General features: G+C 39.8%; 3 protein-coding genes across 6 annotated transcripts; all 3 read right to left on the reverse strand.

Annotated features, from left to right (window-relative positions):
* Positions 1-3,335: 3,335 nt before the first annotated feature.
* On the reverse strand, positions 3,336-8,543 carry slc5a7a (solute carrier family 5 member 7a). Its single transcript, XM_073464978.1, has 8 exons — positions 8,360-8,543; positions 7,833-7,946; positions 7,271-7,426; positions 7,026-7,174; positions 6,605-6,748; positions 4,994-5,147; positions 4,097-4,314; positions 3,336-4,010 (listed from the first exon to the last, which is right to left on the reverse strand). The coding sequence occupies exons 1-8, from the start codon at positions 8,541-8,543 to the stop codon at positions 3,336-3,338; spliced, it is 1,794 nt and encodes a 597-aa protein (XP_073321079.1).
* Positions 8,544-13,000: 4,457 nt separating this feature from the next.
* arl6 (ARF like GTPase 6) lies at positions 13,001-19,721 on the reverse strand. 2 transcript variants are annotated; one of them, XR_012178746.1, is made up of 9 exons: positions 19,627-19,721; positions 18,727-18,880; positions 18,406-18,467; positions 18,218-18,286; positions 18,034-18,128; positions 17,660-17,789; positions 16,845-16,900; positions 14,897-15,004; positions 13,001-14,668 (listed from the first exon to the last, which is right to left on the reverse strand). XR_012178746.1 is itself a non-coding variant. In XM_073464650.1 (8 exons), exons 2-8 carry the CDS (start codon positions 18,844-18,846, stop codon positions 14,979-14,981), a joined length of 558 nt encoding a protein of 185 aa, XP_073320751.1. In that variant the 5' UTR covers positions 18,847-18,880; positions 19,627-19,721; the 3' UTR covers positions 13,001-14,978. The 2 variants fall into 2 exon arrangements, 1 of the variants encoding a protein (XP_073320751.1); XM_073464650.1 differs by having other exon boundaries at positions 13,001-15,004.
* A 2,245-nt stretch (positions 19,722-21,966) lies between these two features.
* On the reverse strand, positions 21,967-59,927 carry LOC140994507 (ephrin type-A receptor 6-like). 3 transcript variants are annotated; one of them, XM_073464167.1, is made up of 19 exons: positions 59,802-59,927; positions 58,687-58,836; positions 58,137-58,298; positions 57,793-58,021; positions 45,023-45,178; positions 43,819-44,169; positions 33,557-33,681; positions 33,015-33,177; positions 31,096-31,201; positions 29,039-29,100; positions 26,509-26,514; positions 26,010-26,135; positions 24,671-24,856; positions 24,518-24,579; positions 24,214-24,423; positions 23,978-24,127; positions 23,695-23,888; positions 23,140-23,289; positions 21,967-22,081 (listed from the first exon to the last, which is right to left on the reverse strand). In XM_073464167.1, exons 1-19 carry the CDS (start codon positions 59,910-59,912, stop codon positions 21,967-21,969), a joined length of 2,814 nt encoding a protein of 937 aa, XP_073320268.1. In that variant the 5' UTR covers positions 59,913-59,927. The 3 variants fall into 3 exon arrangements, with proteins under 3 accessions (XP_073320268.1, XP_073320270.1, XP_073320269.1); XM_073464169.1 differs by lacking the exon at positions 26,509-26,514 and adding an exon at positions 26,917-26,919 and having other exon boundaries at positions 29,030-29,100; positions 33,557-33,687; positions 43,810-44,169; XM_073464168.1 differs by lacking the exon at positions 26,509-26,514 and having other exon boundaries at positions 29,030-29,100.
* Between the last annotated feature and the right edge of the window lie 12,162 nt (positions 59,928-72,089).

Consider the following 72,089-nt stretch of genomic DNA (forward strand, 5'->3'; position numbering starts at 1 on the left):
GGTTGGTGGATTTGATGGCAATGGGCGCCAGTAAGCTACATCCACTCTAAACCCCACCCATGTCCGTCTTCCCTGCCTGACCACCAGCAACCCCACCCACCCCCGGATGGCTCCTCCCCGTGTCCCAGACGAGAGAGAGCACAGCACTTAAGGTAATGTAAATAACCAGAGCTATTTTAAGATACCGTCTTTCACTGTGGTCATGGAGGGGGACAAAGATGCAAGCCAAGCGATTGTAATTTCAGTCACGTTTTCGGACACGTTCTCTTTCTCTGTCTGCCGTGCAGCTAGCTGAAGGGCCTGGCAGGCTAGAAAGAGCCTGGACCGGCTGCAAATTCAATGTGAGCCTTTTTCTAAAGAGAGACGCCTTTAAAAATATAGATATCTTTCAACAACAGGCAGCTAAAGGTCCTGGAAAGTGAACTGAGATACCTCTGTCAAGACAAAAAGAGAAAAACATGGAAAAGAGCACAAAAAAAAACATTATAGGGGCGCTGTGTAGTTTTGGAGAAGAAATTTAAACTCAGTATTTTAAATTTTACAATTAATGAGGTAATAATACAAACTCAGAAGTATTTATTTTTCCGTAACTGAATAAACAAGCTGTTCTCAGAGGAAAATAAGGTCCCCAAAACACTGTTTGAAGCTAGAAAGGTGGCAGGGTCTGCCACATATAAACAAAGTGAAACGGTATGAAATTGTGTTGTCCTTTAAGATCAGTTTGTTTATTCAGTTTATTCAGTCATGAAAACAAAGAGAGTTTGTTTCTTTAGTTTGTTTAGGCATAACATCAGTCAATGAAGATCTTTTCTCTTCTGATTAAAATTTCTTCCCAAAAATTACGTAGTGCACCTTTAAAATTGGCTCAATGTTTGTAAGATAAATCTGAGTGCTCTGAGTGATAGGACAACATAATCCTGCAACACAAAATTGATTCTTTGCTATTCGTTTTGTAAATTTTTAGTTAATTTTCCCTATTCAGGCTTCAAAGATTATGAATATAAAACATTCAGACATTGAATAATACATTTTTGGTTGAGCCCATGTGATATGAGAAGAAGCCCTGAGTCAACATAGCTCTGCTCTGCTATAAAGGTCAGGAAAATAAATAAATTAAACCCACAAAACCAAACCTCGTCCTTTAACAACTTTACTGTAGCATCATGACCAATAAACTAAAAAGAAAAACAAAATAAAATAAGAAAGTAAATAAATATAATAAAATTAAATCTAATTTGCAATATTCTTAAAGTGGATTTTCAACAATAGTCAATGAATTAAAAAAAGTATGCGCTACCCATTTTATCTTATTACAAAAGTAGAATTTATATATTTTGAAATTCTGAAATAATTTCTTCTTTTTTATTGTTTCATCTTTTATAACATCAAAAATAAATAAACATTTAGACATCACTCTCTCCATCTCATATGAATAAATTTTAACCAGCATTATTTGTTATCTCTATATATCTTTTTTTTCTCCATATTCATACAAACATACACAACACAGAGAAAATAATGTGCACACTGCTGTTAACACCAAATTAAGAACAGATTTGTGAATCAGAATCTGTCGCCACATTTTTCTGCAACAGCTAATATTTGACTTTGCAAAATCACAAACAATAAATAAATAAATTAATGAATAAATCCACAAACAGCAGTCGAAACACACAACGTGATATAATTAGATCTTTTTGTCGAGGTTACATTCATGTTCAAGTCTTTGTTCGCTGCAGTCTGACCAGAGTCCAGTCACAACTGTGGAAATTAAAAGTGTCTCTTCTTCTGAGCTTCGTTAAGGCAGTTAAAATACAAGATAACTTTAAACACTAATTTATACTGATTCTTATGATTAAAACAGACATTAAAGAGAATATTCGCTAATGCTTCAAGTCCACTACCGTCACTACTGCTTGTATATTTTCTACTCAGCATGATACATGGATTGTTTCTGTCTTGATTCTTTGTTTATCTGTAATAATTAATAATACACACGAGAGACACGATTGCCTGGCAAAAACTGTATCAAACAAAATTAGTTTTGCCGAAAGTGTCTGATGTATTTCACTTTATGATGTTACAGTCAAAACCAGTTATTTTGCTGCCACTAATGTGAATTCGATTACACATAACAGAGTTATTGGCGTGATGTGACGTACTGAAGCAATAAAATATCCTGTTTTGCATCATTTGCCCACGTTGATCTATTTTACTTACACTCTCTCACAATCAGGTTTTCCTCACAATCGCTGTACAGGTGTTAAAGTGTGTGTATGCGTTATTGCTTTTATCTAATTGGTAAATACATCAGTACATACTACCCTCCTTCCAAACTGTGGTTGTGCTGTCAGGTCATCTGTTTCATTCCTTGTCACATTTATGATCAGATATTTTACCACTTTATGCAGCATCTCATCTGCAGTTTTATATCGCTCTGCTTTTTTCATGAATGGTACACAATGAAATTAATCATATTAAAGGGACAGCTCGCCCCAAAATCAAAATTCTGTATTTTTTCTCTTACATGAAGTGCTGTTTATCCATCTGTATTGTTTTGGTGTGAGTTTAGAAAAAAATGATCGTCTATTCTGCCTTCTATCGAATAAAATGGAACTTGATGGCACAAAAATGTAAAAATTCAACAGTAGGGATGCACAATATATATCGGTCCAATAAATTATAGCTTCAATATTGGGAGATTTATATTATCGACCATTTATCTATTTTCTTTCCATATCAGTGTACAAAAGGAAGCGTGGCTCCCCTCCTGGCCGAGAGGCTAGCTAACTAAGCTAAGCTAAGCTAGCTAGCGTTACAGTTCGACTGAGGAGGACGACATTCGTGTTTACATCCGGCACTGTCACATACAAGAGCCTCACATCCATGAATAGATGCTCGAAAGAAAATTGTTCCGACATGAAACTGCTCACAACAGCAAAACAATCTAGATGGATAAATAAGACTACAGGTAAGAGGAAAATTATGTATTTTTAACTTTTGGGTGAACTGTCCCTTTAAGAGTCTGTGAACACAGTTTTTCTCCAAACCAGTTTTAAAAAATGCATAAATATACAGTACATCTAACTATCTATAGGTGCTATATGAACTGATGTGTGTGTCTGATGTACTTCAGCGTCATGTCCGGACACTCAGCAAGCTGCTACACTATATATCCTGACATGTGGCTGTTATCCAATCACCGTAGGCGGGATGTGGTACTTTGTAGTCCCGAGGGCGGATGTTTACTTGGAGTTTTTGACAGAGTAACAAGTTCTCTGGCAGTCTAGTCACATACGTTTTATTTTTTATTTTTTTATCACATCCTGAGTTTGTCATTCGTCATCATGGTGAGAGGAGTCAGGGCTGGACTCCTCCTCCTCCTCCTCCACCATTTCCTTCGGCAGTGTGTCACGGCGTGTGAAGGCGGCGGCCAAGGTCACGCTCAGCCGCGGCTTCACGGCCGACATCTCCGACAGCCCGATGTTGTTGCCGCGAGTCACAAGCGTCGTCTTATCCATAATCTCTCCGCTGTGCTTGGACACCACCGCGTCGAGAAAGTCGTATTTGTGTGAAATCTTGCCGCTCTCAAACAGGTACTTTGCCAGGTAGGAAACAGCCACGTTACCCAGAAAGGAGGCGAGCATAGAGACGGTTTTGAAGGGGAACTTCTGGATGACGACTTCCTCCATTTCTCCAGTAACGTGGTGTATCCGCTGCTCAATGGTCCAGCCGGGGTAGTAAATGAAAGGAGGCAGCTTCAGGTAGGGTTCACCTCCACCTATGCGCAGCACCATGCCGAACAGGTAGGCGGCCACCGAGCCGTACGTGTTGGTGCCTTTGACGAAGAGCACGCTGAGCAGCTGAGGGAAGATGATGACGTAAACCAGGTCAGAGCTCAGGTACCACAGGCCGTAAACCGTCCCGGTTACCAGCGCCATTAACGTGGCAAGGCCGCCGAATACGAAGATGGTGATGCGCATCACCCACACGATCTCACGGTCAGACGCCTGAGGAGACAGAGAGGAGTGGGAGAAGGATTGTTATATATGCAGAACAAGCCAGAAAAACATGGGTTTTGTTGCATGACACTCACCGACTGTCTAAAGGCGAGCTGGTAGATGTTCCTCGCAAACATGGAGCTCGCTGAAAGGATGGACGAGTCTGCAGATGACATGACAGCTGCAGACACTGCACCGAGGCCGAAAAAAGAGACGAATGGCGGGCAAAGGTGTTGGAGCACGATGGGTAGAATCATGTCTGCTTGCTCCTTGTCTTTAGGAGCAATGGCACCATAACTTGTCTGGTTCCAGTCTGAAGATGGGAAAGATTTAATGAACATGTAAATGTCTGAATAATGTGGAAAAGTTGTGTTTCTCTGGAGGACATGTGATTATTAGACATAAAGCAATTTGTAATTCTCATGTTATGATTTCAAAATTGCATCAAATATGAACAATCACCAGAAAAAGAAATAAAATATTGTTCCTTTTTCATTTTGTTTCTTTGTTTTAACAATTTCAGGCTCATTAAACCAGTTAAATGCAAATAAATAAGGTGGAACCTTTATATGACTTTTGCTCATTTTAAGTTTGTAGTGATAACTCATGTTTCTTAGTTTTGTTGTTAAAACAAAACAAACTGTAAATTCAGATGTTCACCGAGGAATTTGACGCCTAAAAATCTGGAGATCAAACCTCTAATTTGGTCCCTCGCCTCACTCTAATGTAATATTTACACGAGCAGCGTGGTTATTAAACGGATCGCTGCTTCATTATGGATGAGGGGAACCAGCTGCTATTTACCCGGCTCTCTCAGATCTAAGGGCAACATGGACCCATCCAGAGCCTCCCCACAAACAAACAAACACACACAAACAAACACACACACACACACACACACACACACACACACACACACACACACACACACACACACACACACACACACACACAGTCTATGCATCTGCAGGTTCATGTGTGAGCTCTCTAACCTGTGGAGGCCCCGATGGCCCCGATGAGAACGGAGGGCACAGCCATGATGAGGCAGCCGAAGGCAGCCAGGAAGGACAGGACCTGGGCGTAGGTGGCAGAGGAGGCAGACAGGACTCTTTGGAAATACACCTGCCAGGGTATTCCTCCCAGCATCTGCAGGATTTAGAGACCATTGAGTAACATTGGAGTGGAAACCCAACATAGACTTAGGACCTGTCCACACTTACACAGGTATTTCTTAAAATGTGGCTTTTCCTTTTGCTTTTTGGCCTTTTGTGCACATTTAAATTATGTTTTAGGTCACGTGATATGCATCTGAAAAATACCTGTGTATGTGTGGACAAAAATTAAGAAACTTCGGGAAGAGCAACAGAGGAGAGAAAGACAGACATACTTGTGACACTTTGCAATAACGCTAGATTAATTAACAATGTAGAAATTAGCATTAACTAATAGTTAACTAGTGTGTCCAATAATCATTTATGAATGGTCAGTCTCATCTAGCCCGTTTGAATGTGAATTCAGGGCATTGCTGTAAAAGGGCTTAATGCTCTGTCAGTGGTTGATGATGATTCATTAAAAGGGTTTACATATTTCATTATGAGAAAACTGTTTTTGTAAGTTTATCTGAGGCTAATATTGTCCATCCTCCAACCTCTAACTTATTGTTTATAAAGGCTGAGATCAGGGGATCTTCTCATTGGACGTCATGTAGAAGTTTATCTTCATGTAGGAATTACTTAACTTACAGTCTTTTTATAAATCAATGTGCATGTTATACTGTATTAACATTACTTAATCATAATTAACCATGAATGAATGCATATGAATGTGTCCCTTATTGTAAAGTTGATAACATGTTTAAGTTACACTTCATAAAGGCAAAAGAGGGCACATTACCCTTAAATAAACATTAGTTTAAAAACTGTTTTTTCTCAATTAAGTGGCTTAGCTGTGAACTTCATGACAAATTTGTTAATTAACATCTGTATAAAACCATCTACTAATATGACTTAGTACCTTAATTAACATGTAAACTCTCAATAAATGTTAACCAAAGATTTACAAACAGTTTCCCAGTGCTTATTATTGTATTTGTTAACTGTTAAATAATGCTTTTCACTGTATTAACTAATGTCAAAAGCATTTTTATGAACTATTAATAAATAAATACCTTAGATAACATGAACACCTTTAGTAAATGATTACTGGACGTTTAAGTTAGCTGTTCATTCATGCTTGTTACTGCATTAACTAATGATTATTAATGTACCCTTATTTTAAAGTGTTACCCACATACTTTTCATTAATTCATTTTTGATTGATCTGATAAAGAGCATCTATATTGCAGTTGTCAGTGTGTGCACCATTTTTGTCCCATCAACAGAATACATGGCATTTAATGGCTGAAACAAACAACTAATATCATGACTGAGTAATCCTTATGAGATTAATTTGAAGTATTTGTCTGCAACATTTCAAATGTAAAATAAAGAAGAAATGTCCATCACAGGTTACTAAAGCCAAAGCTAACACGTATGAAAGGCTATAATGAGCAATATTCAGAGTTTGAATCTGAGTGAGAGATGAACAGCTTGTGGTTACTGTACCAGGAGGCAGAAGTTGTCGATCCAGACCCAGGTGTCGCTCTTGTTGACGCTGCCTCTCCAGGGCGACTGGTACACCTGCTTCACTGCAGTCACAGTGATGTCCGACACCGCAGGGTTGGTCAAAGCAAAGGGCACACTGATCCACTGTAGACAGCCACAAACAAGTACAGTAATAAACAAAGATATTATTCATTTTTTCATTTTAGGACAATTTGTCACAGACAAATCTTTGCAGCGTCATTTCATGTCACTTTGTCCCCTTGGAGCAACATTTATGACCACTTCTGTGCAGAATTCTTGGAGTGATTTGGTATATTTTAAGTCAAGGTCAAAGTAAGTTTGGCGTGCCAGATACAGTAAATCTACTCAAGAAGGGTAACTAAGTATAGTATTTTATATTATCTGCTTTACATGAACCTACCAGGCCAACAAAGATACAGAAGAGCTGCACAACGTCAGTGTAGGCCACAGAGTACAGTCCTCCGACCAGGGTGTAGAAGATGGCAATGAGTGCAGAGATGACCACTGACATCTTAATGTTGATATCCACGATGACACTCAGAGTGGCCCCTAAGGTCATGAGGAAACAGACAAAAGGGTATTATGGCCACAGGAACATCTCAAACAGAATCTTTTGTTCTGTGGAAGATTGAAACATGAACTTACCAAGGGCGGACAAGATGGCGGCGGACCAGAAGATCTCACCCATGAGTGCAGGTATGAAGAGGAGGCCGCCCATGCGTTTCCCATACAGCTGCTGGAAGGGGTCCAACATAGTGACGTAACCTCGTGAGCGCATTGGCTTAGCGAAGAAAAGACCACCTGGGACAGAGAGAGGAGACATGACAGGGTAAGAACAGAGGCACCATCCAGAGCTGAGAGAGAGGGGCTTGAAATCTAGACTAAACTGCCCTTTAGTATACATATGTATATATGTATATATGTATATATGTATATATATATATATATATATATATATATATATATATATATATGTTTAATTTGAGTGTTTCTTTAAATAGATTTGTTAAAATTGACAAAACCATAAAAAACACACAACACAAAAAGAGGCTGATACTTGAACAAACAGACTTAACAAGGATTTTGCTGCAAAAAACAATCATTTCTATCAGGTTTGTGGTCAATAAGTCATCATATTAATGTGCGGAAAAACACACATATTTAACACGCACTGTTTTAAACGTGGTAAACACATAACAGCACTCACCCACAACAAGACTGAGGGCATATCCAAAGGGAGCTTGTGCCCAAGCCAAGCCATAATCCGGTAGATACACGTACTCAGCTGTGCCATTGATGTATCCTCCTCCAACCCAGGTCGCTGAAAATCACACACACATATCACATACTGAGTCCAAACAATGAACACTGGAGAAATTCAGATTAAAAGCAGGCGTTTTGTGCTAAAATAAATATAAATTCAAATGATTTAAAGGCTAATGTGACACTTATTGTTAGAAAACCCATGAGAGAAACCACTTTGATGCCAATGCACGTCAATTTTGAATCAAGGACATTGTCTTAAAGCTGGTCAATGACTTTTTCCCTTAAAAAACAGACAAACAAAATTCTGAAATGACAGAAAAAACATGAATTATCCAACTCCAACAGCTGATTCTTCACATGTTAAAAGGATAACAGATTAAACTTGTTAAAACAGACATTTTGAAGCCTTTGTAAACAGTCATCCCTCCTAAAATCAAAGTGTAATTGAGTCACGAATCCAAACTTCACCTGTCATGGTGAATCCACCGACAAACAGTCCAATGTCTCTCCCTCCCACCATGATGGTCTCGCTGCGGTCGGTGCCCTCCGCCTCCCCGGAGTGTTTGTTCTTCCATGCCGCCCAGATGCCCACGAACAGGATGAGGAGATAGAAGACCGCGATAGCCACAAGCCCCTCTACATGGATGGTCATTGTCGCACCGGTCTTCCGCTAGGAACGGGGGCGCATGGAGACCTGCTTGGCGCACGGAAAGGAGACGCTCAGATCGTAAAGTACGGGAATTACAGACTATCATTTGGCTTTTATTAGGTTTTTTTCTTGCAGCTGCAGATACGTGCAAACATTTTTAGCTTTTTTGGTTTGTTTGAAATCCATTAAAATTGTAGTTTTTAGTTCGATTAAGAGGTCCAACTTACAAAGAAAACACGCGTTGACTTGTTGAAATAGAAAAATAAAAGTTGAATAGTCCAAAAGAAGGAATGTCCTCTGCCGATTTAATACATTTCGTGCGCTCTTTGGACCTCTTTTCTTGAAATATGACTTTCAACTCAGTACAGATCGATTGAGATGAAGGTTACTCTCGATTATCATAATGAATAAAGTCAAAATGTATTTTGAAAAAAAGAACCTAGGAATCTCGAATGTGTGATTTTCTTCTTGTATTTCTTTGTCTAAAATATGCAGTAAGCTAATTCAAAATAAACCAATCAAATCTGTGAGAATTGGTTTAAGAATAAATCACAGCTGGTCCTCTATCGGGACTTTGGTTTCTGGTCTCTCTCCCTTTGTCCTTCTATCCGGACACCTGCGCGTAAAACTCAAATTACGCACAGCATCCTGACACAAATATATCTAAACTAAGAACGTGTGAGTCTCAACCAAATCCTATAATACATGATGAGCTGTCATCTAAACATGTCCATCAAAATAATGAGATATCATCCTCTAAAATACCATTTCATAAACAGTTGACAGAAGCTTAGAAAACGCGCACAAAACTTACCTCAAGTGCTTCTAGAGTCATGTGCTGGGGCACCTGAGGAAGAAAACAGTGCGCGGGTCAGTTGGACGGTTTTTAAGAGCCTCGTCTCCACCTTTTGGACCGCCAGGAACGCTTGAATGAAACGCTGGTGGAGGTCTCCTGGGTGACTTACTGAAGCTTATAAGGGGGGACAGGTGCCGTCAGAGGACTGATACACACGTCAGAGCCACCAAACGTCCCTCTTAATGAGGACCCTGCACGGAAACACGTCACAGTGTGCCGGCTGATCTGACTGGAGGAGGCTGGGAGAGATTCCTTTACTCAATAAAAGGGATGGATGGTCATCTTAGTTTCTTTTCCCCCTCCTTTTTAAACCACTCAATGGCATGACATGAATTTTAATATCAGGGTTGCATTTTTACGCATTAAGTAATCAATAATTTGTGGAGGAGTTGGATGCTTCACGTGGCTCCTGCTCCTTCAACTCAGTGCGTAACAGCAAGCCTAATTGCGCAGCTATACTTCATGTGGCCTTTTATCCGCTGTCACCGTCTGCCCGGCCGGCATTTCACCTTACAACCGCAATTAACTTTGCTCCACAGAAACTGTTTTTGCACGTCTGAGGAGGAGAAAGTCACCCTTTTATATAAAAATGTAGAGAGATACATTTATTTAAAAAAAAGAGAAAGACTTCCATTTAATTCTCATCCAGTTTCACTCTTTTCCTCCCACCTTTGAGCAATTAGAAATCACTTAAATGTACCGTGTCTGTCACTTTCCCTCCTGGATATATATCAATGAACTGTGTCTACTTAATGGCCTCCTCTGCCTGCAGTTATTTAATGTGGGCTACTCTTGTCAAAACTGACAGGCATCCAATTAGGATGAGTCCTGAGGAGCAGCGGGGAGATTTAATGATACAGTCTACATACAGTGACTTTAAAGAAGACTCTGGCACACACGCGCGCGCAGAGCATCACCAAAGACACGCGCGAACAGTATAACGCAGGGAAGTATTTGCTAAAGATGGCTGAGGTGTTTTCTCATTAAGAGAGAAGGTGACAAGCTTATTGTGACCGCTAAATGCAGACAGCGCCCCCTTCTGGCCACAGAGCGGTTTCAGCACCATGGACAGAGGCTCGTATTTTTATAGTTGAAGGTTAACCTTACTAGAGAACTTTTGAATTATGCTTTTTTCCCCCATGTGTTTTTATTGGAAACCAGTATTGCACAAGCATCAAACAGCCTATACAAATATATGTTCAGGTATTTTTTTTACTCCATCCCTCCACCCATCCACCCCAAACTCTCAGGAGGAAAATAAAATACAAAAAAGAGAGCAAACAAACAAAGCTGAACTAAATCAAACCCAAAAATAAACAGAATGGGGAGGAAAATACAATAGAGAGGACATTCAAGACGTCATTTAAAAATAGATGCATTCAGAATCAGATTTTTAATATCACAAGTGAGTACTGAGTACAATTTGATTTAATATCCAAACCTTTCATCTGCACTTCGTGGCCATGAGGTTGTCTGATCACAAACTCATGCAGACACAGACTAAAAACAATAAACTCTGCAGCAGGCGCAGGTTTGGAGAGGTGACCCTCGAGCAGAAGAGAGCAGGAGTTTGGAGAAACAGAGAGCCCTTTGATTGAATGTCTGCTTTGGATAATGCATTAAATATCAACATGTAACTGTCATCAAATTAAGCTCAAGCTGCTTTACCCACTTACCCCCAAACCTCCACAAGAAAAGCCAAACCCGAAGATGATGCAAGTTAATGTAAAGCTGAGATCATACAACGTTTCTTTGGGAGTTAAACTTAACTGTGCATCGTGTGTGATATTTGTCTGGTCATTATTTTGTTTTTTATTTTAAAAACATTTAGAAGTTGTCATAGTTGGTTCCTCTGTTGTTTTCAATGTTATTTCAATATTTCCGTGTTTTGTTTATAAAGAACGCTAGAAGTAATCAATTAAATCTGTTCAGACCTGATGAAGAGCCTGCCGGGTCAAAACCAGCTGACATTTAAACAACAAACCAAACTAAAAGAAAGCTTGTAATATAGCCGAACTTCTTTTTCTAGCTCCGCCTAACATTTCCTGAGGAACGTCTTCCTTTCTCCTCTACTAATATGTTTTCTTAATTAAGGAATAATATTATTTGACTCTGCTTGAACAGCTCAGTTGTATAACATTTGGTGGAGCCTCAATTTACTAAGCATAAAATTACAAATAAGGCCAGTTTAATAAGTTAATTAATTAGAATATGGTTGACTTGACTGCGTTACACCGATGCCAAAATCTAAAACATCCGCAAGACAGCTGGAAAGCTTCCTAACTGCATGTTTGACAGATGGCTGGCACGTGACCTCGACACTTCTTCAAGCCAAACACTGAAGCTGAGCCTCTACGTGTTTGCAGCTCGATGATACGAGCCATAAATACATGTTCCTCAATTATGCCATTATATAAACAGATATAAAGCAAGACATCACTGCAAAAATGAACTTTCTGGATAAAACCATGAAAGGAATCCTCTGAACTTGTATAAACAAATGTTTATGTTCAACCAAATAACGTGTTCAGGGCCCGAGGACTTCAGGTTTAATGAGCAGCTGTTGCTGGCAGCGCTCAAGATGTTCGTGAGAGAAAGACGCACACACAGAAAGAGAGAGGAGATCCACAGATAGCATGAGACACAAACAATATTCATTTTCCATCGTATTTATTCTTTGAAAATGAACACGTACAATGTAAAACAAAATACAGACAGCCTGTTTGATGATATAGTTTAAAGAAAGGGTCGACAACTTCTCTGATGCTAAAGGTGCTCGGAGGCTCCTTGTTTTGAAATAGACGTCTGGAGGATCTCACAAGGTCCCTCTTTTTGTTTTAAAAATATTAAATCAGATGGCTGGAGGTTATGAAAGTTGAGTGAATCACCTCTCTGAAATGTCAGTTAGAACAAAATACTACAAAAACAATGTGGGACACTTAAAGCCATTTTGAGTAAAATATATATATATAAAAATACAGATACAGGAGTGGGATAAAAGTAACACATAGATACATTTTTACTGGAAATGTCTCCTTGCAAAAAAAAACATTACAGTACATTTATACACAACTCTCAGGATGTAACAATTTCAAACATACCAATTTCAGTTTGTGATTCTTGTCTTCAAAGCAGCAGTCTTTAACTTTTCATCTTAAAGCAACATTATGTAGAAATTGGCATTTTGTGCGATTTGGCGCCCCCCACAGTTTCTGAGTGCAACACCACTGTCGTGAATACAAATCCCAGGTCTGTGACAATCTGACAGACGTAATGTAGGTGCAAACTACAAACAAAACTCATGACGTCATAACGATGTTGTGTTGAAAAAAGTGTACGTTGAAGTAAACATGTATGTAACGCTGTGATCCGACCCTCTCACTGAAGTTACATAGAGCAGAAACAAGTGATAGAGACAGAGACACCATTCACCCTGTTACAGACACTGTACCATCAAAATGATGTGAAGCTGTTATTTTAAGGTAAAAAAGTTACATAAAGTTGCTTTAAAATAACAGCTTCTTTGATGGTACAGTATGTTTGGTTCAAGATACAAGTTTTAGAGACATAACATTGTTATGACGTAATGAGTTTTGTTTGTAGTTAGCACCTACATTACATTACGTCTACACTGTAGATTACATACAGAAACTGTTGGGGGCTCCATATTGTACAAAATGTCAATGTTGCTTTAAGCTAAATTAATCAAGTACTTAATCATTTTAAGTTTTTTTTACTTTATAGAAAATGTATCTGTGAGGTTTTCTCTGGTTGGTAAATCCGTAAAAACTTTCATTCATTCACAACTTATAGACCTACATTCACAAAACCTAGCAGGAATTGGTTTGGTACACTCTGGTAAAACATCCTATAGTTAATATATTAACCCCTGAACAAAATCCTTTTAAAACAAGACATGACTGTCTTAAGAGGTCCACTCAAGAAGTGTCTCACTTCCAACCGGTCAAATACTAACGCTTTGGGATTGTGGGTTGGGTCAGTTGCCGTCAGTATTTGACCTGTTGGGAATTCTTACAAATTGGACTTTTAATGTCAATTAAACATCCTAAACCACCCATTATAAAAATATTGTACCCTGATCCTTTCTGTATATATTCAGTTCTGTGCCAAGTATTATTTTTCGTGAAAATAATGAATTTTTAATCCAGTGTTGCAAGGCTGTATTGTAGTTTCTACCATTTGTGATATTTGTAGGACTAAAAATAAAGTTTACAGATGAGACATTTATGAAATATTAAAATATATAAAATCGAACATCATTATTTGAAAAGATTATATCATACATTTTTGTCAGTTATTCCTTTTTGCCTTGAGACCTCTCATACACAGTGAAACACCTCTCACTTGCTATGCAGCTGTCTGAGGTGACCACACACTCTGATCTGTACAGAAGTGGTTTTTAATGCAAGCTTTCAGTCGGAGACTGAACAAGATGATCAAAGGCTGCATAAAAAACGTTGTGCAGATGTTTTTTTTTTTTAGTTGTCTGCCTTTGAATCACTGAAGTACCATTAGTAAATTGTAAAATTTGTTTTACTACATTTTTTTTCTTTCAATGAAATAAGGCAAAGATAAAAAAAAAAAAAAAGCTTTTGAAGTTTTGATTTAAAAGCGAACTTTGCAGGCTAATTAGGCTAATTGACTTAACATTCACCTTATGACTATCACTTCCTCACTTCTTACAGCTAAGTTAACGATATCTTAACGCTTAGTTACAAGTAACAATATGTACAAGACGATCTACTGGGTTCTGGAAAACATTCAGTCTTCAATATGCAAAATATATTTTCACAGCTACTTGAGACGAGCAGAGCTGCATGAAGTATTTAGCTGCAGTTAAGAAATAGTAACTTGTTTTTAATGAGACAGTGAGATGGATGCTTGGTATTTGTCAACAAGAACATTTGCCTCTGCTGCTCATCAAGTTAACTTAACTTTTGTGGTGCTTCAAACATAAATAATGGTTTACTAACAGAAACACTAAGAGACAGATGAAAAAAAAGATAACAAAATGGAGCATTTGGCATTTTTCAGAAGCGGAAATAATTTCTAAAGACCCTCTCTTACAGGTTGTTTTGGATGCATTATCTGAATATATAAAGACCACAGAGACTGACAGTAATAGCTTCGCTAATATTGGTAATTGTAAGCCTGTGAACAAAGAGCAAAAAACCTTGAGTTCTCGTCTCTTCAAGGAAACCGGCACGTATCCTTTGTCTTTTCTACAAGACATCTGAGGCATTCATGCTCCCTAAAAGGAAGACAGCCAAAATCACAATAACTTATCTCAGTTCAGTTGAAGATATTGAGAAATGGGGGCAATTTTTAAGAATTTTAAAGCCAATTTGTGTGTTTCTTGTTGACTTAGCACTGTCAGTGGATGCATTACTACCAGAAAATCCAATCATGTTCTCATTTTTCGAGTGACATCCAAAATCCATCTGAATACCACATTAAAGACATTACTATCTCATTGTACCTCTGAAAACAGGGTCAACCCATCTTTCATAAAAAGACCTCCATGGATGCCGTTACCTCCCACGTTGTCCGTCTTCATGCCCTCACGTTCTCATTGTTTTGATTTGATCTGGAAAAATATGAGACAAGCAGGTAATCAGCAAAATATAACCAACATAAAGAGCAGCAACAGCCTAATTGGGGCACCCTTGATTCATACTGCACTGTTAGTTCAGAGGATCCCTATGGGTCACTTGACTAATATAAGACTTGAGTCACAATAACACAGAAAACATGGTAAGGAAAATCTGGGGGAGTTTTTTTTAAATAAGATATTCTAAAGCAACACAGTAACACAATATTTAAAGGTACAGTGTGTAATATGTAGTGGCATCTAGCAGAATAGACTTGGAGAAATGGAATATAATATTCATAAGTATGTTTTATTTTGTGTATAATCACCTGACAATAAGAGTCGTTGTGTTTTCATTGCCTTAAAATTAGCCGTTTATATCTAAATAGGGAGCGGGTCCACGTCCACGGAGGCCGCTATGTTGCACTGCCATGTTTTTACAGTAGCCCAGAATGGACAAACATGGCACTAGTGAGGGACTTTTGCATTTCGCATGACCGCCGGAAAATGACGGAGACGGAGAAGAAGAGTGAGCGGCTGCTGTATTGTGAGAAGTTTGAAACCACAATCTGATAATCTGACTTAATGTGACAGACAAACTGAGGAGAAGTGCTCATCACTGAGTTAAAACATTCTGTGAATATTTTTCACACTGCTCCATAATTTCTTCGTATAATCCTAATTATTGTTTTTAGTTATAACCTATAGTTTTATAGACTAAATAACTAAATACATCTTTACCTCATCACTTGAACTAGTAGAAATACTCAACGCTGTTGTGAACGAGTTCATATTTACAAAATGACTTTCTTGTCCGTGAGGGCCACCGTAGCTTCTGGAGCTTCTCTAACGTCTTTGGACAGGGAGGGGTGAGCAAGTGAGTGTTGCAATCTGAAACCTCACAGCTAGATGCTGCTAAATACTCCACATATTACACACTGTACCTTTAACACAACACTCACAAAACACAGAGTACTCACTGTATAATTTGATCTATGGAATGAAAGCGTTAAACATGATAAAAAAAGAAAAGAAGATGATGTTGATGTGGTGGAACAGACCACACTGTGTACAAAGTTATGCTGTATGTCTTCCATTCATACACAGATGTGTAATAAAAAAACAAAACATATGATCCTTTTTGATGCGGACAAAAACAAAGACAGCTTAAAATTCTTAACATTTGTAAGATTCCCCTTAGAAAGGTCCTAATCATTAAATTGGCTCTGTGTTGCGCTGGTAGTCGGCCATTTCCTTTATTTTAGCAGACTCCATTTCTAAAGTAACGTTAGCTGCTGTTGCTGTCTGTTAGTGGAGCAGGGACGAGGCACTTGACAACATGCATTGTTTACAAAGAAATCCACAGTCCAGCAGCGTTTGACAGCAAAAACAAATCGTCCCCAGGCTTGTATAGACAACCAAGAGAACCGGGGAAGGTCTCATTTTTCACATTGCGTTACAACCTGCTCACATATGGCCAATAACGACGTGATTAAAACATGTTCATTGCTACAAATTGTTACACAGAGCCCCTTTAACAAATAAACCGCTACAATACACTAATAGGCCAACTGATGAGAGGATTATGTTTCAAGTAAAAATACGCAAGGTTCTTGCTGCTAATCAAACATCGTCATGTCTTCACTCAGTGGTTAATGTTAAACTTGAGGTTATAGAAGTAATTAAAGTCCGTAACACAGAACAACTAATATAACAAATGATGAACACGTAGAATAGCGTCTACATCGCCATCATCATATCCACAGGTGAACTTTAGATGCTAGCTTAGCAAAGATGAGTTAATGAAAGAAACTGTACATATAAACACTCATCATACCTTGTAACCAGTCGACTCCCTCCTGTAAACCTTCTCCTTTCAGAGCGTCGGTGGCACTGAAACATATCAACGCATCACATTTAAATAAAACTGTATCTGAAACTGACGGCTTTGTCAGAAGACATCATGACAATTTTATCTAGTTACTGTAGAAAGTAACCAGGGCACAAAATTCAGACCAGCCACCAGCTAAATGCTGGTAAAATATGTGAGTGGTTAGTAGTTATCACTCACCAGCCAAAAAAACAATGCTCATCTATTATGGCTGGTAAAATGTTAGCATTCACTAGCTATTTTGTTTGACAAAAAAGTTCACTCTGTGAATAACTCTGTTGTTTGGATTTAACCATCTGTACAAACTCACACAGTGTTGTAGGTATTTTATGTTCACAATCTTGGTGGTGAGCAGCATGAACAACTGCTACACCAGATGTTTAATATTATTTCCTGTGTTCAAAGTATTAAAGATCAAAAATCATTACAAATTGACAATCACAAATATGCCTCAAGTGGGCAGGGATAAACTGTGGTGTTTTGTGTAAAACAGGTAATATTTGTTGTGTATTTGTCCAAGGTCCATATAAAAAGGCATAACCTAAATATGACAAACAAGTGACTGCTTTACTAGCATACGGATGTTTACAGAGTAATTTACTCATTCAGCCAGTTCAGCTGTCTCCCATAAAGGAGGTGTGGTTTAAAAACTACAGCATTATTTCACAGCTGATTACAATTTGTCCATGATGAGTTCACCACTGTTTTCTCCGTCACACAGGTATACGGGAATATTGGTAAATTAATTAGTGTGTTCATACCAGATGTGCCAGGGTTTGTCTTTGATGTTCTCCAGACACAGAAGCTGTGAGACCTTGACTGAAGACAGAGCATCTCTCACATCCATTTTGTTAGCAAAGAACAGGATGGGGATTCTCCTGTGTTTAATGTCTGTAGTGACAGTCAGAGAGATAATGTCAGAAAGTTAGTGCCATTCAGTTCTACTACAGAGAAACACTATTGTCAAACAAAGTCAACTTGGAAACAATAATTTGTTGGCAACATCTTATTGGCAAAACCAAATTTGTGCTCATTGGTCAAAAATAGTAACATCAATCTTTGTGTTGTGCCCAGAAAATAATGGCAGAGATTCAAACCAAAATTCAAGAATCAGGTCAAATGTACATGAACGCACCAGGATGGTTTAGTAATGTGTCCAGTTCTTCTTTGGCTACAACCATCCTCAGTTTGTCCGCACTATCAATGACAAATATGATCGCCTGGCCTTCCCTGAGAATTTGAAGAGATCACAGGAATGAATGTGTTTATATAGACGACAAACAGGACACATGTTTTTTTTGTGTCACTCGAACACTCACTTGTAATAGTGTTCCCAGAGGTTTCTGTATCGGCCTTGACCAGACATGTCGAACACTGTGAAGGAAAGACTACAAGAAGAGCAGACGGAAAACCTTTATGAGCAGAATATCTCAAGTTTGCTGTAAAATTAGATTTGATTTATTTGAGACAGAAATAGGCAACTATGAGAAGATAACAAAACATTAACCTGGACGTCTTGAACTTCTCTATGCTGAAGCCAATAGTTGGGACAATGTCTTGTGCCTGGGCCTGAAGACAAGACAAGACAAGACAAATACAGTATATATAAATAAAACAAAACAAAATAGGGAGCACAAATTAGCAACATGTCTTTAATCCATTGCTACTTAACCATACTCAAGTGATCTGTACATAATTATGGGAAGATAACGTAGATGATTAGTCGTGTTATCATTAATTTGGTGGGTACATGAAAACCAATGTGTGTCTGCATGAGGGAAAAACATTTCTCAAATCAGTTGTGATAGAAAGCATTGGTTAGACTTACATTAGTGGGCTTCAGGTGGTTGATGATGGTAGTTTTTCCACTGTTGTCCAGACCAAGACACAGCACATTCACCTCCTTCTTCAGCCCCAGCCATCCTGCCAACTTGTCAAACAGCCCCATTAGCTAGCCAGCAACCATCAGCTGTTTGTCTGATCTACAAGAAAAAGGACCATAAGTACAGTGAAAGTTAGAAAGTAACAGCATCTTTTGCACAGGCTGCTTTAGGCTCCATCAGCAGCTGAAATGAAGCAGATATCAGAGGCATAGTTGTGCGCTTCTACGCTGACATTTACTCTGACTTGTTGCTGTTGGTAAAAGACATGAAGGTACATGCACCTAATACAGCCACACTGGGTGTTCAGCTAGGTAGCTAATTAGCATCCACTATTCTGTTAAAAGACGTTTAAGCTAACATAGTTTAAAGCTAACCCCGAAGAGAAGACGTCCGTGTTTACTCGCTACAGAGAAACTCTTCATTGCAACCATCGACAAAATATAACCAAATAAAAAGAGTTATCTCTCGACGACTTTTATTCCCTAACCGTAGCTTAAGCTGACATGCTTAGTGGGCTCTCACCAGGGTGTAACGTAATTACCATTCGCTAACAGCTATTTAGTTAATCTCTTGTTTCTGCTGCTAGCTAGCCTTAGCTAACGTTTAGCCTGTCCCTACTTTACACAAGCAGTATCTAACTTCAGCATTACACACTTGCTCTGGGCTAACTGCTTCACATCGCCAGTTTTACATGTCAGACGTAGAATAAAATGTAATGAGGTGAACAAGCCTGAAGCGTAAATTAGCTTGCATAACGTTAGAGGGATACAGGTGAAGCTAATGCGCTAGCTGGTGACGTTATCGCGTACTAGCTTGTCTTATCCTTCCCCAGCCTGGATTTTTACCTGTAATTCAGCCTTGCGTTCTTGCGTCCAGGTTGTGCTTAACGCTCCCCTCTGCTAGCTCATGAAATAAGCAGGGTCAGACCGATGTTTCATTCATTTCTCCTCTCCTCTCCTCTCTCATGCTCCCTCAGCTCACAGGGGCTACAGAGTTATTTACAGTGTGTTGCTGGGAGACCAAGTGACCCGACTCAAGCCTGCCACCTGCAGGACAAACACAGAAACACACGTGACATTAACCAGAACATTTCTAATAGTTGGAGCTATTTGTTTGTTGTTAGTTTTATTTTTTGTTTGTTTATTCTAGATTTTGGGTAGTTATTTTAGTTATTTTGTTTAATTATTGTTTAGCATGTTTTTTTTGTTCTAGTTAGTGTTTTTTGTTTGGGGAACACTGTGGACACCCAAGGTTATATAGGTAGAAGGATATAGGTGTAGGAACATGATGTTCTTTGTTTGTTTTTTTTGAAAAATAAACCATGAAAAGCAAAGGAACTTTGAATGGACATTGATCTTCTTTTTCCTGTGCACAATACAAGCCCATCTTGCAGAAGTGGCTCTTTGATTTTAATTTTTAAGTTTGATTCAGAGACAAAAGGCCGCTGCACTAATGATATCATCACTACCCAGTCAAAAGCACGTACCTCCAAATCTGATGTTTTTGAATTTTTTTGGTAAAACTGAAGGAGGGAGTGCTCCTTTATGAGTCAAGACAATTCTCCCTTTTTCTTAATCCAAACAAACCATTTACAAAGTCACTGAATTTTCTGAAAAAAAATGAAAATTAATGGTGCACAACAAGCCAAAAGCCAAAAACAGTGAGGAAAGTGAGGAAAAAGTTATGCTTCGGTATTTTTAGTTGATTCTAAATTGTTTTCTCTTTTGGTGTTTATGACTTAAAACAAATGAAAAAAAAGCCTCTCAGGGCTTCCGTAGTGCTAAGATCTCAAATTCCCTTAATTCACTGACTTCCTACACAGAGAGCTCAGATTATGAAACATGATTGATAATAAAGAGCATTTTACCTCACAGAAAAATAAAAGGGCCTCACATTGGGCAACCGTGGTCCATAAGGTAAGTACTTCAAGGCTATGAAAAAAAGAAGTCTTTGATGAAATTACATACAAAACAAATGCAACCAACTTATTGCACATTTTTCTCAGGTTTGTGAAGTTAAAAGTGAAAAATTCATGTTTTTGCTGATTACAATGCAGCTTTACCCTATCGTGAACGCATCCCATTTTTATTTTGTTTCTGTTTTCAGTGTATCTACATTTGTTAGTTGATTTACGTCACAAGATAGTCAGTAACTTGAAAAACATATACCTTTGTTAAAAAGCTTCATAACACCACATGACTTTGTATTCAGTGTCAAGAAAATGTGTGCACCACATTGTCTGGTTCTGGCTCCTTAAGGCTGTGACTTCCATAAGCACCTCTTTGACAAACTCACCTGACAATTCTCCATGTCCAGAAAACGTGTCAGTCTCTCGAGTGACAATAAGTAGGACACAATTAAAGTGCACGTGTGTGTCTGAGAGCGAGTGTGCATCCATGGACACCTGTGCGTGTGCTAATTAACCTACTTTGAAGAGAGATATGCTCCGGCCTGGTTTGGTTAAAGTCTCAGAGAGAAAACAAAGTATTAAAATAGGGTTTGTTTATTAAGGAACAAACATACTGAATAAAACAAACAACTTTCACAAGACTTTTTGTACAAGACATACTGCATTATCATGAGGATAGAACGTACATTTCTATAAAATCTTTTGACATTCAGCGGTCTTCAGTTCAAAAAACATGATTGTATTCACCATTCTGTCGATCTGTATTTCTGCTGAATTGTTTCATTAACCAGCTGAAAAGGTTGTTTGTTAGACTCACACGCTGTATCACACATTACCATACCTGTTATCCCGTTCACTTCTTCTCTGGTCATGAGGTAACAAGACTTGAGACCATTCAAAGTCAATAGAAACCATTGGATTGTCACTTGGAAAGAGAAGAGGTATTGGTGAACACTTGAATAGACACTAGAGAAAAGAAGTCCTAAATTCAAGTGAATGCTAGTATTTGCTGAGATAACAAAGAGACCGCATTTGGCCAACGCTGACAGAGGTTTGTTGTTGTGGAGGCTGTGGTGATAATGATCCATAAGATGATGAGTTGTGGTCTAGCAGCTCTCACATGAGTAGCGTATGGTACCTGCTACACCTAACAGTCTGGTGTTTGTGCAGATAGTTGATGACGATGCCAAGGAGCTCTGGTTTGTTTCCCAGCTCGGTGTGTACACACACACGCACACACACACACACACCACAGTCTGTCTTTGTGCAAACGGTCTCACACTTGAAAGCCGCTCTGTTGGATGTGGTGAAGCTGCAGGCGGAGAGACTGTATGCTGCTTATGATTCTCCTCTGGTGACCAATCAAACAGATCCCGATGCGCCTGATGTCACTGAAGGGGAGAAGGGGAACATCATGACAAGCGTTTCTTTAACCCGCAGGAAGAATGCTGTAAAAACTTGATAATATGAATATAACCATATTTAGCATAGCAGGACAATATACTCTAATAGTGCTGTAGTAGTGGTGGTAATGTATCTGCAGCTTCACGACGATACAGTGATAAATGGTGTGTTCATGTGGTGTTGGATTAGTTTGGAAAATTCACTTGAAAGACGCCTCAAGTCGGACGAAGTCTGCAAGAATTTCGGTACACAACTTGCTGACTTTGAAATCGAATGGCGGATGAAAGTACATTTTTGGTTGACTTTTTATCAATTCATGTTTTGCGAATCAATCTTTCCTCACATGCAATTTGTAATATGGTATCACACACTTGTCAACCTTGAGGCCGCAAAAATAGGGAGGATTTCAAAACCATAGTGGGGGTCTAAGAGTCCTCCCTCGTAAAAAAAAACTAAGCAACAGCATTTTCATGTTAAATACTACTGCATAATATGCTAAATAATACTCCCCTCTGGTGTGAACTTGCATGAATCTCTGGCATAAACTATAATTCATCAGTTTTCATTCATTCGCTTTATTCCCTGGCCCTGAGAGTCCGTGCACACCACTGCCCTACATTTATCGGCCTCTCCATGGTGATTTGACATCGTATGCAACCCTGGCAGATTATACAAAACGCAGGGTTGTAACAGCTGAAAGGGGGAAAAGGTGCTAAAACTTGTTATAAACTCAGGAAAATCAGGAGGATTTGGCAAGTGTGGTGTTTAAAGTGGCCTAGATTAGTTAGAAAAGACATTTTTTAGAATTAACCCGGACAACAAAGAGGCAAAGCAATATTTTAGTTGTTTAAGGGAATGTACTGTAGCAGCAACAAGCCTGGGACAAAATCATAACTACCCACATGTTGTTTAAATGCTCTGAGCAATAAAGGATCTTGTTATTGGAATCGATTTTATTATAATGTCACGCTCCTTTGATGTTACTGTGCGTCCCTTACGTGTGCTTTTAGATACTGTAGCTGCACTATCATCTGGCTTCACTCACTCTATACTCATGGTGGAAATGGAATCCAGTGTTGTGTATCCTGCTGCAAGGAAGTTGTTCTTGTACTGGCTCATCTTGATGGAGTCGAGCCAGTCGCCGATAGAGATGAAGAGAGGGTAGTCCGGCATGTCCTCTGGGGAGTCAGGGAAACTGAGACGACAAACAGGAAGTTAAGGAATATAGAAAGACGAGTTAGATGACAGATTTTGAGATTGCACAAGAACCTAAAACTCCTTTAAATCTTTAAACTCACCGTAAGCACCTGAACACACCAATGAGTATTTTTCAGGCTCTTCTTTTAATTGCATTACCATACAGTGATGACTAAAAATGAATAATTCATATTCAATGTGTAGCTTACATACAGAATCTAAAATAAGTTTGAGGTCTGTGCAATATGGTTACCATACCACACTGAAACTGAAAGCAATGGCTGCAATAAAAATCACACGATATGCTTAAGATAGTAATTTGAAGTTTACAAAACATATCTAACGTTCTACAACATGTAAAACCGTCACTTTCACACAGCGTCTGTATGATCTGAGCCTTTACCTCTGCACATCATTCACCAGAGTGAGCAGACTGCTGGGATTGATAATTAGTTTGTCCAGGAAAGAGAGCACACTGTTGAAGTGTGGGCGCTGGCCGGACTCCTTCTGCCAGCAGTGCAACATCAGCTGGTGCAGTGTCACGGGGCAGCCCATTGGTGCTGGTAGACGGTAGCCTTCTTCAATTGATAAAATGACCTGAGATGAACATCAGTCGGTTAAATACAAATTATCTTTGTGTTTGTTGCATTAGCGGTAATGGAGTCTTAATGTGATCAGAGACTTACATCTTGATTGGACATCTCCCAGTAGGGCCTCTCACCATAGGACATCACTTCCCACATGACGATGCCGTAGCTCCATACATCACTAGCTGAGGAAAATTTCCCATAAGCGATAGCCTCTGGTGCTGTCCAGCGTATTGGTATCTTTCCTCCCTGACACACAGATGAGACTTTTTGAGTAGATATTCAACATTGCAGTAACTGTGACATCCTGAAGTAACTGTCCAATCCACACTCACTGTGGCGGTGTAGGCTGCTTCACTGTCATCCTTGAGGATTCTGGACATGCCAAAATCAGACACCTTGCACACCAAGTTCTCATCCACCAAGATGTTGCGAGCGGCGAGGTCTCTGTGAACGTAGCCCATTTCTGAAAGGTAGGTCATGCCTACTGCGATGCCACGCATCATGCCAACCAGCTGGAGCACTGTGAACTGACCGTCCCGTGTCTGGAGTGAGAGAAAGACGGGACAAATATGACGCATGGAAGACCATATATCTTCAGGAGACAGGTGCACATCTGTGAACATTTACTCCTCTCACCCTGAGGAACGAATCAAGCGCTCCGTTTTCCATGTACTCAACCACTATCATTACTGGTCTGCCTGAGGAAAAGGGTAAAAGACATTATTTGAGTAGGGCACAGAGAAAAGTGGCTAAATTAAAAGAATGACCAGTTACACATATGGAGCTTACTCCTGGTGACCACTCCATCCAGCCTGATAATGTTGGGGTTGTTGAACTGTCCCATGATCGAAGCCTCGCGTAAAAATTCTCGCCTCTGCTGATCCATATAGCCGCCTTTAAGCGTCTTTATTGCTACAGCGATGTCCATCCTTCCAGGTATACGCAACCGACCACTACAGACTTCTCCAAATTCACCTGTCGAAACAGCACATAAAAGGGCTGATCATCTCTCTCATATCATAAGACGTGACAGTGACTTCCGCCCAGCATTTAATACAGTCTAGTAATAGAAAGCATCCTGGAAACATTAGAAATTGGTATGATTCGTGCACAGCCGAGGACAAGGAGGCTCAACAGTGATTAAAACCGCCCAGCACATCACTGGCACCCATCTACCAAGCATCAGTGACATCAGCGACGTGGGTTGTCTGCAAAGAGCCCAAAGGATACTAAAAGAAAACACCCACCCCAGCCACAGTCTGTTCACCCTGCTGCCAGCTGGCAAAAGATACAGAAGTATCCGCTGCCAGACTACGGAGCAGCTTCTTTCCTGAGGCCGAGAGAATCCTCAGATCATCGTCCACACTCCACTATATACTGTAAAATAGTTTGTTTTTGTTTCTTTTTGTGCGATGTAGCTAAAAATGACTCAAACACAATTTCATAATATAATAATAATAACATAACATAATATTTGATGTATTAATATTACTAAACAGTTGGTAAATCTGAATGAAACAAAAGAGAAATGTGGAAACTGTGACGGTACACTGCAGTTACATTGCCATATAAAACATGTGAAGGTACCCACTGCCCCCACCAGATGGAACTCATGTCACAGAAACTGGATAACAGGGAGACACGGTCACGATTACTCAGGGGCGAAACAGCAGACACAATCTGTTCAATTTAATGAACCATCTAACATCATTATTCATAGTCGGCGACGCTGCTCCTCTAAGGTACAATAACATAAATTACTTTAAAATCAGTTTGCTAAGAGTGACTATAAAAAAGTTAAGCTTAACACTTTATGAGGTTTGACATTTCTTGTAAAATAAAAAACATTACTCAACACAAAATGTGACTGGGACATATTATATGATGTGCCAAATGTGCCTGAAAGTGAATTTAGGAAATGACACTCAGATTAAGACAATGCCACACACGAAGAAACCTCTCCTATAGTTTCCAGGCATGTGTACTGTAAGAATTGATGTATTCTTCTTGCACACAGGTGACACCTGTGCTGTACCTGCCATAAATACAGAAAACACATGCACACTTAGAGTTAATGCTTGTCTACATTTGTGTGCATACAGGATCCACATGTGCACATCTATTTTACCTGCACCAATCACCCTCTCGATGCATATGTATGAGGGATCTATCTCTTTGGCGAATTCCTCCACAGCCTGAGTGGGGTCTTCATACGTGTCTGGATCCACATATGTCTTTATCCCGGAGAACGGGACTGGAAGAGCAGAAACATACAGTATGAAACGCTTGACAATCCCCTTATAGTTGCACTGCAGGATTATACAGTATTCACGACAAGATAAAAGTATTCGGGTGAACGCAGACAGAGACACTGACACATCTTAAACACACTGATAATCTGCAGAACTTTCCATGGCTTCTTTACAGAGGTTTGTCGGCAGTGTTAGCTCTTCTTACAGAATAATCATAGTAATTCAAAAGTCAAAACCATGTACACGTGCATTGTGAGCTTTTTTCAGATCAGGTTTCTAATTTCAAGATGTAAGAATCTCATTCGTACACAAAAGATGGACATATTAACATGCAGCACAATGCAATCAAGCGCTTTAGAGTTTAAGTTTGTAGACTTAAATCTCAATAGTGGGTCGGCAGTTTGGAACCAGCTCACCGGATTTGACTTTTTTAAACTGGACTTTGATTTATTTGGAAAATAAAGTTTGACATTTTACTTTCTAGAGTGTATCACGTCCGTACCCATTTTCCTTTAGTGCACCAAATTGTGGTTATTTTCATGATTTATTCAAAATGCAAAACAAAACTTTCATTCAAAAGTTTTGCCTGCATAGAAAGATGTTATCTTTGGACGACAGCCCTGCAGTAACTTCTATTATATTTAAGCATATAATGCTCCATTTTTGTCCAGAGTGTGCCAGAGAAGTTGACTTGTGCTTTAACTATGAGGCCATAATGAATGTTGTGCTTGCTTCAATTCTCAAGGTTTTTCTGTTTGTTTTGTCAAGGGAAAGGAGAAAAACGAGCTGAGAAAACGCCTCAGTGCAGCGTATAAAAACATTGCAGGCAGCCAGGCTTCAGCCTCCTCCTCACTGTCTGAGGCTGGGGACGTTGTTGCAGTGAACGCTGTGCACAATGACTGGCACAAATGATAACTTGAAGCCGCCCCTGGTGCACCTCAACAGATGAGCTGGGGACTAAATGTACTTTATAGCTGTGTCAGCTCATATTGAGGAAGGTTGAAGGCTTCGACTGAGATGGATTCCAGTTTTGGAGTCTACACTCTACCTCTGTCTCCAGGGTGCCTAAGCTCAGCTCCATAATAGAACAAACCTTTTTCTACCAGTTTGTTGAGCCTGCTGGCATCCCCTTCCTGTGTGATGCCTCCACAGCAAAGAACAAACAAAAAGAAAAGACTGTGGGCAAGGATTATAACTATTAAAATAATGTCTCTATTTGATAAAAGACACTTTAATGCACACGTATGTATCAACAAGACTGTTATCATCTTTTGACATGTGCTAGGCTCAGACGATGTGCAAAAGTAAAGTAATAAAAATGCATTTTTAGGTAACTGTGCAGCAAATTCAACTTTCTGTACACTGGAGGAAAAGACGCAGAAGATGACGCGCAAAAAGAAGTAGAGCACACATAGAGAAAGGCCTTATGTCTATTTCCTGGCACAGACACAACATATGTGCAGGTATTGGTATGTTAGCATGTTACGGTATTTTTATTTACAGTCCCTCATGTTCTTGGATCAAGCACAAATCAGGCCCACAGACGACAGAGCATTCAGGTTTGTCTCAGGACAACTTGGGCCCCTGCAGGCCTCAGATCGAATCCTCCAAGAGCTCTCACTGAACTGTCTTATTAAATTACAGGACACCATTTTGTTCCCCAAGAATGATACGCCTCCCCTGTGGGCCAATCAATAAGCCTGTTTTTATCTGTAATTGTAGCACCACACTTGGGTCAATCCTGTAATTCTTAAAACGGAACAGCGGTTACCCAAGCTTTGTCACAATCCAATAATGGGTGTATGACATACTGCGGTGGATGGCAGATTTAGCACAGACATAAGGCCCAACTCCAGCATGCACAATCGATAGTGTGCACACACACGGAAGGATTTGTAGGAGACATTTCTGGTGTAGATACAGAAATGACAAAGTATTGCATTTGTGCCAAGAGCATAGTTTGATCAACCAGTTTGAAGTGGGACATATTACAGTTGAAAAATCCTCTTGTCTGTTTTCTCTGTTGGAGAAACTGACAGACACTTTCTACATTATCTACATTAAATCTCAAACCTAGTTCGGCATATCTTAACTGCATATTTCTTAGAACTTATTGGCTGACGTATACACGCATATCCATTGCCATATGATCTGGGGTTGCTCTTTAGTTAGATGATGCATGAAAGACTGTAAAACTTTTGAACTTGAGTTGACTTTGCTTCGTTTTTCTACACACTAACAATAGACCGCTCCTCTCACCTACTCCACCATTACAAGCCCCAAACATTCAGCTGACTCACTCAAGTTTGTGAACATACTTAACAAGATAGCGAGTTGAAACGCCTGCTCTAATGTGTCCTTCAGGCTTCAAAATGAGTTGAACAGGAATTAGGAATGTATATAAATTTCTACTCATGATAAAAAAGGGCGGCCACTCGTGTGCATACTCTGTATAACTTGTCGTGCTGCGACCAAAGATTACATTTATAATTGATAACATATGATATCTGACGATTATTTTCATTTTGTCTATCAGTGTCAAAAAACTGTATTTATGGTGATCACCATTTCCCAGAGCCCAAAGCGTTGTCCTTAAATTGCTTCTTTTGTCCAAACAACAGTCCAAAACCCAAAGACTCTTCATTTACTATTATAGATGACAGCAGCAAATCTTTACATTTAAGAAGCTGTTTGACTTTTTTGCTTGAGAAATGACAGAAATCAATAATCGGTGATCAAAATCTAATTGATTATTCAGTTGATCGTTGCAGTTCTAATGACTCGTGTAACCTAAGAAATTGACAACTAAAGCCCTGGGAATTGGAGCATGCAGTCTTTTGAAGACATGACACAAAAACAAACAAGCACACACTATAAAGAAAATCATATATAGTACCATGTCCACTGTGGAAGCGTGTCCTCCGCTTCTCCTCTGACTTCATCCGGGCTTTAATGTACCCCTGACACCTGCACAGGTGAACCAGCTTGTGTAAGAATCACATTCCCCAACACATAAACAAAATCTTCTCTCCTTCTTCCAATAACCCTCTCAATTTTTGTGTGCTCAAAAACACGGTGAATTAGTTGCCTCTATCAGCAGGAAAAAAAGAATGACATTTCACAGATTTACCGCCCACATGAGAAAAGGTGGAAAAGTGCACTTTTCTTCTGGCTGCAGAAACTTCTTTCAAGCTGTTTTAAATAGGCTCTGCCTGTAATGCCACATCATCAATCTTTTGGGTTGTAAAGACGGCCATTTTCCTCTTTTCTATAACCCATTCTTTAGGAGCTGTCGTTCTTTTTATTTTCTTCCATTTCCCCTCTTTTATCCCATTCAGCATCCCACAAATTCAAGGCTTTCAAGGCTCAGTCTCCATAGTGAGGCAGAGTTGGGACATAAGTAGCAATCAAACACTGGTATTCAAGAATCAGAACAATTTGCATTCTCCATGTTAAAACCCAACAAAAGGCTGCCCTTTGAAAATGTCATCATAGGATTAAAATGTGCTAATACTCTTGACTCAAGAAGTGTTTATTAATATGAAAACAACAAAAGCCTGTTCTAAGAAAACCACTATTGATATGTAGACTCAGTTGAACCAGGGTCCAAGAGACATTAAAGATAAAGCAGTTATTGTCAAGTTTCATTCACATATTGAAGCCTTTCTGCTTCGGTACCATCCGATGTTCTGAGAAATATCTGGATACCTGTGATGTGGGCTCATCTGTGCAGTAATATTGTCTCTGAAAATTACTATATTTCAGGTGAAAATGAGGATGCGAATTGGAAATCTGAGATTCTCCCAAAAAACATTCATAGTATTGTTGAAATATTTCAGATATTTTAAAATATATGGTTGTTTGTCCACTACATCCCCCCCAGTGCTTAGTAATAGGGACGTTGTACGGTTGAGGGAATGTAGTGCCAAAGGAAACGGCTGTGTGTTACCTGCAACGCAAAGCGCCAAAAATGTTGAAAACATAGTGTACACTTTATCAGATATATGTATTTTAGGTAGGACTTATTTTAGGTGGCTAAAATACGTCTAGCTGCTGATGCTGTTCCAGCAGTACTGAGCCCTGCTGCCTGCCGGCGCTGCTTCTCCACACCAACAGAGAGTTGACGGTCATCTACTGCAGGTAACACACTGACTAGGGATAAGTACCTCATATAACCCCACATCAAAAGACCCGAACTATCCCTTTAAGAGACAGGCATTTAAACAGAGCATTCAGACAGAGGGGTGAATAGGTGCTGCAGCAATGGACGGTATGAGAAAAATACAGTGTTTGTCGAACATTAAACCACATAAATATTTTCAAAGTGAACCTGATCAAGGTGTTGATGAAACAAGCGATTTAAGCAAAGTTAAGAGTTGTGTGAATCCGACTTGTACTTGTACGAGCTTTACAGAAAAACACAACAGAGATGTGGAATGCAAAAATGATTTGCATGATGCCCAATGTCCACCTTTTTGTTTTCAGAATATAATGTTTTCTGTAAAGTAAGACACGTTGCTCCCTTTTCTGAGTTCAGATATTTTCCGCAAATGTAGTTTGCAAATTGTGAGATTAAAGATCAACTAATCAGCTTGTATCACAATTAAGTAAAAGTCCAGGCGTAGTATTGACTGACTCTGGGCCATTTTTCATTGTTTATTAATAAGTGCCACTAATGGGAAAAGCCTTTGAACCAGAATCAGACTGAAGACAACAGTCTGAGATAACCTGTGGAAGTTAATGGAATGGAGCAAACTGCTGGTACATGCATTACATGCTGAGTAATTAGGCAGAAAATTGGTTCAGTCATTTGGAAAATAAGAGTGTCTGCTTGGTGGCAAAAGAGAGTCCATTAACAGACTTCTGGTTGTAGCGCCACTCAGGAGATTATGAGCAGAGAAGCACGGAGTTGTGTGCGTGTGTGTTAAGACAGCGCCGAAGTGAAACAGGGGGGTGTCTCACCGGCCAGTGATGAGGAGGAAGAGGGTAAGGATGACCAGAAGAGAGAAGCCTCCTACAGACGCTGTGACGACTACCAGAACTTGACCCTGATCAGCGATATCAGGATCTGAGGATATTGAGACAGAAAAGAGGAAAGCAGACCGATCAGTACCGGTTAATGAGAACATTCCAGCCCCAGAGCTCAAACCAGAGAACTGACACTACTTGGTGACACAAAGCTGTCACAATAAATGGATTAGAAACAATATTAAGTTTCTGTCTTGCAGGATTAAAACTTCCTCCATGTTTATCAGGCATTCGCTCATTTTCTATTATCCTCAAGGCCCTCAACCAGACATCAAAGAACCAGCTGCATTGAAGGCAGACTGTCGCCTCATGTCTCCCGTGTCTCGGCCGAAGAGCTGCACTTGAACACACTACAAACACTACAGCTGACGGCCAGCAAGTTTGCATGTGAAAGGAACGACTCTCCCTAATGTAGCCACTTCTAATGGAGAATGTGTCTGATAAAAAGTTGCAAATGGCATTGACGAAGAGGCAGAGAAGGAAAACAAGGAGAAACTGCGTTAAATGGGTGAAATCATGGAGACTAGGTGCAAGGAGCTTTCCCTTTCTTTTTCTGTTTCTCTTTTTGCTCAGGTGAACAGTCAATCAGGCTGATTTCTCTCACCGACGAGCCCCCGCCAATTCTACATGCTCAATCGGCCATAAAGCTGCCGACAAGGGCCGTCTAGTGGCAACGGTACTGGACACACCGCACCGACAATAGCCTCATCGACGGCCCTGACGATGCACGATCGCCGACATGGGCCTTATGCTCACTCAGCTTTCGCTTCTTAAACACACTTTTGAACAACACAACCACTTTTTATACATATTTAAAACTATGGTGCACCTTGTGAGCAAACAACAGAATATACATATCAAAATGTTTTTTATTACAAAAATGTGTATCTTCACGAGAGCATTTTGACAAAAGTTCCTCACGACTCAACTAAGCAACATAGTGACAAAATGTTTTGACATGCCATTTGTAGAGTTCATGAATTAATTTATTTCCTTAATTGTCCATTTTTGCTCTTTACTGTCTGGCAAATATTAACATTATCTTTAGCAGTGTGTGTATTTATTTCCTATTAGAAATGACAGGTAGCAGGAGACAGATGTATCTCTGACTGATGAGCATCTGTGCTTGTGTCTGATTCACGTGACGTCTGTTGAAATAAACACATTTATGCACGATTTGCCCTCAAAACATTTAACTCTGGATAACTTTTTAACACTGTTGACTCGGACCCAGTCTTGGTTGTTAAAAAATGAAGAAAAACAGACAAAAACATGAAAAAAGTCAAAATCGCTGTATTGTGTGTGACCTGAAGCTATATGAGAGGGTGCGTTATACGGATTGAATAAGGTGAGAGTGAAGATGACGTATACGTGGAAGCACAATTCAAGCATATAAATGGACGTATGAGAATGTGAAGGTGTACATTTACATATTCATCACTTTAAGTGTGTGTCTTGGAGGAGGCTGTGCATTCCTGCATATTTCAGGATTAGAATCAGCAGAGCGTTATGTGTGCATCAGGAACCTACAGAGCTTATAAACATTTAAATAAATGGCTCATGCCTGAGGAAGCACTGATGAGTTTCACTGATCCATGGCAAAGAATGACCATAAAATGTCTCCATGGATTTTACAGAGTTGTTGATCAACACAGATGACTTCAGATCTATGGTTTTAATACGCCCTTCTTCTACTGTGCATTGTTTTAAACACAAAACTCTGTATCCACTGGCATTTAAACACAAATCTAGCTGAGTGAGTCACTCTAAATGATGAATATGAGTGCCATTCCTCCCTACAACACAGCCAGCATAAACACAACTCCCTCATGCTCCCTCCTCCACATTCGTACCCTCAACTGCGGTAGCAAACTCAAAGTTGGGGCTGTAGGCTGTGTATCCAGCTGCAGTGCGAGCGCGCACGTGGAAGACGTAGACAGTCGAAGGTCTGAGGCCCGTTACCACCACGCTGGGGGCTTTGGTCCGCGTTGATGAGTAGCTCAGCTGCTCTTGCTCCTAGGAAAGCACAAACAGATTGCCAGAGATGATAAACAAAAGCAAGTTTTGGCAGACAAACGTGTGTCTGCATAAACCCATTATCACAGCAACGTTTGTAACAAAACACATCATTTTCATCCTATTAACCATCTGAGCAGATGGTGAACAAAGCGGAGCTATCAACACATTACGGATGGCTCTGCTCTTACATTTGGATGTCTGTATGATAACAATGCACATTGCTCTGTGAGCAGTGATTGTTCTCTGTCGATGTAATCACTTGTTGTTGTTCATTTCACTGCTAAAATAACTGTAATACAAACCGCTGTTGTTGCTAAACCATTAACACATATGGTGCATAAACTTCTAGTAAAAAAAAAAAGCCTTATTTATTTACCTTCTCATAGTATTTCACTTCATAGTCCACTATGTCTGAGGGCGCCTGTTCCACTTGTGACCAGGAGAGGGCGATGCTGTTTTGAGAGGCCCAGTCCTTCCTGACTACACCCACCAGAGCAGGACCTGAGGATGCAGTGGAGGAGTGCAGGGACTTGAGTCAGCTGTGAGGAGAAGGCTGTTTGGAGGTTTTAAAATGATGCCCACGGGAAAATTTAAGTAAACAAAACATATTTTCAAACCATGGATCCTTAGATATTTCCAACTCTGTACTCTTGGTTAGTCCACTGAAATGTAGATGTACCAAAGCGTGATTACTGACATAAAAGGATAAAGACTGGAAGAAACATAAGCAAGACAAATGGCCAGTTTGCAGCAGGACTGAGCAGCCCAGAGTCACCTGTCTGAGAGGCCCAGGGGATGAAGAAACGAATGACTCTGGCCACTTATTGCTCGGGCCACTCCGGTGAACTCTAAAGTGAATCCACTGAGTTCAGAGACACGACTGCAAAACACATTTCAAAAGTGTCTCCAGCCATCACAGGAAATATGTCAACTTTGAACAAAAAGTTTCACAACTCCAGACTGGAAAAAAAAAGATGATAGTTTGAAATAGAGCCTGAGAAAAGTAGATGACGTATACACAACATCTCCACTCTGCAGCTTACTGCAGACAGTCTCAAGTAAAAGAACTTTTGAGAAATGTAACGACCTGCTGGCAGTTTAGAAGAGAAACTGTTTCAGTATCCCGGGAATACCCAAAGGGAAAGTCTGGCCAAGGAACAACCATTTCACTGTCCAGCTTCAGTATGATGTGCAGCCTGAGAGAAACATTTTTGTTAACCAAACCACTAGACCCACTGCTACTGTTTATCATGTTTGTCATTACTGCTGAATTTGGGGGAATATTTTACAGAGGGCTGCTGAGGAGACACAAAATCACCTAGCAGAGATTCAAATATTTACCATTAATTATTCATAAAGCCTTCGCTTGAACAGAATATGATTTGGCAAACTAATAGATCCAGTCCCTCTGTTGTCGAGCGTGATGTTTGGGAGATCATTGTTGGAATACAAATTCAAGCCCAGAATGAAGTCTAAAACTGTCCTCATCCTCAGAGAGGCAGATAGTCTTCAGCACACAGAAGGCCACAGGCTGGATGGGGCACTTGAGAAAGGTGACGCATCAGTGTATTAAGTCGGATGCATTAGGGTTCAGATGCGACCTTCACATTCTGTCAAAAAGCCGCGATTTTCGGGCAGCGGCTCTGCCCAGACAGGAAGCTTCACAGTCCAGCAGCTCAACAATTTCAGCTTTAAAACAAAAAAAAGGGGCAGAGAAAAAGATGGTGTGTGCAGGAAGCAAGAGTTTGATGCCTACTCCTGCAAAAAATGTGCACTCGAGGTGACAGATATGTAAATTTAAAGTGCGTCCTACAGCGCACATATTCAGACTCCCGACTCAAGTCTGTTGGAACATGCAGTATCTTGAAGACCCCCCACCTTCACACACTTGCTTTTGCTTGCAAACACCGCTGCTCCTATGTAACTTATTTTAAGCATCGTCTCTGATTAATGCGAAACTGCAACTGCGGTGTGACATCTTACTGAAAAAACAAAATAGGGTACAAGAAAGCTTTGTAGTAGAAGTGACACTGCATCGTGCATCTTTAATTTACAGTTTAGTCTCCAAGTGTCGTCTGAAAAAAAAATCTTGACACACACTCCACAGTCTCTCTTCATTATCCACCATTCAATCAATTAATTGCATCAAGCAAAAAACATTTGCAGGTTCCAGCTCCTTAAATTTAACAATTTGCATGCTAATAAATGAAGAGTCTTTGGGTTTTGGACTGTTGGTTGGACAAAAGAAGCAGTCTGAAGGCTCCTGGAAATTGTGATGAGCATTTTCACATTAGTTTTACATTTTATAGACTAAACGATTCATGGATTAATCGATAATGAAAACAATTGTCAGTTACAGCCCTGCATAAAGCATCACGCATGGGATCTGTATCTTTGCACTGTGCTGTCTATTATACAGTTTGCAGAGCCACATCTCACCCATCTGCCATGTCAGCCATGTTATCCCAGGTAACATGTGCCCTATCTATCCTGGTGGCAGGTGGTGTCTGAGCTGCACAGAGCACCCAGAGATGTTGTGGGAATATCTCAAGCCTCTCAGTCTGACAGCCTGCTGCAGTTATTAATGGCAAACAGCGGACAAACCAACAAAAACATACAGCATGTATTGACAGAACACTACGCCGCAAAATGTACACAGGCGAGGCGAGGACAAACTCCACTGTGTTACTTTGCAGATCCGTCATCTGTGTCGTATCTGGATTACTGACATTATTAAAAAAGGAACAATATTAAACATCAGTATCTTTAGAGAAATCTGTCAGTGAGGTAAAATATGTGGCAGGTAGCTGAGAGCATTTCAGATCTTGCTGTGGATATACAGTATATATATGCAAGGTATACGCTGTTATCCTAAATAAAAGCTAATTAAAAAGTGCATAGTGGGGCTGCAGCACAGAATTATTTTCACTTTTGATGAATCTACAAATTATTTTTCAATGAATAAATACATTTTTGTTCTAGAAAATATAAGAAATTGGTGAAAAATACCAATCTCAGAACCCGAAGTCGAGTTTTCTGATTAACAGTCCAAACTCCAAAACATATTCAACTTTCTGTCTCATGAAAAAACTAAGAAAAAAACCTGCAATACTACTTGAAAAATGACAGAAAATGAATTATTTCAAAATAATTAGTTTTCTGTCCATCAACTCAACGTTTAAGCTACTTCTCATTTTAGTATTAGCGCACCGCGGTGAGACATCTGCAGTCATCCGCAGCAAAAGTGGAAGTGTATGCAAGTAAAGGTACACAGAAGACCTGAGGCGAATATCGACATATATATGAAGAGGAGCAGCTACAAAATATATATCAGTCCATGTGAAACCAGCAGGGATGTCGAAACAAGGTCCAAACTGTGTTGTTTATGACCAAGAGGGTCATACCTGTACCGTATACCGTATTTAAAATGATATTAGTCTTCATTTCATTAAATCCTTAAACTCCTGCATGAATATACCCGAAGAATTTAAATAAGTACATTTGTGACTATAATTGTTTGTGATTTGATTGACTCTGTTAAATCATATCTAAACGATATAGTGCACATACTGTAAATGTCATGTTCAATGAAGATGTTTTTCAGTTGGCCTCAGTGTAACCAGGCAGATAAGTATGCATAACCCACTTTGGGGATGAGAATGTTTGTGAGAATCGCAGCACTAGAGGGGATTTCTGTCCACAGCATACAGTTTAATGTTATGTATCTATCACCAGGGGTGTGTGTGTGTGTGTGTGTGTGTGTGTGTGTGTGGACTTTTCTGCAAAGTGAGAAAACTCTCCAAACTCTTATGCAAGAGGCTATTTTAGGTTCAGGATAAATCAATCCACTGGTTTGATAACCACTTTTATGCATGAGTGGCTGAAAGGAAACACTTATGGTCATTACGGTTGAATCACAATTCACACATTGGAAGATAATTGACAAATCTATGAGCTCCAGTTATTGGCAGCATGTAAAAATAAACTAACCCCTCAACTATAGATGCTCGAATAGAAAGAAAGAAAGGAAGGACAGAGGGGAGAGAAGAGAGAGAAAGAATGAGTGAACAGGGAGAGCTGTAAAGAAATCCCATGAGGTTGCATCTCCCCAGCATCTGAGCATATAAATAGAAGTCAGCCTTGGTCCCAGAGCAGGGAGATGAAAACAGAAGAGAATCCATTGGAGGAAAGGGGGAAAAGAGCAAAGTGAAAAAAAGATAAAATCTCCTGAATCAGGACACCGCAAAACAGTGGGAACTGTTCACACGTGGTGGATTAATCGTGTGAGAACTTTGCATGACTCGTGTTGTTGTTTTTTCACAAAATATTCATGATAAAAAAGACACAAGAGACAAAATTATTTTTGGTTTTACAAAAAAAAAGACAAACCGAGGAATTTCCCCTATGAGGTGACTCTTTCTACCTGAACCAACATGTGTGTTATGTGGCTTACAGTACACTACATGTACATTTATACATTGAATAAATAATTCAAATACAATCAATCAGGATGAGTGAAATTGCTGACAGCTCACAAGAACCATAGCAAACGAGCCGAACTCAAATGATAAAAAGTTTAATGAATTCTTTGTTCACATACTTTTTTTTGCACGTGTTTGAGAGGAGAGAGCTAGCTAGAAGCAGGGCTTCATAATCTCAAAACATTGCCGAGAGATAAACACTGCCAACCAGCCCAATATCCTCATGACCATGTTAAGCTGATTACACAGTCTTTAAATATGTCCTGATAAAACGCTGCAACTGGAACTGTTAATTTTTGCTTTGCACTGGTGAGATGTCAGTCTGTGCTCAAGCAAACAAAAAAGATGGACGTATTAAATTAGGAAAAAGGGAAAACAGCACTAAATAAGTGCCAACACTGCCAGACACAGCACAAAAACGACATACTCACCGTACATGACAGCTGTAACTAATGTTATTGACGATTATTGATGATTAACCGTTTAGTCTATAAAATGTCATAAAATGTGAAGAACGCTCATCAAAGTTTCAAAGACTCTTCATTTACTTTCATGAACAACAAAGAAAAGCAGCAGTTCCTTATATTTTAGAAGCCTGAACCAGCAAATATTTGACAAATGACTGAAATGATTAATTGATTATTAAAATAGTTGGTAATGAATTTGCTTCCGATTGACTAATCAGTTGATTGAGTGATTGCGGCAGCTCGACAGCCATACGTGTGACACTGTGATCAAACTACGTACCAGAGGATAAACCTGGATACACTTATGTTACTGTTTCAACCACTGGACAACCACTTATTTTACTTAAACTGCCACAAGACAAGTATTCTGCTTCAGCGTATCATTATGCAGTAAATGGTGATTGCACAATGTAATGAAAATAGAATAAAGAAACCATCAGTGTTTACTTTGGTCAACCTCACTATTACCATACAATTCTGTCTGCCACTGGGCACCCGGTCACCCCCAGGAAAAGAAAGCTTAACAGGTGATCCATTTCTGTTATAAACTAAATGATTGAATAAACTCACATTTCCTCCGCTGTTGTTGTTACTTGTGACTCTGAGGAAAACCGAAACGATCCAGTTGTCTTTGCAACAGCGGCAAGAACAATAATACCACATGGAACCGCTCAGGGGGGAAAAGTTGTATGTTGCCACTTTAAAAATTACAAACAATTAGCCACAGGACAAAACACACAAATACCGTCTAATTACTCAATTGTAATAATTCATTAAGAAGTATTTATTCATCTGATTTTAAAGTAGTTTCCAGTATGATGAACACAAGTAAAACCTGTAGTTGTAGAGCAGTAGAGACTGATCAATTGAATGACAATGAGCACAACTCTGTAGGGATTTAACCATTTAAACCAGCAGCTCTTCGATTTCGATTATTTCAGTGGTGGCTCAATGCATCATTAAATCTCACATTCTCTCAGTGAATTGATTCGATTAGATTCAATACATTTTGATTCTGCCAGGCTGCACAAATGTAATAACTAATCTGTCCCTTCATTAAAAACACAGGTAAACTTCACAGGTGTGATGTTTAATCCAAACTTTCAACGGCTCAACAGACGATATATTTTCAGCCTCTGCTGGGACACAATGTTTCCTTTTTTTATCTTACGTAAGGATTTCTTTTAACACACAGTCTATCTTTGTGGCTGACTCTCTGCTGCTGCTGCTGCTGCTGTAGGAGCATGCATTTCACAATTTGCTCTGATTTCTCTGTCTCTTCACAGAATACTGCAGTGAACTTTGTGGGAGTGAGAAACGCTCTGTTGAGCAATCTCTACAGTGTTCATGAACACAGAGATCATCCTGCTCACAACAGCTGACTTTCATCAGCTTCCACCAGGAGGGAACCAGCATCCTGCTTTACAAAGTGAGATTAAGTTTGGAGGAGAGCATGCCAAAATAGGTAATTTAAGAAAATCAGGTGCTTTTTTCTGAGAGTCCATGACTAAACAGATACCGCTTGGCTCTTGGAGATACGAAACTGACCAATAACTCCGGTATCATCGAAGGCAACAAACACTTCACTCTGTCCAGAGACGAAACGATCATATATCTTCCTTAACTGAGCATCACAACTTATCAAAGTTAGACAAGCACACTGGCAATCGGGAAGAGAGATTATTAGTAATTCTGATTAATTGGTTTAGCATAATAAAAGGATAATGAGGCATTAATAAGCAATTTACAAACAGATAGCATGCCAAGAGAAAATAAATTGTCCTGCTGCTCCTCACTAAAACAAAATCAAGTTAATTGCTAATCCTGCTGTTGATTGGTTATTATTCCATCGTTGGCATAATATCACAATCAATTAAATGAATCACCTTGCAGCATCTGCGTTAACTGGCGATGAGCCTGTCCATCCCGAGTCCATCCAAACATCAGTTTAGACAAGCGCAGACATACAACCAGCATTTGTCTCGACTTGATGAATGTTTCGTCTCATTTGAATTTATAGTAAGTTTTGGAGTGTTTGTTTGAGGCTCTGCTGTGCTTCCAAGAGTTTAAACAGACTTTCAAATATTGGCCTGTTATTCGATAGCATCATTAAGAAGCTTCCTGGAAGATTTTCCTTTACCTACAGCTCAAATTTATGCTAAGTGTTTCTTGTTAATTAATATTATTTGCAGTTACGATTTGCACTCCTACGAAGAGGATTATGAGCCGTGGAAAACAGCTAACAGTATGAACGGTGTAGAGTGTGTAAAACAGTTAACAGTATGAACTGTGTAGAGTGTGTAGTTTCCTTTTTATTCACCTTTTTTCCACATGGAGTATGCAGGGCAGTTATATAACTGCAAACAAGGGATCAGGATCATTCTATCCTGTATCGAACCACAGAATTAAAGTGTTATTGTACTCCCTCTAATGGATCTATATCTATACATGGAACTATATCTATTGTGAAAATATAATGACACTTAATCAAATAAAAAGGGGTATTTGTAGTTTGCCTTGTGTGTGGGAGAGAGACAAACAAGAGAGAGCACAGAGAAGAGCTAGGAAATGACTAACCAACCATACGCGAAGCTGTAGGTGGTACATGGCTGAGGCGAATGTGCAAGTGTTGTATGTGTACGGATTTGTGTGCCTGCTTGTTTGCATGCGTGTTTGGCTGTGTGCATACGGTATGTCTGCTGAGAAAAGACAGTTTGACAAGATAATCCACTCTAAACAACCTAATGGGAACATCCCCACAGGCTGCTTCTCCTCCTCTACAGACATTATTTTGCATTCCAACTTCCTCCCATCAGCCGAGCTGCCTTTGCCAGAGAGAAGGGGACGAAGTGACACCTGCACACCTGACATCTAGTTTTCCACGGTGTGGTGACAGCCTATCAGCAAAACATTTAATTTATAAAAATATTGCTTAAACGCAATATTTCTCAATGTACATATTCTCATATAAAAACCAACCACTCCATACTGACTAAAAAAACTGAAGGATGCATAAACACAACTACACTAACTCCTTACAGAGAGCCAATAACTGCAGAAAGGTTGGTGGAAACTGATACTAAATTAATAAGAAAAAGGTCATGTTTCTGAATTACACTTCAAAGTCTGTCGTTCACAAACAGAATGGGAGCATTTGCACAGTCTGAACACTTGACAACAAATGTGAAATTATATTTGTATTCCTCCACTGAGTTTGTTTCTTTCTGTCACTTAAACCGTCAACCTCATCATTAACGCTGCTTCATTCTCATCTAGCATCTCACTGCTGGATGCTACATTCCACTTTTGTACTGTATACATGGGCACAGTTTTTCAAAATTTGAATCAGGCTCACAGCGACTCTTGCTGATTTTGAGTCATTTTCACTGCATAGCTGCCGTGTCAGCGCTGGAGAAAAGTCGTCCTGCAAGCATTATCATTACGGTATATGGGAGGAAAATGCTCAGGCTTGTACTTCTTTAACCAATCACAATCGTCTTGGGCAGCGATGGTCCGCCTGCAAAATAGTGTCAGGAGGAGCTTGTTTTGGTGGAACATTTGCACTTGGGGAGACGAGCCCTGGCATTGAAAATGGCTAAGTCCTTGCAAAGGAAAGGTAACAGCTACCAGCTTTTTTAGGTTCGTACTGCGAGCGAACCAGGTGGATCTTAACTGCAAACTAATGACATTCCCGTCATCCTCAGTTGTACTTTGTATTTAGTTCTAATTAGCAATTGTTGAACGAATGGTGAATATGGCCAACATTATACATGCTAACCAGACCGGACATCTTTCTGAGACTAGGTTCCTGCAAGTTATTGGCAAAAAAAGTAAACCTCCAAATTTAATGTAACCGTAGAACAAACTTACAGCCAGCATAGCATCTCATCTCTAAAACTGAAAAAGTGGAAAATGTGTTGTTGCAGGATATGTATATTGTTTGCACTTTCCATGTTACCACAGATATACCCACTTCCCAATCCTTTATTTTAACATCCGAGCCACTGATAACTAGAGAGCGTCTGTCTTGTTCTCATCTGCTTTTCATCTCAACACTAGCTTGCTGCACATGCTGAAGGGGGGGAACACGTACGCATACATCCCTGTATAATTTATTTATCAACTCTCTTTCCTTCCTGCTTCTCAATCTTTTCCATCAATTATTCCATCAGTGTCTTTGCCCTTAAAATATAAGGTTCAGGTTTCAGTAGTTGAACTCTCTCATTTTCCCGTATTCAGCGCCAAGACAATGATGCATTGAGGACGGCTTGTTATAGATGACCTCTAGGTCAGCCAGGTTATGCTAATTAGGAGTAGATTTAGGTCACAGTGGCTCAGTCAGCTATTCAAGGGTCAGAAATGTGCTTCACCTTTTGACACATTAAGCTGGACAGAGAGACAGAGACTATGTAAGAAGACACAAGGACAATTTAGCTGCAGAATAAATAAATGCCCGTCTGTAACTGTATCATAAATATCTTCATCTGCTCCCAAACAGTATTCATGAGCTATGAATCAGGTATTATGTAACCACAGTATATGCATATGTCAAGCATAAGCATGTAAATTCAATATGTATTAATATTTAGAACTAAAATATGGCTAGCTGAATGTTAACCCTCAACAATCTGTCCAGCAAAAGAAGAGCAAATGTAATACATATACTGCAGATGTCCCGTCTGTTAAATTGTGCCATTTTTAGATGCAACTGCAATCATTAGTGTACTTCAGCTTCACTTTGCACCAATGTTATGAAATGTAACTCAACTAGATCTAGATACAGTAGTTACACAGTGGACCATCTTATTACCAGCGATCACTATAAGCATTTGACCAACAGTTGTGCCACTCGTCCAGTCCACAGATACTATATACTCCAACCAATGCACAAACGGGAAATGCAGACTATTTGAGCTTGGTATTTTTTCGATGAACACCTTGTTAATTCTCAGGTCAGGCAGTCAGAAGCAGTGGGTATTTTTGGCAAGCTGCAAAAAGAAGAACTTATAAACAAGTAAAACTCCTGGTAGTTTGTGCAACCTGCTAGTTTTTTTGCAAGTTTGAAAACAATTTTTACTTGTTTTTCTCACCTCCCTGCCATCCCACAGGCTGAATGGCCCACTGGGAAAATTCCCCCATTGCAGATGGCCATTTTGCCCATGCCAGCAGGATTAAAATGATGAATGTGTCGCAATATTTTGTAGCTTACTGTGGACTATTTCAGCCCTGCAAAATATTTAAAATTGATTCATGTAGTTATGAAAAGAGAACTGTTTTCATTATTCATCTAAAAAATATTTTTTAATGTCCTAACTTAATTAGAAAATAGTACTAAAAATAAGACCCCAGAGCTTTTTTTGTGTCCACAAGTCCAAAACCCTAAGTTCTTCAATTATAGTGATGTAAAACGTAGAAAAACAGCAAATCATATCATCTGAGAACCTAAACAGAACTTAAATGAAAGATCATTTATCAAAATTGTTTGCAATTAACTGTCCATTGATGGATTGATCAATTTATCCACTATCTTTTTAAGCACTCATGAAATTAATACTCAAATGTGAATCTTATCCAAGCCAAGAAACCGCATCAATGCATGTCAATTATAAAATTCACAGATGGATTTGAAGACATTAAAACAAACAGAAATGTGAAGTTGCACTGAAGTGAATAAGTTGTCTGCAACTCACCGGCTTGGTGTGTAGTGACGCTAACATTCGCCAGCGATCGTGCTGCCACGCCAAGCCCAGAGACGCCGTTCACAGCCTCTACATGGAAGGTGTAGTTGGCGTGCGTCGCAAAATCTATTATTGCCACAGAGGTACCGGTCAGACCAAGTGGCCGAGGGATGAACCGCAGGTCTGGCTCACACGGCTCACACTGTATCACCCCACTGTCGCCGTCAATTCCATCACAGCGCTGGCACAGGATGTTGTAGGTGATGTCCTTCCTGCCTCCCGTATCGCTAGGAGGCATCCACTGCAGGAAGAGAGCTGTGTCGTTGATTAATGAGACCAGGTTCCTGGGAGCTGACGGCGGCCCTGAGGAGAAAGTAGTTAGAGGGAGTGACTCCCCATTGATAACTCACTGATCACCTTGTTGGGTATTTTTGAGCAAATATTTTACAAATACACTTGTACAGATATAGGATGACCCATTTGGAGGGGGTTATTGTCTGATTAATGATTTATGATCACTGGAGCATTTTCAGACAATATAACCCTCTTGGGAGAGCCACTCACAGTCATGAAATGAGCAGCACATTACCTTTAGTATACCACTTTGCAAAAATTCAGGTTGGTATGTAATTATCAGTATTAGGTATAACAGTGATTATATCACTCATCATGTAGTGTCTTCATGCATGTGTGTTTGTGTGTATGAAGGTAGGTGTGTGAGGTGTGTGGGAGGTTGGCTTTCTTCTACATTATTTCATTCCAACAGCCTATGTGTCAATTTCCTGGAAGGAACAAAGTTCAGATTTTTCCCCCCCGCGATTTTCACCACTGAACATCTGATTTGGCAAAGTGATCAGAACTATAGTTGAGCGGGTCTTTGAATAGCTGTGTGTACGCGTGTGGGTGGTAAGCGCGCAGAGTGCCCTAAGTGTTTTATTCCAGCATGCTACTTGTCAATTTCATCGATTCAACTGTCAGAATCTTGAGGTACATCATAACAGATGTGGGTTTTTTTTTCAGCGCTGAGATATGTATGCATAAGGTTATGGAGGCATATATTTAAATTTAGCTCAATCATATTGCGAAGATAAAAAAAAAAGAGCAGATGGATGGGGGAGAGATGGCACCACAGACGAAAATTAATTAGAGACATGCAAACAGAAACTAAGAATGTCTCAGCTGTCAGAGAAAGTTTTGGTTTTTGGAAACTACTAACTTGTACAAGACATGGTGGAGGAGTCTTTGATAGCCCTGTAGAAGCCTTTGTCGCAGTGACAGATGGTGGCGGCCTGGTCGTGGCTGGAGCTGTGTGGAGGACACTTGGAGCACTTCTTGTTCCCAGCGTACGCACTGAAGAAGCCAGGCCTACAAGCTGGAGAGGTGGAGAGATAGAGAAGGAGGAGCCAGTTACACAAGGTTAATGTTTCTCATGCAACTGCATTTCCATTAGCACACTAATACACACATACTTTTAGTACAAGGCCACAGCTGCTTCTGTCCTCACCTGTGGTCTGACCTTAATTCTAGGCTCTATGGATCACTGTTGCCTCCTTATTAGCTGTCCATTGTCCAGTCTAACAAATGGCACACACCTGTAATCACACCTGTAAAGCCCCTTCTCTGAATATGGAATTGCAAACTCAACCCACAAATATGTTTTAAAAGACATCACGAACAGCTCATAGCCCAACTCAGGTAGTTTACAGTTATACTTTATGTGCTAGCAGCACCCAAATGTTGTTTTTTCTTTTTTTTCTCTAGCAACAGCGTTTTCCTTGAGACAGCTGAACAGCAGATGGTTGTTCATGTTGGGATCCGATTTTGGAAAAGTTGAAAAATGAAATGCTCTCGACTATTCACTCAAAGTAAAACTCACCAGTCCAAATTACTAGCTTATTACTTGACAAGAATAACCAAATGTTGCTAAAAAAATGTTATATTATATCATATATATATATATAATTATATATTTTTTATGGATTTTTTTTTCTATACTCAAAAATTAAAAATATTTCAAAAAATATTTTCAATATATCCCCATCTACTCCCCAGTTGTTTAGAAGAATGCTGCAATGCTGTTTAGATGTGAAGCTCTAGAAATGAGTTATGGACTGGGGGTAAGTCGATAATGGCTAAATCTTCATTTTTGGGGGAACAACTGTCAAATATATTTAAAATGATGTACAGCATTAAAATGACTTCATCTTATTTGATGTAATGGTGTTGTCTCAAAAACAGCATTTTGACATTTACATACAGAATGTGCTATTTTCATATGATGCAGAAAAAAATGCATATTTAAGGAGTTCAGATGGTTCAGATGGTAAATTGAGCGGGGAATAGGTAAGCTATGGGAAATACTCTGGAGCCCATTTGGTTTAAACAGCGGGTTTAATAGAGTCCCTACTTTCAGTTTCCCTTGAATACAAACAGCGGAAAGTTCATATTGTTTGCCAGGCAGGTTAAAGAAATAGCTATTAACATACAAATAATGCATTATGAAAATGCAATTATAGCCTGCTTCAGTCCAAAACCTCCCTCCACTTACAAGGTCTATTCTGCTGACCTAGGTATTCTTCAGTTTTCCTTCCTCGGTTTACTTTCCTACCTCATTACTTCCTCCAGTTCTCTCCCGTTTTACCTTCCCATTTCTTTTTTCCTCCCCATCAATTCAACCAACTCTCCTTCCCTTATCTCGCCAATTTTCCGACAACTGTTTTGCTCTGCCACAGTTTTCAGTTTTCACCTTTTCATCTATCTTCCAATATTTTCCTTTCCCCACCTCCCCTCCTGCTTTCCTCTCCTTCGCTCTCCACCTTAAGGCTTATCAGAAGATGGCAAAACCCACTGCAGATTGCCTCTTTCTCCCCGGTCTTATCTGAGCAGCGAAAAATAAAGCACTACTAGTGCAGTTATATAATATTCTTAGAATCTGGGGATCATTTGATTGCAGCATGATTTGTGTGAGAATATGTGTGTGGGTGTGTTAATTATTTCCAAATGATCAAATTAGTATGCCAGCTATGACTGACAATGGAATGATAGAGAAAAAAGGTGATGCATTGGGAAATTTAATTTAAGACTTCATGGTAGACTGCCAGAAGGATTTTATAATTTCAACATTTTAATATTTTTCTCACAGTAAGTAGGAAGCACAACCATGTAGCAGTGAGCCACAGTTATTTCCTCTCTCCCTCACATAATCAGTAACCAAGCATATTACATAAGTCTGTTATTGTCTGATGCATTATTGCTTCAGCTGAGAAACATCACCACTGCAATCCTTCTGTTGATATTAGCTCTTTTTATTATACAGAAATACTTTTCATACAGTGTCACATGAATGATGTCCAGCTGCTACCCAGAATTCAGTACTGTACCAAGGATAATTGTCACTGACTGGATTATCCTGGTAAAGTGAGGGAAATTGAATGCAGTTGCTCCTGGTACACGGATTTATGCTGTAATGGAGATTCTTATTCAGTGTGCTCAGCTGTTGTAGAAACACTAAATCCCTCAGATTGTATCTGATGCAGTATCTCTGGTTTCTAAAGTGTCTACATGTATGTCAGCTTGGGGGACCTGTGGGAGAGTACTGGTTGAATGAGGATTAGGCTTCCTACCTCAGGCTACATTGTTGTTACCAGAGTCTACCCGAGGCTAGAAACTTGTTGAAGTATTTATAGTCTAGTCGTAGCATCAACACTTCAGTTATTCATTCAACTGATAAGAAAAATTCATCGTGTGGAGACCAGTGGAAGTGCAGACTGTCACACCAGCCTGGAAAATTATTCATGAAAAGACTAATTGGTTTTAAAAATTACCATTTAAAATTATTTTTTTCATCAATGATAAATCCAATATATAAATCCAATATAAGAAAGTGGAAAACAACTAAAATCATGGCCAAGGAAAATATTAGCTATTGATTTGCTTTCAGTTTTCCACAAATTGTATATTAAGACTCCTCAAGCATATCATACATCAGTTCATCCCCCATACAGTGGTGAAGTGTGGGGAGCAATTTGGGCACCCTGGGTTCAGTGGTTAAGTAAAAATCCAATTAATTTTCTCCATAGATAACACTGGGTGATTGAGCACCTATGGCTTAAATGGTCCTGAAATTAGAGCTGCAACAATTAGCTGATTCATTGATTAGTCGATGAAAATGGATCGGCTCCAAATTTTTATGACTGAACAATAATTTTAGTCATTTATAAGCAAAAATGTAAAACATTAGTTGGTTCCATCTTCTAAAATGTAAATATTAGCAAACTGAGTCTCTTTGGGTGTTGGAGTGTTGGTCAGGTAAAACAAGACAATTGAAGATGTCACCTTAGGATGAGGGAAATTAGAACAACCTTTACTCTCAGAATATACACTAAATTATTAATCAAGAAAATAATCAGTAAATTAATCAATATTTAAAATAATCAGTTCCAGCCCTAGTTGAAATACTTCCAGTTGAACCAGCAGGACAAAAGATGCTTTTTTTGTCGAACTGCGACTGATGTTTTTTTAATCAATGAACAATTTGGAGATGATTGTTTGTGGTTACTTATTTGATCTGTAAGACATCAGAAAACAGAGGAAAATAACCATCACAATTTTGAGAGCCCCAGGTTTTGTTGTCAAATGTCCAACTAACAATCCAAAACTCACAGAGATTCAGTTTGCTATGAGGTCAGACAAGGAGAGGTAGCAAATTAAGACATTTGAGAACCTGAAACCATCAAATGTTTGTCAAAACATAAAATAGTTACAGATTAATTTGAACTGTTAACTTGATCAATTGACAAATGGAAGCATCTCTAGTCGTTGGATAAAAAGCAGAAGCTACAAGCCAGTGTACATAAAAAGGTGGGAAGTTAACCACGACTCCCAAGATGCATTTTGGCAAGAAACATCTAATTATAGAGCATAAACTGTGTGGCGCACAAATGTGCCAATGACTAATCAGACTAATTGTTGATCCATCCAAATTTGCTTTCTATAAGGCTTTATATTCTGTTTGATGCAGCTATACACAGTCGTAAGAGGTCACCATATTTCTTTAAATAGCGACGGTCGGTGGTTTAGATTCCAAAACAGAGATGACACGCAAAGTCGAGAGAAAATGAAGTATTTTTGCAAGAAGAGAAACATGGAAAACCAATCTGCATAAACAGGTGGACATAATTTAGTGCAAAGATATGTAAAAGGGATGAGATGAAAGATGGACACAAACAGAAACCCTCGCTAAAATCATGTTGGGGCTTAGCTCCTCATGAGAAGAGTAATTTGTCACCCGGTTTCCAATTTTTGAGGCCCCTCGTTCTCTTGGATATTACTCTCCTCCTATGCTGAGCTCCTGCCAAAGGCAACAAACACACACATTCATTTGAATTTCCAGCTGCTCCCTGCTCTCTGGTATATGCCGGGGAGATCACCACCAAAAAGCAATTACAATACTTATACCACTGTTTCCATCAAAAAGTCTGAAAACATCTCGTGCACAAACACGCAGACACAAGAGATGCAATTTGTTCACTATAACTGTTTTTAGTACTTCCACAGAGCAGGTACTGCACACACAAAACATACAACAATAATGCAGACACGTTTGTTTCACTAGTTATTTGCCTTAGGGCTGAAAGTAACAATTATTTTGTCATTATCAGTTATTCTGTCGATTATTTTATTTGGTTAATTGATGAATCATTTGTTCTATGAAATGTCAAACGAAAACGTTTGTTTTGATTTTTCACCAGCCCGAAGAGATGCATTCAAATATCTCGTTTTATTCATCCAACAGTCCAAAACCTAAACATATTCTCATATATGACAAAAAATTAATAAAAATCTGCAGATTTATGAAGGAGAAACAGTGAATATTCGGCATTTTGCCTATCAATTTTCAACTAATCAATTAAGTGCTTCAAATAGTCTTTTATTATTCACACTGGCATGTTATTGTGTTGTATTTATGGAGACATAGCTCCTCTGTGACTCTTGCTAATCTAATTTTACGGTGACTGTTATATAAAAAGCAACACTCTAGTTGGGAAGAGTGACTAAAATGTAACTTTCACTAGCATTAATTAATTCTTTGGCCACTTGGGGGCAGCACAACAAGCAGTTATCACAAAAATTATCAACCTAGCCTAAACTTCAGATGACAAATGCATCAGCATGCAGTTCCCTATTTACTCACAGAAGATATGGAGCAACACTTACATTCATTTGGAGTTGACTTGACAAAAAAGTCCAAAATTTACTCACTTTCTAGCTCTGTTTTGGCCTCCACCAACTACTAACAGGAGTACTTGTCTCTTTAGCAACTAGTCGCTAACTTTGTATGCAGTTTGGTGCTCAAACCAAAACATTAAGCTGAAAGATGCTGTACAAATACCACGACCAAGTACAGGTGGATGACTTCTTATTTATCCAACAGAAAACAATGTGTTGTGGTCAACGGTGTCAAATCCATGTACTTAGAATGTCCAGTGGGGGTTCCTCAAGGCTCTGTACTTGGGCCTGTTTTATTTTCTTTATATATTAATGATCTTCCTGACATATGTAGAAATGTCTGTATTCAAATGTACGCAGATGATACAGTTGTTTTTACTCCAGCGAAAAACATGGATGAAGCTGCCCGGATTCTTACCTCTGAGTTGGCCCATATACAGGACTGGCTTATGAGATCTTGCCTGCTGTTAAACACCAAAAAAAACATGTGTATGATGTTCTCTAAGCCTGCAGCTAAAACTACACATTCTAATATATTTTTGGGTGATGACGAACTTCCACTGGTGCAAGAATATAAATACCTAGGCGTCACTCTGGATTCGACTTTGTCTTTTAGGAGCCACATCAAAAAAATATCCAACACCATTAAATTTAACCTGAGCAACTTTAGACAGATAAGGCCATCTCTAAATGGTAGTGCTGCTTTAATGTTCCTTCACTCAATGATATTCTCTCACATAGATTACTGTATAACAAGTTGGTCTTTTTCCGGAGCCACTGCACTCAAGCCAATTGAATCCCTATATAAAAAAGCAGTTAAAATTTTAGACAAAAAGCCATTCTCATATCACTACTGTAGAATTCTCCCCAAGTATAAATTACTAAGTTTTGAAAATTTTAAGAAGTTTAAAATAGCTTGTCTAATGTTCAAAGTCCTTCATGGACTGGCACCACCGCCATTTAATGATAATATTAAACTGAGGGTGGTCAGCCCCTCCACTACTCGAGTCACCAGAGCCGCTGCCAGAGGTGACTGTGAGGTTCCTCTTCGACGAACTACTTTTGGCCAAAATGTCCTATCATATAGAGGTAGTATACTGTGGAACAGCCTACCCACCTCAATTAGAGAGAGTCCCAGTTTATTAACATTCAAGGGACGCTTGAAGGTGTGGCTTCGATCTAGTCAGATTTGTGATCATCAACCCAATGTGATCAGTATGCGATGACATCTTGGGCTTTTGTGAAACACTTTTATCACTATACACATTTTTACACATTTCCGGGTTAATGTGCAATGTCCCTGTTTGTAGTAATGTCTCTCTGTTTTTTTTTTTTTTTTTTTGTTTTGTCTGTTTTGTTTTTCCTCTCGTCTGTGTTCTCTCTGCTGAGTTTTCTCTGTCCTTCTTTCCTCTTTTTTAACATGTACCTGCCAAGGGACAACGGTTGGAAATTAGCCTGTGGCTACAAACCGGCATATTTACATGTAAATGTTTATTAATATGCACTGTCCCTTTTAAATAAATTAAAAAATAAATAAAAAAAAGTCCAAATTGGCGTGCAGGTGATGCGCCAATCCTTCCCATTAAGTTCTGTGGAAAACAAATACTTCCAAAGACCACGCACAACTAATGTCAGGTGACGTGGTATGAGGGGTAATAAAGTCCATGCAGGGTGGAGTTTAGGGATGATGGATGGGTCTAACAAACACAGGACTTTCATCTTGGAGATTGGTGTCCCGTGTGAACCAACGTTAATTTATTTTAACTTGTGTACTTCGGTTAACAAATATTTAAAGGGGCTCTCTGGAACGTCTGGGTTGTGCTGGAAGCCAGCTGTTAATTTATGTGACCAGCGAGAGGAGCTCTGGTCTCATCCTTTCTGGACTGTCAAGGAAAATCCGACCTGAAAATCCTTTTCAAAGAAAAGTCCAGCAGCATTAAACAAAACACCCACAGGCTTGTATAGGCAAACCAGAAAGGTCTCATTTTTTTAACTTCACTGAAAATCAGCACCCATATTGTCAATAAAAATATGATTAATACACGCAAATTGCAACAGATTGTAACCTAGAGCCCCTTTAACTTCAGTCATGTACATCAACATTCATCAACAATGTCTTTTTCTAAACATAATTAAGTGATTTTGTTGCCTTGATTAAACCAAACTTTAGCAGTTGCATGGTTACTTCTGTTACCATGATGACGAAGGTCACCTGATTATGGATTGATAATGAAGGTCACCTGACTATTGATCTGCTTCTCACAAAAGTTAATGGGAAGTATTGGTATCACCTGCACACAAAAATAGACAATGGCATATGATGGTCGCAGATTGATGGGTTGTTTAAATTACACACTTTACAATTTGATCCATTAATATTAATATTGATCCGAGCAACTTGAAAAACACCTTGAAGTGATCAAACTTTGGCTTCAGGTGAAGAGCAGCACTTGTGAATGCTTGAGATTTGAGAGTCAGTAGATAACCTACAGGGGCTCAGTGAAAGGAAGCACATCACCTGCACGTTTGATGCGATGGCGTTCCAACTAAGAGATTTTGAGTTGTTTGGGTTTGTGCAGAGCTGGAAGTTTTCTCTTGGCTTTACGTTGTCAGAGACAGATGGAGCCAGAGACTATGTTTACCCTGGTCTTTCAGCTTTGATATGCAGATGGGAAGTTCACAGAGAATGAGTGATGCTCTTGTCTGGCTGAGCTGCGTCGAGGCCAGAGAGTAAACACAGTCCTTAATGGTCAGGAGACGGGCACAGTGACTCACATACAATTACGAGGACGCATTGATTCCCTTCATTTACCATTCCATTTTACCTGGATTTAAGGTCAAAGTTTGTACTTTTCCTGCCTGATCAATCCAGTGTCTCGAGACTGCAGAGGTCATGATTGAGCAGGCAGTCGAGGTCTGGAGAGCTCTGACACGGTTATGGGGAAAGAAGCAGAAGGGAAAGCTCTAATGGACTTTATTGTGTGATTCTGTCAATCTCTGTTAAGTTGCTTCCTCACTATTCATCTCGACAGTAAAAAAGAGAGACTGGGCTATGTTGGTATCAACTTTATGATAAATATAGGAGGTGCACATGGTATATATTTATATATTATATATATTTTTGCCTATTGAATGTAATCAGTTAGCTGACTGGTGGGCTTTTGGTCTTGTATGCATATCTATTCTCTTTCAAACGAAATTCAAAAAAGACATCTCTATTAGCTTCCCCCACAATTCTCTGTCTCCTTTTGAATATGATGGTGTGACGAAAGGATGTGGAACAAATAGCATTAGCTCTATGATGTTGCCTTATCTAGGTCATGATATAACCAGCCTATCTCTGAGTAATCCTCTTGTGGCTGACACTGAATGAAAGGAATAGAATAATAAAGCATTCGATTGAGATGTCAAAACAGTCTGGCAGAATGCTATTGGGGTGGAAAGCAGGGTTTGATAAGCGCTGATGCCTTTGTTTAGGCAGCTGGGAGGGAAAAGATGGACGTGTTAGCGCAGAGCTCTGCTTATATTTGGGAGCGTTGGGGTTTTCCCTATTCTCTCTCTCCCTCTCTCTCTCTCTCTCTCTCCCTCTCGCTCGCTCTCTCCCTCTTTTGCTCTTTCCCCATGCTGCCTCTCAGACAGCTTTGATCACAGTACCCTTTGAAGCAGTGTTCCAAAATGAAAAACGAGGAGAAAGCAGAAGTCATCGCAAGTTCACGCCTAAACTTCCTGCAACTACTTGCAAAGTGAACATCTTCATCACAGCCTAAGCTCTGTAGGACCTGTGGAAATTATTAATGAGAAAATAATAATTGGACATAAATCATTAAAGCCATAAATCATTAATTGCAAGGCCGTAATCTGTTGTTACAATTGATAAGCGAGTGCACATAATCAGCGGATCATCCTTGAAAGTCCTTACCTAACATTTTCTGGCCCAGACTATATCTCTTTGCAAAACAAAAGAGCAAAGCAGCATCCTCGGTTTCCAAGTTACCCAGGATGATAAAACAGTATCAGTCACATCACAGAAAGGTAAATCTTAAAGGAACAGCCATATTGGGAATTACATTTTTCTGTTCGACTCACAGTGAGATGATAAGATCATTATTAGTTTTATCACTGTCTGTCCAGTGCAGAGATGACTCTGGGAAATGTTTAGCAGACACAAAGACCAGATACAAGGATGCAACCGCATGTCTAGCTGTGCCAAAAGTGACAATATGCTGTAAGCCTCATTTCAAACAGGAGAGACTCATTAATTCTGAGTGAACATCAGATGAGAGATACGAGTCTCCGGCGATTAGGCCCCATCGTTATGTCCATTATATTTTAAGAGGGGAGGTGAATAGGAAACCCCCCTGATGGAGCCTAGACACTGAAGTGCTGGTGATGGGATGGGGATGAATGGGGTCGAAATGATTTTGCACTGAAATGAATGAGTCTGGTTGGTTATGGTCCAATCCATGTAGGCTACACCTCGATACCCAAAGGACTCATGAGATCCACTGCCAACACCCTGGTGAAAGACACCACAGGACACCCCGAGAGCTCCTGTGTCCATGCCTTCACAGGTCAGAGCCAAGTTTGATCCGGATAATGGAAATTTGGAGGCCAGGTGACGCCTTGAGCTCTATGTGACATTCCTCGGGCCAGGGGGTGTATTCGGTCTGCAGCGGACCCAAGGTTTCCCAGCAGGACATTGCTTCATAATGAGATGATGATCAGTGCTTTTCAATACAGCTGTTAGTACTTTTTAATGTTTTGGCTGATCAGTGTTTACTGTGAGATGATATAAATTGGTCAGCCTTCAGAGATTTTTCCAGGCCTTTATCACGAAGCAGCTGTCCTCCTAAAATCTCTGGCTGTATGAGACCATTTTGGGTGAACCAAGAGCAGGACTGGTTCGTGGTAATATGAGATTTGTATACGATATTTGATGATGATGTCAGTTTGTCAGTTTGGATTAGCTGAAACATACTGTTCATAGTCTATACAGTACATGTGACTCACCAAATATACAGATACACATCATCTTCTTCCAAGTGCCAAGTGGGTTACTGCTCAATGAGTTACTGGCCCATTCATTGTAATGGCTGCCTTGACACTGTTTCAGCTACAGTACAATTGAGAGAAGCAACTACTGTCAGCCAACGGGGCTGAAGGGAGAGTAAAGATGTAGGACATATACGAGGGACGCCATGAGAATGCTGCTCCTAAGCTACCGCCTCATCAGTAATCTCTCCTGACAGGCTTCTGTGTTATCTAACTACTTCTTTGAGATGATTGAGAGAGCGAGAGAGAGAAAAGATAAATAAAAAAGCAGATAAAAGAGACGAAGATAAAAAGAAAAAATTACACCCGAGGAGAAAATAAAGGAGATATTACAGCCTGTCCTACATATCAGCTGTACTAATGACTGCTGGAGTTCTCTCTGTAATAACCTGAGTAACCACAGCACCACAGGGGTACTACATGAGTTTCACCCCAACCAGCTGAGACTTCTGTAAGTCTGAAAAATGTAGCAAGTAATTGTAATCGTGCAGTGTGGTTCAATTTAGCACCTGCCTTAATTACAAAAGTAAGTCTGAGCCCCATAAATGAAAGAGAGGGTTAGGGGAGTTTTACCAAAGACTAGGTGCAGGCTAATTTAGCTGTGAAAATAACAAATGAAGGCAATTAGCCAGCTAGCCCTGTGTCTGCATGCACAGTCTAATTGAGAAACCAGGCCAAAGACTATCTGGAACAACTCAACAGTTGCTTTAACTTTTCCTTAATCTGTTTTTACCGACAGCGGGCCACATTTAGGTAATGCTGATATGAGTAATTGCAGTGGGGAAAGCATTTAACAGAGCCTTTGTGTTATTTGCCTTTGTTCTCATTTATGAAACACAGTATGATATTTATCAAGACAACAGCAGATATATAAACACCAGAAAACCACAACAGCTTGATATTAAAAGAAATGACTTTCCCGTTTGAACCAAATAATTAGAATGATCCAGCAGCCCCTCTAGTGAGCACAAGAAGGTAGTGTGTCCCCTCAGAGTTGCCGTAAGGCAGGATTTGCTGTTGTTTTTGACATGAGGGAAACATGCTGCTCAATCCATGGACCCTTGGATACATTTGTGGCAGTTGTGTTTCTTTTCAGTGGGCCGCTGTTGTTATTCACAGTTTTTATTAGATTTGTTTCCTCAGTGTAACTAGCCGGCTTCTGAGGCTGAACACAGCTGACTTACGGACATGTGGTGCAGAGACAAAGATGCTTTTGAACCCAGCACGTAGATTTATGTTGCCAGGAGTCAGTTTTCTCAGATGGGTGAGACAGTTCGAGGTTGCCACCAGAGCCACAGTGGGACTTGATGGTTCACTGTGGGCATAATCATATGCAAATTTCAGCAGACCTCGCCCAACACTACCATGCAGGCTTTTTGCAAGTATCATGTGTAGTTGTCTGGCAGATGAAAATATCAATGGTCAAAATGTCAGGTGGGAATATGCCAAATGAATAAATAAATTCATTAATAGCAATTAAAAATAATTACATACAGTGCGACCTATGTTGCCAAAACCAACTTATATATAAACTTGTTTTATGCAAAAGTTTTGTTTTGCCTCAGCTGCTATGACATTGAGAGATTCACTGAGTGTTTAGTCATGAGAAGAAATCTTTTTCTCTCAGTCCGCAAGGGCTTCATCCAAGTAGTCCCCAGCGATCTGCCCACGATTTCTGCCTGAAAAAAAATACACAGACAGTGGTCCTAAGCAAGGCATTAGTAGCAAAAGCTGCATACACCAATAACAAGCCCCACGCTTTGGCTCAACAGCGGTTAAAACGACATCAGAAATGTTGAAGGTGAAGCAGACATCCCTGGACCAGTTTTATAAGAAAAATATCAGGCAGTCAAGTACTGAAACCAAGGCCAGGAAGACCACAGAGAAGCACCAAGCTCCTGCTCTGCATGAAATGGAAGATGGAAGAGATTCAAACCAGAATGGCAGGAGGAGTTCAACTTGGTGGACGATCACACCGGGACACCTCGCTAGCAACATGTCACCAGCAATGGGGTTTTTTGACATGCATAAAATTGCTCGTCACTGGCCAGGCAAGTCGCACACACAGCTCTGCTCCACAGGCACACCATGCATACCTTTGGGGCATGAAAAATGAACAGAATAGAATAAATGTGCTGCACTATTTGTGACAGTTCAGGGTCCAGTTGTTGTTTTGTATGGCTGCAATTTTGTAATATTAACGACAATAACGGCCCTCAAAATGAAGTCTTGCCTAAACTCTGATTCACATTGTTCAGAATGGCAGAAAAATATGGTGAGGAGAGACCGCAAGCGTGAGACTAAAAAGGGAGGAATGAAAAGAGAACAAATAAAGGGACACAGAGGAGAAAGAATGGGGGTGTAAGTGAAGCGTAAACAAAGAGGACAAGAGAGGAGAGAGGATGATGAAGGGAGGTGGAGCTGTGAGGAGATGAAGAGAGATGTGGATGGAGAGGATCAGACAAGGATGTAGGATCTTAGAACGAGAGGAGGGAATAACAGTTCTGTAACTCCTGCAGATGACTGGGGAGGCCCGAGAGATCTGTTAATGTGATGCAACGCCTTCTCTTCTCTTGTCTCTGTCTCTGTCTCTGTTTCTCCTTCTATTTGTTTTCTTCTCTGAATCTGCAGCTTTAGTGCACTGTTGGTGAAGCATACTGCTCTAAAATTAGTACAAACACACCAAAACACAGAACAGCATCTCACCCCGGCAGTGGCCATCCATCTCCTCGTGGCCAATACTACAGAAACAGCCGCCCAGTGGCACCAGCCAGTCTCCATCCGCACCACAGTACAATTTGGGTGTGTCCCTCTCCTCTGCGTTCTCCACACATGCACCCCTAACTTCCACCAGAGAGGAGGAGTCCATATGCGGCACTGTGTCAGGAAAAGACGCCAGGTTCCTTAAAGTCGCCGGGCAGCGTTTGTAGAACACCTTATGTGAAAGAACGGGAAGTTAAAGGTTCTGCCAGTCTTGTGAAAGGAAAAAAACTGACAAGTTCATGGCTGTAGTTCATGCAGACATAAGTCACACCCTGCTGTTCACTGACCTTGACAGACACAAGGGCGATACAAGCTCCCACATCCTGGAAGGCCAAGTAGAAGCCCTTATGTGTCACCGGGCCCACCTCCCTGACCTCGGTATTGAGGCGAAGGACACGATCGCCGAGATCTGTCTGTGTGAAACTCTCGTCTGCTGCGATGGTGTCCACCTTAAAGCCAACAGATAACACTTTATTAGCACAGGTCACTGTTACTGAATAGTAGCAGTAGCACAACAGAGAACTCCAATACTGATCTGATAAATAGGGATGCAATTTCATGGTATTACAATGATATAAAAAGTGAAAGCTATGAAACCAAGTGCAAGGTATTGAATTCTACTGTATATATAAATATAGGACATAACAGTCTGTAAAATTACCCTTCTTCTTTCATTCCTTTTAAGGTAATTGTAACTAATAATAACAACAGTAATAATAATTGTTAGACTGTGATACTGTGATATTTGCTGATTTACCGAGAGTTATTATTCTGTGAAAATCTCATATCATGGCAACCCTGCCGATAACCCTGCCGATAACCCTGCCGATAACCAACCTTGGCGTAGTCAGTAGGCCGAAACCGCGTGGCTGCAGGGAGCGATTCATCTGTCTGCAGGTAAAAGAGGTTGAAGGTTTCCTTACAGGTACCAGACACCCAAGGGATGGAGTTGCAGTCTCTCAGTGTGAAACGCAGCTCTACATATACCTGTGTTAAAACATAGAAAATTGATATAATGCTCACAAGCTCATTAGACATTACTAATACAGCTATTGAATGTTTTGCAGTCTGATACATATTGCCTGACAAAATTAACTGGTTTTCTATACTTGACAATTTATCCCACTGGCCTAACAAAGGTGTTTTTCAGGCCAAGGACCCCTCAGCTGATACAAAGACAGAGCAGGGACTTTGTATCAGCTACTACTAATCATATGTTGGAATTTATGTTCATGTGTATTTTCAGACACATTCAAAATATTTTCAAACAATTTGGCGGCACCTTTGCAGTAATTCTGGGGACCCCCTGGGAGTCACGTACCTCCTGTTGAAGACCAAGGGCCTTACATTTCTAATAGAGGTATAAATGTCTAAATAACAATAAAAAATAGCTTTATGTTGAGATATTATATTAATATCACTGAAGTACAAGCATCATAGCAATTATTAATTAATAAGTAATCATGATAGGCAAAAACAAACAAACATTAATAGAAACGATAGAAGACAAGCCATGAGAACAGTTGTTATATTTTAGTTTTCTACTATTTTAACTGCACAGGCAGGTCATGTGAAGAAACCTAGCTAGACTCAGGGTTTTTAGCAGTTTGTGACACAGCTCCATTTCAGACATAATGAGCAGGTTAAAGAAGAAATCCTGCACCTTCTTTGTTCATCATGGGCTCTTCTGTATTGACTTCACAGGAAATCAGCCCCTCTCTACCAGAGTAAAGTCGTGTATTTCTTCACAGCATATCTGCCTGACATTTTCCTCATCCCCTGATAGGCCACATAGATGATTGTGTTCCCTCCAGTTAGTTTGATACTTTCCCAACTCTGAGACATCAGGGACAACCAGGCTCTGTTTCAAACTGCATTATTTGACCCAAATATCAAGCAAGGACTTTTGAACAAGGTACAGTGTGTCTGAGGAAGTGTGATGTGGTCCAGACCCTCTGTGCAGCCTGCCGCTGGATCCATCCAGACCGTAGCCAGTTGTTCTGGTTTGGCTCCATTACGTGGCAAACCTGGAAGGTGTGGATAGGTCTGTTCTGCTCATCCATCTCTGTGATAGCGTCCCACTGTAAAAATATAGGAAGCAAATATGAGCATATGTGTGAAAAGCAATTGCCTACAATGTGAAAGCATCAAAAACAAAGACATCTAAAAAACAATTTCATTAAATCTTTTCTTAAGCGAGCACTAGTAGTTTTAACCTACAATTTATTTTTGTAAATATTCAGTTATGGCTTATATTAGTATGTACTAGGCTGCAGATTAATCATAAAAGTATGAATATGGAGATTATGTTTGGGGATTCCAATACATGCAGCCAGTAATGATCTGGTTTTAGAGCTGTTCCATTAAATGTTCAACCTCTATTGCATGTAGCAAGACTTAATTTCTATAGAAACATGACGTTTGAGAGACACCGTTAGTTTCACTGATGTTTTCAAGCTGTTGCATCAGCCAGACTCTCTCATTTGTCTGCTCTGCTTTAACGGTGTGATGATCAGAGCTTCAAAAGCCCTAATTTTTATTGACAGATCTTCTTTCTCACAACTCCTGTGGCAATAAATGGGCAGCAGAGATCGTGTCAGTTACACAGCTGGACATGTAATTACAAGCCAAGAGCACGAGTACGTGATTCTGCTTTGTAAAGGACATACTGGAGGAAATGACAGCATGTAAAACATTATGGCTAAGCTATTAAATCAAAATGGAGACAAAACTGTGGAGGTTGAGATGCTATAAGCCAGTGAAAAATAATTCACATTTCGCAGACACACTCTCTCCCAGATCTTTCTAGTGTCCTGTGATGCCAAGAGGACCTCTATTAGAGAGACATGAGGAGGAAAGCAGCCCACAAAGGTGGGCGCTTGTTCCCCCTCTTTAGCCTCACAGAGACCAAACCCAATGGTACGTTTGTGTCTTCCTCATCAACAAGTCCAAAATTTCCATGGCAAAATTCATCACAAAGTTGCAGAGAGTAGCTGAATTTATCCTGTCTGCAAACAAGAGCAAAAAGCATAATTAATGCCTCTCCTCCCTCAGTTTCTTTTCCATGGTTCTATATTATCTAATGTTTTTGTCACATGAATGAGACTATGAAAAAGAAAAGCAACTGAGAGCAAATACCAGATATACAAAAGAGTTAGGTGACATTTCTCGGCATAACGAGTTGAAAAGGATGGGATGCTGAGCGCTACCAAAAATACTTGAGTATGTGGGTAAAAGAAGGCTACATATTGTATCTCGGCCACATCTGGAGAAACCCTTAAAATGGGAAAGGCCATATCAGCCAATTAAAATGTTTACCAGCCACAAAGGCGTCGGCTGGTAATGTTTTCAGTTTGTGTGTCCGTGTGTGTGTGTGTGTGTGTGTGTGTGTGTGGGTCCTCACAACAAAATGTTATACTTATAATAATGTAGTAATAACTACTGTATAATCATGGGTAGGATTGTGAAAACGTTGAAAGGCATTGGGGTGATGATGATCTAGTTTTTGTCTGTAGGTGCTGTCTTTCCCAGATCCATTCCCTGATTCCGGATTTGAAAGCATGTCGCCGTTCATTTAAAACACATGTTTAACTGTCCCCCGGTGGCCTCCTCGCTGTTCTCCACAATGCTACCTCCATGGTTACTGCAGAATTGAGGATGTGAGAAAGTATAAGTAGCTAAATGGAAAGCACTTTGACTGCCTATTGCATTCACTTCTCACCAGGTTGGTACCTACATTATGTAATTATGTACCTGGGGTATGGGGAAATGAATGGGGTGCTTAATAGGAGAAAATTAGACATTTTTGCTCTCATGACAGAACTTTTAAATCACACAAATGCATATGCACACACAGTGTGGCTGCACAGTCCTTAATGATGAATACCTTGAGTGTGTCACACACACAGAGATCCAATAAAGTTAGATGACGGACAGAACGAGGTGAGCCAAGACAACTGAGGTAGAGTGTTCTCTAATATAAATGATTAAACAACACTTTAACCTTGACTGGAGTGTGTGCAAAAGCAATTACTCTTATATTAATTACTCTATCTAAATTAGCTCTATGTGACACCCAAGGGCTAAATGATTAATCAATCATAATCACATCCTCTTTCATTTGGAACTCCAGCCAGCCAATAATACCATGCCGGCACCTTTATGATGTTAAGTGGACTCTGAGGTAGTATGTAATCAAGCACATATCATTGCTATGGGAAATATCCAAGACAAATGAGGAGAATTTTTAAATGGAGAAAACATCTTGGTTTAAGATTCACCTCCAGTTTGTAGGCTGAAAGAAAAGACAAATCATGGTGATAAATATCGCATATGCATGATTAACTAATGTACTGTATATACCTGTAGGATGGGGAGTGTAATTGGGAAGAGACTCCCCATACTACATCTTTCCAAAGTAACTCGGGCTGACGTCTGCAAGATGTACAATATGTGTGCTACTGGGGTATGTATGTACCTGCTCGTGGTGCTAGAGGTTAGAGGGTTTGCCAAAGCCACATGGATTAAAAGAACTTCGATGGCATGGCAATCCATCCAATAGTTGTTGAGATACTTCAGACTCAACCAAACAAAATGGTCGACCAACTGACTGCAGCTTTGCCGATAGCATGGCTAAATAGCCTATCTAAGTCAGACATTCATTCTGAGTTCACCCAAGTAAGAAACCCGACTGGTGTTGTACGACTGCAAGGCCTCTGCAGTGCTTTGCCTCATGCCATTTCTCATATTTTCTGCTATAAAAGTGGAAATACTTTAGAAGTCATAGAAAGGAACTGTAAGATTAAAAAGAAGACTCTCACACTTGAGAGGAGAGGACTTTCTTTAACATACAGACTCTACATTCTGTCATTTCAGTGCCCTCTTTCCAGACCAGAAACAGAAACTCGGTGTCTTTAAAGGGCGCAGGCTTTCTGGTTTGCATAAGATCAGCATTAAGTAATTGAAGTTCCATTATGCATACAAACAAGAGAAAATGGTAATTTGTCACTCTCTGTGCCTCAGTGTTCTAAAATGCCCCCTTGGGATGTGGCATGGTTCAGAGCAGAGAAAACAAATGCAAACCCCGAGTTTGAAAGATGAGCTGCAGCCCACGCTCTCTGAGGCAATCAGATATGCACCTACTAATCGCTTTGCCTATTAGCCCCGAGCTTCGCAGACTGCAGCAGACACATACCAGGTTTACTTTAGTACAAAGGTGTAGAACAACTTAATGCACTGACACTAATGCTGTAACATGAAAGTGCATTTCAAGGTTTTCTGACACTGGCCTGTGAAAAAGGCTCACTGTTGACTTTGTTTTGAGGCCGCCCTGTGATGATATGCTCTAGATCTTTGCAACTATAGATGATGCAAAAACAATTCTTAACTTCCTAGTTTGGCATCTTGACCCTAGAGTTTGTGAAAAATTTCCTCACTTAATCCAAAAAGCAATTAACACAGTTCATCTTAGTACAATGACACTCAGACTGCGATTAGACCTGCCCCGATGAGCTCTCCTATTGACTTTTGCTTGTTCAGGTGCACTTTCTCCAGGTGCAGAGGACTTTTAACAAAGTTTGCAACGATTAATGACTACATGACTTCGGCGTCTGCATACAGATGGCGATTTGGAGGAGAGAGTGGGAGGATCATGGAAGACTTCATCATTATTGCCAAGTAGATGACCATTTACTTCAAGAGTCTCAGTCCCTCTTCACACTTGAAGTGGACAGACTCATAGCAGCTGCTGAGTTTACATCGAGTCCTCACGGCAGCCATATTAATGTACTGGAGTGGAGCTGAGTGGATTGGTACTCTGGTACTTCTGCTGTGTAACATCCTTGAGAGTGGAAAATGATTATCTGTGGTAACTCTATAGGCAAACATTCTGCACACTTGTGTTGTTCAGAGACATTTGGATGTTTCTTTTTTACTTGTAGTAATATTTATTAAGTACGATTTTTCTTTCATGCCTGTGACAGGAAGCTCTGAATTACTTTGTTTTGTCGCTACTGGCCACCAACTTTAGCGGTGCTTTGCGGCTAATATTAGCCGATGCTCCTACCCTGACTGTGTGGCCTGATATTAAGTGCTACCAAGATACCAAGTGCTGCAAATGCACTGTTGGACCTCATTTATGTGGGACTGTCATGGCCAACTCAGTAATTATGATGTAATTGTTTTATCCTTGGCGTAAAGAAAAGCACGGAGTCTTGTAACCCTCAGTTTGAAGTGTGCCTTTTAAAAAAAAAAACTCAATTTGGAGGGCCATGTACCCCTAATACGTCATCCTACCCCTCTATCCAATCAATAATCAGGATGCCCTGTCCCTAGACTTGAACACACAAAACAGAGAGGTAGGGCTCAGTGGTAGGAGGAAGGAGTGTGTTAGAATTGGGCCTTAGTTGCAGTTGCCAAGCCCTACCCTGACGTTCACCCATTTAAAACTCGTGTTCAGTTTCTAAATCTACTTGTTATGACAATTTATTGTTTTTTTACTTTCCCACCATGACTCCCGGCAGCTTAAGGTCTGCACTGCGCTCCTGCCAGGAATCTTTGACAGCAACATAGTCAGTGTCAAGTTGTTATGAAAGCTGTTCATCATTTTTGCCTTGCAGATAAAGAGATCATCTTTCAGATCAGTGACAGCTGCATAATGACCAGGTTTACTAGCATGAGCCTCACCTTTCACTTGCTGTGGGGTGACCTTGTCTCAGAGACAACATTCAGTCGTTAAGTAATTGTCGTAGTGGCATCTTCTGCTGGAAGTAGAGCTAGCACGATCAGAGCTTTAGATTCATTTTTAGTCTATATTACTTGCCTCAAAATTGGTGCTGTTTTTATCAATAATTTGATGCTAATTTAGCACTTTAATGCCAAGCACTTAGACCTATTAGTAGAGCTTTTTGCATTTGGCTATAACCTGAAAACTACAGAAAGTGATCATTTTAATAAATTCAACTCACATACTGACATTGGGCAATTACTTCTTCAATGTCTTAGTAACACAGAATATGGGTGATGCTGGGGGTGAATACGAGACAAAATATAGTAGAGCATTTTTCCTTACTGTAGGTGGAAGTGATTTTGAGTCATCCGTGTTTAAACTCTCATCACAAAAGCTGCAGACAAAGCATGTAAAGATGAGAACCTCTGCCAGCTTCATGGTCAGAAGAGCCACATTAATCCTGTAGTCTTACGATTGATGGCAGTCATAATCAGCTGTGGTGTCCAAAATTACTTTAACACCTGAAACATTCTGTTCAGGAAAGATAGGTTCAATAACCTTTAACTACGCAGTGTCTTCCTGCAGGACACCAGCACTAGAACTTTGACTCGACTTCTAGTGCCATATGAAACTCTATTAATGATACTGCATGCACATAAAGTAAAAGTTTTCAGTCATTTTGGTCATTTTCATAAAATAAATCCCTTTGATAAAATATAATACAGGTACACACTGCACAGGAACACACTGCTGTGACTAAAATTCTAAAATATGTTGCCTCCAGGATGAACACTGAGCCCCGGTGCTCATTCTTCATTTACAACCACATAATACACAACTACAGACAAACACCTGTATTAGCTTAAAGGTACAATGTGTAATATGTAGTGGCATTAGCAAAACAGACCTGCTGTGGCCACAGTAATTATTAAGTCAGTAAAGAAGTCCACATATGGAGGAGGTCTGGGACGGATGGTTGGGTAAAACAAGAGCAGGTGTGAAACCAAAAATATCACATACATAACGTAACATAGGTACATTTAGAGATGAATTCAATTGAGTAACTTAGTTATGTTAACCCAAACAACAATGTTCTCCTAAACCTAACTATGTAGTTTATGTGTCTAAACCTAACCAAAGTGTTACCATAGGCTCCAACAATCATTTTGTCTTGGGAATGGTGACATATGTTGTTTTGGGAGTGGCAATAGTCAGCTTATTCAGTCGTCCAGGTATGAGGATGTGTAAAAGGAGATGCATACAAGCCAGGTTTTGATCAGAAAAAGTGTGATTTAAATGAAGACAAACGTGTTTTTGCAGCTTAATTCCTGTTTACAATGATTTACATAATGTCTTCAGAAATTAATTGAAACATATTATTGGGTGCACCTTAATGAAAAAGTTAGGAGCACCAGTGCAAAAGGTAGCCCTGATATGTGTCCGCCTAACAGACCAAGATGGATGGTGGTGTGTGATTATGTGTATAGCGGGGAAAAAAAAACGTGGAGCTCCCCCTTGAGGTGAAATGAGTATCGATGTTTCACTCGCTGAAAAATACATGAGGATGTTAAAAAAACTCTCACACACACCTACCTACACTGTACAGATAGATACTGTTGTGCTAACAACAATGGTGGAGGCACTCAACCTGGCTAAGAGATGTGAGGTTTTGATTAAAACAAGACAATTTGTCATTGTCAGACTAAAGGGAAGAAAGAGAGAGAGGCGTTATGAAAATATCATTAAATCTCTGTAGTCGTGATGAATTATTGATTTGATGTGAATCTGGGTGGTGCCGTTGTGTTTTTGTTCAACCAATTAATGCCGATGTCGCTCCCCATAGCAAAAAGAAAAAACTGTTTCGGCTGTGTGCAAGGGAGGAGAAGCTGTTTCAATATTGGTATTTGGCCCTGTAAATATCTCAGTATTTTCTTTCTATTTATTGGTTTTGCTCCAAAGGATTTATTACACTTTTAATAATAGCCTGAAAGCGCAAACAGTCCAGCTACCACCTCGTGTCCCGAATTAGACACAACATCATGGAAAAATGATTGTTGCTCAGTCCCATTTGTAAGAATGAAATCTACAGCAGCACCTCTTCAGGCTTTGCCCTATTTGAACTATATGCTACAATTAGATAAATTTAATCTCCAGATATGTTAAAGGCTTGATCAAATCTGAATTCATCGCACATAAACACTGTCGCATTTGATCTATGAAAAACACCAGTGGAGACTATTATTTTAGATTAAGTCTGGTCTTTTGTTTACTGAACTCTCTGAGTGTTGCTTGTGAATTCTTAACAATATTGTATTTGAAGTTAAGTCTGCGTTCTTCATGAACAGAGTTGAGATAAGTGATTACACAGGTCATCATTAAAAGCTTTAAGGAACTGGTGGAAATCTGGTGGAGTGTTTACTCCACCTGAGTGTTTATTCATAATAACATTATCCAAGTTTCAGCTTGCTGTCTGCTGTTTGCTGCTGTAGGTGTGTAAACAACTCCTCAACATCTCCAGGGTCTGTTTCCTCAGGTGTTCAGTATAAACCCACTTTAACTCACATATGTCAGGTAAAAGTACGACAGCGTTAAAATACTTTGTCTTGCATTCAAAATAAATGATAAAAATATTATCAAAATTAAATGAACTCCCTCTGCAGTAAAATAATCCCTGTGGCTGATATATTATGACATTTCTTTTAGTTTTTTAATACTGATGCAATGATGTGTAAGCAGCATTTTACTGTTGTAGCTGGTTGAGACAGAGCTAGTTTATCTGCCGTAGACACAGTCAGGTCAGATAAATCTGAGATGAAATGATTATTGGGACGGAGAGGAACAAAACAAGTTCTGCCGCATAAATCTGAATTAATTTTTTTAATCTAATCTTTGCTTGATTCTGAATAATAATGGACAATTGGCTGGAAATACGCATTTTAATGTATATTTTTTAATGATATTGTTCATCAACATATTGTTTGTTTTCCAGTTTCCCCTTGTACCATCAGAAACCCAGGAGCTGGATCAGGTGTTCACTGTTTACATGCCTCAGTATCGCTGCTTCTTTTTGATCTCACACGTTCTGGTTTCTCAAAACCCGAGATAATGATGTATTTGGGTTTCTATAATGTTTTCCAGCACAAACATGTAAACAAAAAAATTCCAGTGTCACTTTGAAAAGCCGCTTCCAGAAATGGCAGCTCCATTTGATGCAACTGATGCACACACAAAGTCTGTGTTAAACTGTATAAGTTTAAAGTGTAACATCAGCCCGTTAGATCTCTTAAAGTGGTCCTACCAATGTTCTCCAGACCTAAGTGATTCAATTTAACCTTTATTTTACCAGAATCTCTTTTACAAGGGAGTCCTGGCCAAGACAGCACCATATCCTTGTGTGTCATGTGTGAACACCTGTGTTCCAGTAGTTAAATATTGTTGTTTCGTCTGTGTCTCCTGCGTTCCTGTGCCTGTTCCCCCTGTCCTCATGTCTCCTTTGTGTTCGTGCTTTGTTCTCTGTGGCTTCTGGTTTGTCTTTGTATTTGTCTTTAGTTTTTTCCTTGGGCTTTCCTTTACCTTCCTTTTTTTGTTTACATTTTGGATTTTGGACTTAAAGCTCACTCTTTGTTTCTTACCTGCCCCTTGTTATGTCTGCATTTGGGTCCTCACCTGTTTGTTAATCATAAAAAGCTGTGCTAAAAGTTTTGGTTACTTATACCCATTGTTTATACAGTTTTTCACTAAATGAAGGAAAGCCTGCCAGCTACAACCCCTATTCCAAAAAAGTAGGGATGTTGTGTAAAATGTAAAAAAAAAAACATGAGTGAGTGTATATTTACATAAAGCAATAACGTTTATCAGTGTGAACATAAAATATTGTTTTTTGACTTTTTTAAATTGAATACAGGTTGAAAAGGTTATTCTTTTGCACATTAAAGCTATGTTGTCACTCGCTGCCACTGCTGCCACTGTTCATCTGCATCCACCTGTAGGCACTGAGTCTACTTTCCCCTTTCCCCCCTGGGGTAAGTTATCATCATTGCTCCTCACTCCCTGTTGTGCTGTGCTTGGGGCTTCCTAATGTTGCACCAGTCTAGACACTAAACAACAACAGTATACATACAACAATACATTGTTTGTTAACCTTACAGCAGCATTTTTCCCAAATTCAACCTTATAGACATTAGACATATAGACACTGAATGCTGTCAGGAAGGTTCATTCTCCTGTTTGTATCGAGCTTTAGCAAGACAAACCTTAACTAGTCTGGCTCAGTGGTCCAGTTTTTGAAAAAAAGGGGTTGTAATAAAAAAATGTATTTCATTTTTGTTGTATTTTATTCAACATAGACAAGACGCAGTGAATATTCTTATTTTAGGAAATGCTTATGTCACTCACCCCATTGACAGGATATGTCTTCCAGTCCAGTTCTCCTAGCACTGTCGTGGTGTCCAACAGAACCACTAGAGAGAGTGGGGTGGTGAAAGAGAAAGTCATGTAAAATGGAGGAGAAAAGTTAGAAGAGTGAAAGCATGACAGTACAAGCACAAAGAGTGACAGCAGAGAGCAGAGAGGTGGAGGGAGAGAGAGTGCGAGAGAGGTTGGACAGTGAATTTAAAAAGAAGAGAAATGGAGATGACAAAATAGGAAGAAAGCAGACAATAGTTATCAAGCTGTCAATGAGGAGCTGGCAGAGCTGTAAAGCCCTTATCAGATTCAACCACCTATGAAATAACAGCTCTTAGGAAAGTCCAGGACAACAGCAACACTAACACAGATCCGCCCTCCGTCTAGGTGAAGTCTGGAAGATTAGTACTCTCCTTCTCAGAGGTCAGGAGTTTTCTGTGCTACATGACATCAATGATAAGCCAAAGATGAATAAAGGGGAAAGATGGAAGGACTATGGAAACTTTCAGTATTCAGAGGGACAGTATGTCGTTTTAGGAAAGAATTTCAAACTTTTACTTTTAACTATTTATAATATAAATGAGGTAATAATACAAACTCAGAAATATTATTTTTTTCTCAGGAGGAAAATAAGCTCCCCAGAACACTGTTTGAAGCTAGAAAGGTGATTGGTGACAACCTTTTGAAGTTAACTAAAGAGCCACCTTGAGCCCATCGATATAATTTTGTCACTTGATAGCAGCCAAATATCTTAAGGATAGGATGATTCTGCACATCACAATATAGTTTCAGTTCCAATTATCAGTATCAACGCAGAAAGAAGAACTATATGTAGTGAGGTGATACTAACAATATGGAGGCTGTAGACTGGAGTTTGCCTCTCGCCACTGCAATGTTCATTTTTGGAGCAGGGGTGTACAGCTGGGTACCGAACCTCAGTACTTAAATGGCACTGATCAAATTGCTTCAATCCTAGTCTCGAAAAATGTTGTGGCTTGTTTGTATTTCTTTAAATCAGTAGTGCTCGCCCTACATGTTCAGAGTATAAGTTGCTGGCTCAGAAGCTACTGAAGCAGTCGTTGTTCGCTGGTGATTTACAATTGAAATACAATGCCCCCTTAAAATAGTCACCCGATGGCAGAGTTATACCAACAGTTTACATCTGATGAGTCAATACTACTTCCTATCGAGTATCACAAAATGCCTTGTCATTCAATACCTAAGGAGTAAAGAGTAAACCGTTAAGCATGCGACATGCTTGTACCAAGATATAATAATGCTGGTGATTGGCTGTCTGATGTTACACGTCATACAGACATGCAGAAAAAACACTACATTATGCCTAGGGACAGGGCTAACTGTTTTCTTGTTTTGCCGACTGTTTATCTGCACAGATAACTAAGTGAGTGTTAGTTTGCAACCAAATTGTATTACTTGTTGGTGAATCCGTTCGCCACATCGTGCGCAGGGATGGAGCGCCGGCAAACACTCTCCTTGTCACCTAGGCGATGGGTAACCTGGGGCCGAGGTGGAGAGTGTTTCTGAGGGCTAAAGGGGTGTTGGAGAAATATACACCTGAAGTTGACATGATGGGTGGTTGTCAGACTCAGGCTAGCAGGCTACCTTTTTTTATTGTCCAGAACTGTACATGTATTGCATCAGTCTCTTCATTTCAGTCCAGTTCTCCAGGTTGAGAAAGAGTACATAGTGCAGAGTACATAGTCGTTTCTCCAGCTGCTCCGAGATCTTTGAACAGCTTCTTCCTCTGAAGGAGGTCATTTAGCCGTAACATGAAATGTAATTTTCTTTTTTCTTGAAAAATGGATTCTACACATTGTTCAGTCATGTATGGATGATTTCATAATGAGGGACAACTTCAACCATACTTGGATTTTGTACCATATCAGCCCAACAATGGCTGGCCTTGTCAGACTTGGGGCATTGCTCAATTTACACACCTTACACCTCATGAAGCACAAAAAGACTATCATTTTTTTAATCTTCTCTCCTTGTTATGTCTAGTTTTGCTACTTATACAAGGTCACCTCTGTACGTCGACCAAGTTGTTTTTTTTTGCGTGAGCATGTTAACAACTGACTTTCTTTGTGTGAGTCCATGAGCACATTGTGTACATACAAGTGTAACAATCTCAAGCTGTCTGCACTCTGGTCACGGCTCAGGCATGAAAAGAGTCATTATCTGGCCCTTGCTAAGCCCCCTGAGCCAATTTGATATGATGAATGTGCAATTTCCTTTGTCTCCACACAGCCAGTTAATTACAATCTCTATCAATAAAGTGCGTCCCACTTCAGTGGTCGACATTATAGACCAAAGAGTCACATCTTCAGACGACCTGTCACTCCAGTGTACAGCGGACTTTGCCAAATCTGGACTAATTTAATGGGGTTGCCACTGTTTTAAGAACAAGTTAGATAACCGGCAAAGATACACTTTGGTGAGACTAAATGAACCGTTTCAGTATATACAGAGACTTCATTTAGCCTTGATCCCCTGCTGGTAATTAAGGGCTGAATTATAATAAGATGGCCTTGTGTCTGTTTAAAAGGAGGACATAGAGAGAGGGAGGGGGGAGGGAGACTGTGAGACAGACCGAGAGAGACAGAGAGATATTGATTTTTGACTAAATTAGAAAAGCAATCTTTCATAATCATGAGCAATGTTCCATACCATGTTTGACAGCTGAAAACTTTTTCCATTCACTGTGTGTCTGTCTTGCACACATGCAGAAACACACACACACACACACACACACACACACACACACACACACACACACACACACACTACATACATAGTAATGTAGTCATAAAATAATTAAATTCCTGCAACTACCTTTGGAGCCAGGAAATAACAAATGACCCAAGACCACAATTTTGAATTTGATACACAGATTCTCTCACTCAAAGCACACACACACACACACACACACACACACACACACACACACACAAATACAGACAAGTATTTATCAGGAGGCCAAATCACATTACTCTAGTCTGGCTTTTATGTCTGGAACGTAATAATCTGCAACTGTCTAGTCTAAGTTTTCCTGACCACAGAGATATTATCACATTTTCAAAAAGAAAGT

Source organism: Pagrus major, chromosome 4 (assembly GCF_040436345.1).
Source record: "Pagrus major chromosome 4, Pma_NU_1.0".
NCBI classification, from domain to species: Eukaryota; Metazoa; Chordata; class Actinopteri; order Spariformes; family Sparidae; genus Pagrus; species Pagrus major.

Excerpts from the sequence above, each read along its gene's own strand:
- slc5a7a (XM_073464978.1), bottom strand. The coding sequence starts at position 8,543 with ATGACCATCCATGTAGAGGGGCTTGTGGCTATCGCGGTCTTCTATCTC. Across the intron at positions 7,427-7,832 it reads TGCCCTCAGTCTTGTTGTGG|GTGGTCTTTTCTTCGCTAAG; the intron begins GTGAGTGCTGTT and ends TCTCTGTCCCAG. Across the intron at positions 6,749-7,025 it reads TCTGTATCTTTGTTGGCCTG|TGGATCAGTGTGCCCTTTGC; the intron begins GTAGGTTCATGT and ends GGCTGTCTACAG.
- arl6 (XM_073464650.1), bottom strand. The coding sequence starts at position 18,846 with ATGGGGCTGTTTGACAAGTTGGCAGGATGGCTGGGGCTGAAGAAGGAG. Across the intron at positions 18,468-18,726 it reads ACCACCTGAAGCCCACTAAT|GCCCAGGCACAAGACATTGT; the intron begins GTAAGTCTAACC and ends TCTTGTCTTCAG. Across the intron at positions 16,901-17,659 it reads GACAAACCCTGGCACATCTG|TGCCACCGACGCTCTGAAAG; the intron begins GTATGAACACAC and ends GATATGTTTCAG.
- LOC140994507 (XM_073464169.1), bottom strand. The coding sequence starts at position 59,912 with ATGGATGAGCAGAACAGACCTATCCACACCTTCCAGGTTTGCCACGTA. Across the intron at positions 31,202-33,014 it reads GTTTGCTACCGCAGTTGAGG|ATCCTGATATCGCTGATCAG; the intron begins GTACGAATGTGG and ends CAATATCCTCAG. Across the intron at positions 24,857-26,009 it reads CGAGAGGGTGATTGGTGCAG|GTGAATTTGGAGAAGTCTGT; the intron begins GTAAAATAGATG and ends CTGTTTCGACAG.